The following is a 72,089-nucleotide window of genomic DNA, read 5'->3' on the forward strand; positions in this document are numbered from 1 at the left end:
TTGAAAAAAAAAGAAAAAATACTAAACGCATCGTAGATGTTAACTGTAAACATATAGGCGAATCAAATGACCTGTTAATTTTCTACTAGGGGCAAAGCCGTGCAAGTACTGCTAGTGTAGAAAAAAAAAACCTCTATTTGCACTTCCAAGAATTTCAGAATCTGTCTAATAGTCAAAAAATGTTTAGTAGTTCTTCCTCTACTTCTACTCAGGAGAGATATCAATGAAACAATTACATGAAGCGCTCAAAAGGCAATGACAAGGAAAGGTTAAGTTTGCACAGTGATACATTTTCATTATTGTACAGCTTGACTGACTAAATAATATTCTGAGGTAAAGGGTTCATACTCCATTAAGATAAAAAAATTCCATGACTTTTCCAAGACTTTTTCATGACCTCATTAAAATTTTCATGACCATGCTACAAGAAGAGAATAGCACTATTTAATTTCAAACTTGTCAATTTTTGGAAATGAGCATTAGCAAAACTTGTAAGTGAATGTCACTATCTCATCAAATGACTTACTTGTGATTGAAAAAATATCAGTGTGCACCTAAAAAAAACTAAATTATTTCTTTTTGTCTTAAAAATACAAATTTAAATAAAGTAAAAATACAGTGAATGGAATATAATGATGCTAAATACATAATAATTTTTTTTTTATAAACCGGCAGAATGATGACCAATGGGGAAAAGGTTGAATTAGTTATTACTCAGTTTCAATAAATTTGCTTCCAAGGTTTCCTTTTAGTGTCAACTGTACATTTAATCATCCACATAAATAGACAGTATTTTGGTACTTTAAAGTAAAGCCACATTCTTTCGTTAATTCATATTTCTAAACTAGATATTTATTTTAAAAATGCATTCAGTAGTGAATAAATCTTTGGATTCAAATGTACTTGTTTACTTATTTGCACATTTTCAAATGCTTAAGAGATTCAGAAATTCCAGAACAGTGTTTGATTCCTGACATTGAACGTTGCAGTGGGTCACATGGATTAGTTTTGCGGGCTGTATGTTGGGCACTACTGTTTTAGAGTACTAGAATTCCCCTATTTCTCTATTTTGATGCCTGACTAAAGATCTTTATTTTCTAAAACCTTTAACAAACTATGATAAACTCAAATAAATATAATAATAAAGTTTTACGAGTAATGAAAACGATCTTGGATGCAATTGTATTGCATTTTTTGAGTGGGTGTGGCAAAATTTAGAACATACAAGTTCGCTACTACAAAATATAAGAAGTGTTGAAAATAATAATAAATTCAAAGTGAGTGATGTCCAAGCAGTAAAATCACATTGCAGGAAAAGACCAGCGGCTGCTACCGAAGTGGATGCAATAAGATTTCAAAATTCAGATTTGTTTTTGGGATCATTCAAATTTCCAGTTTTAATGGCTTTGATATGCGTAATACTGTTATATCACTCTAGATTTCTAATGCCCTTTTAGCTACTGTTGCTTTCTTTTTGCACACGACATTTTTCCATGACTTTAAATAAATTTCCATGACTTAGAATGAAAATTTCAATTTTCCATTACTTTTCCAGGTCTGAAATTTGCTTATATTTTTTCCATGACTTTCCAGGACCTGTACGAACCCTGGAGGTAATAAAGGATTTACTCACTGCTTCATTTTTCTAGATCAGTTCCTTTTTGCATCTGAAAATGTTAACTATAATAAATATGTATTCTAATACATTGCTCCAGTTTGTTTTTAACACGCTTTTATTAGCTTCACCTATATGTATGTATCTTGTAACGGAATCTTGCAGCTCAAATTTCGCCCACTTCCTGCGATCGGATTCTTTTGAAATTTGGCACGTGACCTCAGACCCGAGGACAATGCAATATTTTATAATCAAATTAATTAATTAATGCTTTTAATTGTTAGTTTCCTCCATTTTTAATCAATATTTTGGCATAAATCCAACAATGTGAAAAAGGAAAAATTAAAAAAAAAAAACATTAAAAAATGCTTGCAAAAATTATTTAAAAATATCTACAAAAACCTTTAATTTTTCTGCATCAGACAAAATTTGTTCCAATGTTACAAGGTAATTAGACCATGAAATATAACTGTTTTAAACTAATTTCATGACAAAATTTAGGTGAGCCTTCAGTTGGAAATTCATTGCTGATCAGACCATTGTTGAACAAAACTTTTATGCAAATGCATCTCAAATTTTCAAAGTAATGCAGATATGATTTCTGCACACATACATCGATGACTGAAATGGATTAGCTGGATTAGACAATTACTCCACAGGCAATTTATCAGCGAAGTTGAATGCTTTTAGAGCTCGGCTATTACACTTTAAGGGGTACAGTTGCTCTTTTTGGAGTTTGAGAGACCACCTTTCGAATGCCACCCGAGACCTTTAGTCGCTTTTTTTGGGCAAATTTCATGAATATAAAAAATTTTGAACAATGTTGAAATGAATATTTTTCGTAAAACAAGTTAAACTAAAAAGAAAAGAAAATAATAGTTTAAAAATTAAAAAAAAACACGCTTTCATAGCAAAATGGACTAAAAAGTGAAAAATAATCTTTGGATACCAATCCAATGGTGGGGTGCTGTCTATTTACATTTTTGCATGGTCAACAAATGGAAGAAATTCAAGACAACTGATAAAAAGCCCCTTACGCTTTTTTGTATTACATTAAAATTAAGTGATTGGTCAACTACTATCATCCAAAGATTATTTTTCACTTTTTAGTTCATTTTGCTACGAAAGTGTGTTTTATTTTTGTTTTTTAAACTATTATTTTATTTGGTCTTAACCTCTTGTTTCAGAGTGATTCATGAAATCATAACGTAATATAGTGTCCATGGTGAATAAATGATAAAAATACAAAGGTTAATATTTTTAACAACATTTATGTGACCAGATAAAAATTCTATACAGCTTTGCATGGACATAAAGTAGTACATATTGATGAAACATTGATTTTTAAAATCTGTGTACAAATTGATCAAATTACTTCAAGTAAGCTTCAGATGAACAATCAACCCTAAAGGAAGAGAACCAGTTAGTACAAAAAAATTTCAAGTACATTAGAATGCTTTGAATGTATACATTATAATATTATTTAGTCAACTTGAGACATATTAAAATTAAAAGAATTTTTTCAATCAAGAAGCTACTTTTTTCAAATAAAAGGTTCAGTGGAAGAAAGAGTTATTTATTATTGAATTTCCAAAGAAATAAAATACCAAAAAGAGATAGATAAACATATATATATATATATATATATATATATATATATATATATATATATATATAATATTCTCAAACTAAAACAAGCAATTTTGCACCTCATAAAATTGCAACTGGACACATTTTCAACTTATTTAAAAGCATCAACAAAGTACAGTTTGACCTCAATTATTCGAAATTCTTTTAACCGGAGCATTGTTTAAGCAAGGTCAGCTTTCTTTAATTTTATTTGGTAACTATTTAGAACTCAGTCAATAATCCCTATTTTAAAACTGCCATTAACTTCAAAAGCAATCAAACCAAACAGTAATTTTCTTTTTTGAAACATATTTAGGTTTAAATTTAAAGAGTGAAACAAAGTAAACCAGAGTTTCCCAAACTGTTGTCCCTAGACCCTCAGGGGTCCGCGAGTTCATGAAAACCAGACAAGAGCTCCGAAAAATATACAGAACAATGAGTAAATAGGTACATTTAAAGGAAAAAAAGAGTAAAAATATATTAGAAAAAATAGATTTAACTGTGTCAAATAATTTTATTTTGTGCTCGCCGGAGGGAGGGGAGGGGGGAGGGCTCCCAAAGTTTATAATTTTTCCGGAGGGGTCCACAGAGGTCTGAAGTTTGGGAATCTCTGAAGTAAACTGCTTCATTAATATCACAATACATTTTGCAGAGTTAAATTTTCCATGGTTTTCTGACAGCCATTTTTAAGTGCCCTGTTTCATCCAGAATTTTCACTTCACTGATGGTGGTCTGGTCCTGATCACTCCAGCTAATTGAGATTCTATTGTATATAGAATTATATCTCCAACTACTAAAAGTGTAATTCATAGAAATATTCTAACTGTGAAATTTTCTAGCCGCCAGTAAATTAACACAAGAAATGTATGTTAAAAATTTCTTTTGATCAACAATAATTTAAAAATTAAGTTGTACTTAAAAAATGTAGATGGTTTAACCCCCCCCCCCCCCCCTAGAGATGCAAATCATACTCTGTTCGTATTGGGGAAACTGCATATTCGACAGACAAATGGAATAGTTGGTTCGGTCAAATGCTTTAATATTCAGCAATCAAATAGTAAACAAATCCGAATATTTGATAATTGGTAAACAAATATATTTTTTACACATTAAATGAAAGTTATAGTACAGTGCTATAGTAAAAAATTAATTCAAATTGTCACTAATTTTATCACATTTAAAGTTCAAAGTAATTGTAATGTAAGAGAAAACACTCAGATATGAAATTTTGCTGCTTTTTAGTTTTTCTTTAATGTCACGACACATAACATTCTTACAAACTCATTCAAATATACCACAGTAACCATTAAAAAAAAAATCATCGTAACATTAAGTAGTAAAACAAAAATTAAGTCAATTTAAAACTACTTAATATTAACTGCTGAATTTTTATACAAAATATGCACCTAAAAAGAAAAAAAAAAACACTTGGGTATTAATTTTAACAGTATTTTAATTTCTAATTTTTTACACCACATAAATATTAAATAGTTTTAAAACAACCCAATAAAAATCAAACGTAGTAATCAAAGTTTATTAATCCTTTTCCTTTAAATGTCAAAAAAAAAAAAAAAAAAAAAAAAAAAAAAAAAACTGGCAACATTTGAATTTCATTTCTCAATTTTAATTATGACAAAATTATTTAGTTAATGAAGAGACTAAAAGAGCAGAAAATCAATTGAATAAATTGTAAATTTATAGCGGTACTTGCTTTGTAGACAAAAGTGTTATCAGAGGCGTTTCAAAATAGAAAACGGTCTCTTTCTACACTTTAGATATTAGTATCAATGGCAATTAAGAAAAAAATACATACTATGTGCTGATGCAATGAACGTTTTGCAGCAATAACGGTGTTTTTTACTAGCATAATCACAGTCATAGGACCTACACCACCAGGCACGGGAGTAATATAGGAAGCAACATCTTTTACTTCATCATAATCAACATCACCAACAAGCCTAGAACCTGAAGCTTTAGTGCTATCTGTACAAGAAAGGAAAATTCTTTAATACAACACATTGTACACACCACATTACAAATCTTCTAAAATTTAACCATATTTTTAAACAGGGTTCATACTTGGTTTCAGAAATAAAATGAAGGAGTTTTGGAGGAGTACTAATGGGCTGTCTTTACATATATAATGTCGCAGTCTTTTCAACATACTTGACCCCCTTTTTCCTTTGTCATGAAGTGTCACACTTCACCTTGCGCCTCTTGTCACATGTCATATTTTTAATTAACATATTGATATAATAACTGCAATGTTACTTTTTGTTACCCTCTCTTCCTCATCACAATTTCATGAACACGTCTCTCCCTCAAGGGTCATCACTTGTGGATGACCCTTTTTTAAGCATTTTTATTATACCTAGCCTGATTGTCACTGAGAAATCTGAGGCCAGGTTTCGCTTATATCTCTGCAACTAGACCACTTAGAGACTTCGGGATTTCACTAAATGATTTGCTTATTCTTAAGGTACAACTTAGTGCTGAAAATTAAAATTCTAGAATAAAATTATTATTTCAGTTAGGGTGGAAAACAGCAAATTTCATGTAATTTCCCTATTAAATGTTTAAATATAAAACCCATTGTTATAAATTTTGTTGCCTTGCTACAGTAACGTTAAAAGCAATCATAATGAAAATTTTGAATCAAGGTTTCTCTGAAGCAGGCATGAAATTAACAAGCATAAATCCTAGAGAGGAACAAGGATTAAATTTTAGTGCCAATTGCTTAACGTTTTAGGCACATATATAGGTTTTTTCCCTTTTAGTACTGAGCATTTATATGAAACAATAAGAGGAAGTTTTGTGAGGGTAAAATTATTCCATTTCTGAAATACATTTACACTAAAAAAGATAAAATGAGATTTAAAAAAAAAAAAAAAAAAACTAAGCACTTTTCATAATGCACTCAAAAGGATAAAATAACTTTTCTGGGTCAGAAAGGACAATTTAAGAATTCCTGTAGTTTTCGAAAATTCCAAGAAAATGACACCACAAACAAAGAAAAGTGCAGTTTTAGTCATTTCAAACTAAACTTTCCCAATAAGAAAAATATGCATGTTTCAACACTCAAAGTTGTGATTGAAAGCTAGATAATGATGATAAATACTCTTCACGACTTGAGCCACACTTTTGTTTGTGGTGTCATTTTCTTGGAATTTTCGAAAACTACAGGAATTCTTAAATTGTCCTTTCTGACCCAAAAAAGTTATTTTGTCCTTTTGAGTGCATTATGAAAAGTGCTTAGTATTTTTTTTTTTTTAATTCTGTTATTACAATATCATAACTGCAGCTTATTAAACAATTGTATTTTAACACAATCACCTAATACAGTAAATCTACTTGTGTATTAATTAAACAAACGAGTGTGTGGTGGAGTGAAAAGCAATAATCATAAAACTTGAAAATACAGCCAAGCACTATTTAAGCATGTTTTACTTCACTTGTGAAACGTCTTAGTCATCTAATAATATTTTCTCCTTCAACATTAATCTTTTCTATGATTATTTTGTAACTCATATATTTATGAAAAAAATAAATCTACGAAATTACTACATTAAAATCGTCTTATGACGAAGTTAAGTTGTCGATCGAAGGATTTTAAGTTACATATAGGAAGATTATGTAGTCTTAACTAAAAAAGAAGGAGTTTTGAAGGAATTGGAACAAAAATGAAGGAGTTTGAAGGGCTCTTCAAAAAAATGTCCTAAATGAAGGAGTATTGGAGGAGTGTTGAAGGAGGGTACGAACCCTGTTAAAACTGCAGGAAACATATTTAATATGAGAGAAATAGTGGAATTTTCTTATACATATCACTTTTCTCACATTCTTAGAAAGCAGTATTGGCTTGTGGAGACTTTAAGACATTTTGAAATAAAATGTTTTAAAAAATTTTAATTATGAAAACTATAATAATGCAAGTTTAAATATGACAGCATTTCTAATGCTCAAATTAAGCAGTACTGCTTTGGGCAAACAGCCCTAGTAGTAATGCTCTTGCTGAAGTATGACTTTAACAGCATGGTGCATACACTATTTGCAGAGTAAAAATCAAGCACTTTCAAGGACTTTCTTGGACTCTACTCCGAAAATAGCATGGTCGTAAAATTAATGGAACCAAATTAAACACTAGTTACAATACAAGTCAGACAGGTGCATTTAAAAGAATTTAATTTACAGTATTGTAACTGCAATTAATTTTACCTCATATTCAATGCAGTAAAAAATCTTACATCACAAATTAATTAGATTTATGCTGTTAGACAAAACATTTTTTATAACAGTTTTTTTTTATAAATTAATATATTTTTCCTCAGTAAAAGATTCCTTTGAGGCAAAAAAAAAAAAATAAATAAATAAATAAAATGAATAAAATAAATAAATAATTAAATAAAAATAAAAAAATTAAAAAAAAAAATGATGACATTCACGGACCTTCATGGTTTTCCAGGTCACATACGAACTGTAAGTTATTGTTGCTAAAATTTATAAAATTAAGTTGTGATGCAAAATAAGAAATAATTTTTAACTACAATATTCAACTCAAAAAAAAAAAAAAAAACATTACTTTTTGTTCTAACAAACTAATATTATTAAAATAAGCCTTATTCACATGGACCTTTTCTACCCTGGAAAAACCTGCTTTAAACTGCATTAGAGTTATTTCCCGGGTAAATGTGGATCTTTCTTCCTCCTGCTTTCGACTGGAGTAAATGCAAAGGTTTTACCCAGAATGCACTAAGCAAAATGAGTTAGTTTACTCGCTGGGTATAGCCGCTAAGCTTCCTAAGTAAAACAACCCCTTTTTACATGTGAATAGTGAATTTTCCAACCAAATTTTTTTGGAGCTGGATCTGAAAATAGCGAGGTAAAATCTCATGTGAATGCATTGCAATATAGTATACTTGAACTAGAATGCACAGAATAAACACTACATCAGAAGAATAAAGGCTTGTTGGTTATTTCCTATTGTCTTGTGGCATTGAAATTCAACTTTTTTATTTCTGTAGTTTTTGAATCAAGATCTTTTAGCTTCTAACTGGTAAACATTTTCTTCCAATGTTTGGTTGCTTTTTCAGTATAAGAGATTTTACTCACAGGATCAAATGACAGACTATGCCATGGACAAAATTCAAAGCTTCAAGGATAAAAAGTTAATACATTTTGTTTTTGTTGTAGCTCCTTACATGTCTGAATAAAAAGAGCATCATGGAAATTTAATAATCATAATAGCAGAAAAGTGATTGAGTCCTTAACTATCAATGCATTTAACAGGAGAAACTTTTACAAGATTAATGTTTCACTCAAAATTTCTATTCACCTCTGTACTTAATGGTTTTAAATGTATTGTCTGAAAATTTTGGGAAGCCAGAAGGCTAATGACTAAGTTATCTGAGCTTAGCATTGTGATAAATAAGTAAATATTCACCTACCTGGAATACTGTTAATGCCACAATCTATTACAACAGCTCCTGGTTTTACCCAGTCCTTTTTAACCATTTTAGCTTGTCCTACAGCAGCAACAATTATATCAGCTTCCCGAACCTAAGCAATCAAAAAATAATAACTAAATCAAAAATGCAATAGAAATAGTACTATGTGAATAAAAAGGAAAAAGAAATCACATAAAAAAAATGTGCTCTTCATTTTTGGTAACATGATAGCATCTAAGATAAATAAATACCTTTGTGCAGAGCAGTAAAGTAAACATAAACAATGTCAAAAAAAGCACAAATTTTGTAGGATATCTTTTCATCCATAAGCTCTTTACTTTTTGCATTGAAAAAGGCATTCCCTGAAATGCCGAAACACGTGTATGCAGTAATCTACAAATTTGTGCTTTTTTGACGTTGTTTATGTTTACTTTAATGATAGGATCTGCTTTGTCAATTTGGATTTCAACAAACTCATCTTGATTCCATATTTAGTTTAAGTAATAAAATAATGACAAAACAAGAAAAAGATGAAATTAACTAGAAGTAAGCAATACTTTATAATCAGAATAGCAACATATAGTTTGACCAACAAAATACTTCCAGAGTTATGAATAGAGTAAATTCACGGAAAGCAATAGCAAAAAGAAAATTTGAGCCATTCCTCATTTTAATTTAAGACAATAATACCGGTTTTATTCCTTTTTTTTTTGGTCAGGCAAGATATTGAGAAAAAAGAAATTTAAATTTATGTTCAATAATACATTAGTTATAATCTTGTGAAAGCTGAAAGGATTCTCACTTTCATTTTTTAAACCTCTCAATATGGAAACTTTTCTTACAGGAAACTTTCAGATACCATTTTTTCAAAACAGACTGTGTAAGAAAAACTCGATTGTACATATATCTTTGTTGCACTCAGTTATCTTTGAAGGACTTACTGTCTGCCCACTGATGAGATGGAAGGGGAACATCCGGTTTAAGCAAAGATTTCTTTTTACCATTACAAATACATGCAAATGAACATAAAGAATTCAAAGCAGAATCACTTTGAAATAGATGAAATGTGAAGTGCTCATGACTGGTACATTAGGTGTCCCCCCCTACTCCCCCCCTTAAAAAGAAAACGAAAGTTGGTGTTTCAAGTCGCACACCCCTTATCTTTTTCCTTTTAGGTCAAAACAATTGCAAAATAAAGTTTCATATAATTTGAGCAACAGCAACCCGTACCCACTTGCTCCTGAAAGTGTTAAACAGCACTGTGTATTAGGCCAAACTAAAGAATTTTTTTTTTTGGAACTTTGAAATCTCAAGTTGATAAAACGTTGTCCCTGTAGCCCCACATGTACCACAAAAATTTATCAAAATTTAAAAAACAATAGGTATCCAGCAGGAGGCCTAAAATTTAAAATGCTTTTTTTGATTCATCTTTTAAAAATTCATGTATGCATTTGAATAAAATATCAAGCTTAAAAATTATTAACGAACACATTTGCAAATCTTTATTTGCAAAGGAATAATAAAAAAAAACCACCTAGTACACAGTGCTGTTGTTTCACACTTTCAGGCACAAGTTGGCACGGGTTGCTGTAGTTCAAATTATATGAAACTTTTTATACAATTGTTTTGACGTAAAAGGCAAAAGATAAGAGGGTGTGCCACTTGAAAAATTGACTTCTGCTTTTTTTTAGGACACCTAATATACAGTGGTTCCCAAAAGTGTTCGTACACTTTGAAATTTTTTACTAAAACCAAAATAACTCAAAACTGAATTCGAATATAAAGTCCAATATTTTTTCACATCATTCCTATGTCATTCTAAATACAACCCATTGGTTTTTTCAAAATATTAAGGGATCTTCTTTTTAAAATGGGTCAGAAAACGAAGAGACAGAGAAATAACACGCCACAAAAGTCATCGTACACTCAAATATTTTCGAATAAATTCATGATTAAAATTATCATATGCCATTTCATTAGTATTTTTGCATTGTGTTGACCCTTATAAGTCATTTGGCTTTAATTTTTTGTTTATTTATTCCATAATATATTGATTATTACTATAAAATGGCTGGTATTCGTAAAAAACCGCAAACGCCATTAAAATTTGAATTTTTTTTTCCCACAGCAGTGGTAAATTGGTTTGAAATGTCTCTAAATTAGTTAATTAATTTGTTTGTATAGTAAAGTGCTTGATAAAATGCTTTAAAGAAAGAAATCGGACCGAAAACAAGGTAAGAAAAGGTCAACCAGCAAAGTTGACAAAACGTGATTGTAGATTTAAAGTTAAAAAATTTATGAAAAATACACATTTCAGTACTGTAAAAGTTTCTGCAGGGTTAAATGAAACATTTTCCACTTAATTTTTACTTAAAATTTTTTGCGAAGTTCTTTGATTGGCTGGATTAAATAGGACCTCTTCCAGCAGAAATTTTCTTGGTCGTGCGAAAAACAGAAAGCTTACGCTTTTCGTCCCAAAATCAATGAAAAATAAGCTAAAAACAGTTAAGAATCATGTCTTACTTACAGATAAAAAGTAATTCAACATTTTTGGTTAAATTGTTGTATAACTGTAAGTAGAAGAAAAAATTAGGAACTTAATCTTAAAAACTTAGTTGGATCAGTTAATCAGGACGGTGAAGGTGTTTTAGTGTGAGGGTGTATATCAGCATCAGGACTTGGTAGTTTGTAATTTTTTGATGGAATAATGAATCATGCTGTTCCTTTAAATATTTTAAAAACCAATTTTGAACTCTTAGCCAAAAATTTGGTTATTGGAAACAACTTTGTTTTTATCAAGATAACGATAAGAAGCACACGGTTTTCAACGTTTGCGTCTAGTGCCTCAAAAATTGTCCTAAAGTTAAGAAAACACCACCTCAATCTCCAGATTGTAACTTAATGTAACGTATTTAGAGATATCTGGAGGCTAGATTACGAAAATAGGGCTTTAAAACGAAAATAGAGCTAGAAATAGTAATGCTCGAAGTGTGGTAGAACACTTACTTAGAAATTACGCTAAAAAAAGAAATGAAAAAGTATGAAATCTATTCCCAGACGTTTAAAAGGTGTTATGAATACTGTATGATATTCTACTAATTAATAACTTAATAAAAAGTTAGATTATTCAATAAGATATAAACATTTTATAAAGTGTATGAAGACTTTTGTAAGATGAAATTTCCGGCACTTTTTGGTTTTTGATTTTTAAAAAATTAAGTTTGAATATTTTTAAAAAAATTTTCATGTAGTTTTGTTAAAAATTGATCATAGATCTTATAATTAAATACCCATTCCGAAATATTAATTCTAACCAATGGATTGGAGCCTATTTCGTTGAAAGTCGTAGGTGTACGAAGACTTTTGGGAGCCACTGTACATGTATGTACAAATATTTCTCACTGCAAAAATAAATTACATTTTTTTACAACACAATTTTAGGCTTTTTCCTCTTACAACTCTGAATGAAATAAAATATTTTAACTTCTTTTGTTGTTTCCAAGAAACCTTTTTTGTTACCACTCATTTTAAAATGCAATAAACTAACATTGAATGCATCAAAATCTCATCACTTCTTTTTTTCTGTTCCCCATCTAACTCATTCAGATGGAATGGTCTTAACTTGGCAGCTAGCTAACTTCAAGCGATAAAGTGGCCAGACTAATCAAATTGATGCTTTCCTCTGTTTAAATGGTAACTTGTCACCCATTTCATCTTAGATCCAACAATTTGCATTCCTAATAGAATATATAATGTGAAACTTTTGCTTTGTTGGGTAAATTATTGCGTTAGAAAAATTTACTAATTTGACTGGTGAGCTCATTTGTAGATGATGGAAAAATAAATTATAATAAAATAGCAAATTAATACAGGGAGGGGGGGGGATGGTTTTCAAGATAAGAGAAAAAGTTTTACAATTTCAATATAATTAATGTTTGAATATGCTTTTAATACTTTTTTTCATAGCTATTTTAACACAAATTTCTATAATACTATTTTTATTTCACTCAACACAATCACTATCTCAACACAATTTATGGCTCATTCAAATTGTGGAGGTATTTGCAGTATTTATTAAAGCATGTCATGAGACCACAAATTGGTAACCTTCATTACAATCATGCGAAAATCAAAATCCGTATATTACATGGAAAAATAGCATAAGTTAGCAGCATTAGACATTCATATTCCATGACAGAATGAAATTAATGTCTCAAAAACTTACAAGGTATCAAATAAATACTTGCCACCGATTTCAAATCCTTAGTTCTAGAATGACATACAGTGACAGTAGCATGATGCCAAATTAGGAGCTGAGCCATTGGTGTACCCACAATTTTACTGCGACCAATAACCACAGCACGACTTCCTTTGATTTCTACACCTGTTAATATTACAAAGCTAAAATCAGAATAATAAAAAGCAAGAGAAATATTAAAACAATATAAATCATGTTAACTTGATTAAGATATGTCAACTTTATTATAAGAATGCATACAAAATATTTAAAAAAATTCCTTGAATACTGGGAAACATGTTTTTTTTTCAGTTAAGAGTTTCTTTAAAAATTTAATAAAATATTTCAAATAAATAGAATTTTATAAATTACAAAATATGCATAAATGCCTTTTTTTTTTGTTAAACATAGTAAAAATAACAATACATGTGATATTCAATAAAATGTTTCACAAGGAGACCAACCTGATTTTTTGATTAATTCAAGGCATCCCATTGGAGTACATGCAATGAAAAATCCTTCCAATAGACCATGGCAAAGTTTACCAGCATTTTCATCATGTATTCTAAATAAAAAAAGCTTTATAGTTACTCATGAATTAACGTATTACTACTTACGTCAGTAATTCTTTATTAAATACACTTATTAATGATAGATAGTTAGATAATACATATTTATTGACTAACTTCTGTAGTGAAATGAAATATCAAGTAATAAATTGCAAAGTATATCTCAAACAATATTACTACTACAGTCAAGCCTAATCATATTGAAGTCGAAGGGACCAAACAAAATTTCATCATAGAATATTTTGCTAGTTAAAATAACACAAAGAAAAATGTGAAGAGGAAATGAAGCTATTACACTATAGCCATAAATTTGTTATATATAGCTTCACTATAAATAGGTTTGACTTCATAAATATTGCAAAAAAGAAGAGAACATTTTTACACTGTCATTAAAGTATTGAAAAAAAAAACTAACTTTAAACAGACAAAATAAATTGAAAGGTTTAAGCAGGTAACTAAATGAGATCAAAAGTAAGCAAAAATATATTAATAAAGCTAAAGAAAGAAGATAAAGAGGTTAAGCAGCAAGTTACCGCTCTCAAGCCAAGGCCTAAGGTAGAACTACATGCAATAAACCGACAGCCCGGTTATGCCATCCAGAGACTGCAGTTTCATCTTAGTTATGGACTCATAAATCTGGAATAGACAATAACTCAGTTGGAGGCACATGTTATCTCATTGAAGCAGAGAGTGCCTACATACTGGTAGCTACAATAAATTTAGCACACCAGTGAGAGGTGTGGTTCAAGTCATCAAATGAAGGCAAAGCTTGGATATTAAGCAATAAGTTATTGCTTTTAAGCCAGGGCTAAGGCAGAAATACATTCAATACACTGACAGCCCGGTTATGCCACCCAGACACTGCAGTTTTGTCCCAAGTAATATAATATTGAAATATAAAAGTGTTAGTGAAAAAAGCAGTTTTGAGATAAACAGATTCAAGTGCTTTGAAAGAATAAACAACTTTACAATCGACAGCAAAAGATTTATGTTCAAATTATAATTACCACTGAACAAGACTCTCACTTAATATTATTTACAAAGGGGTATAAATGAATTCATCACCATGAGGGTTAGTGTTGAAAAACATTAAAGAAACAATTCATACCCATCAACATCTTTGGACGGAGACACTGCATTAGTAATTAAATTAGCATCAATTGGTGTGTCAGTATCTAGTGGTAGCTGAAATTTAAAGCATAAAATATAAGAATTAAAAGTGCAAAACATAACAAAACTAACTTTTTTTAAGCTACAAGTAAAACAGAAAAAATCATTTTCAAATAACGAAAGATCCAGAAATATATATTTAAGGTGCAGTAGTGAGAAAATTCAAAACAAGAGTTGCTGAAATTAAACCACTCCTTGATAAAATGTTATATGGTTTGGTAGAAAATGACAGAAGAACTTGTGTTGTAATTTTTAAGCCCCAATGGGGTTGTTTCCTTCAGTCAAAAGGCTTTTTTTAGTCACTGAAATACTGAAATTGATAAAATAAGCAAAAAAAAAAAAAAAAAATATGGAACGAGAAAAACAACGCTTAATTTTTAATTATTTTTTTTAAATGTCGGATTTTGAAAATAAGGCGTAGTCTTTTTGTTGTCACAAATGATGTACATTGCTGCATCTGTCTATCATGTTTCCATGTTATGATAATAAAGCAGTGAATTAAATATTGCGCTCTACGCTTGCTATCAACCCTATCATTGCCAGTACTCGTGAGTAAAGATGTGAATTAAATATTACACTCTGTGAATCGCATTTTATCATTTGATGTCATCGGCAAAAGCGTAAACAATGAAAGCGCACCATTTTTTTTTTTTTAAATATTAAATGTAATCAAATGATTTAAAAATTGATCAAACCCTATGTTTTTAAGCATGCTCTTTCAGAAAAAAAAAATACTTTTAAAATTTTGGAAATGACCCCATTATGGAATCATGGAATTTGCACGAGTAGAGCATGTTTGTCACTCGAACAGTGAGGGTGTAGTTTTGTGCATTAAACACTTGAATGGAACATAGAGTTTATGCGGTAAATTACTACCATTACATTATTTTTTTCTTTTGCTTGAATCACTGATGTTAAATAATATAAAATTTCATTTTGCTTTTTATCAGTGCATTTACCATCTTAATTTGAATTTATGAATTGAACCAACTTTTTTTCCCAACATCATGATAATTCACTTATGCGAATGTTCGAAGACAATTAATTTTTTAGTTTAAGAGAAGTCACGCAGAGTTTCAATACATCAAATGAAAAATGTTATTAACGTTTTCAAAATACATTTTTAAAACTTTTGACAGGTAACGTTCTTTTTCTTTTTCCTTCAAATGACAAATTTAAAAGTAAAACATATCTCCTCAGATCACAAGGCAGTTTGTGGGAAAAGTTGATAATTTTTTAATGTTATGCTAATAACAACACTTTATTAAGATCTCATTAAAATAAATAGATACATAAAAATAATGATGATGATTATTAGTAACTAGTACAGTCAGAGTTTGACTTTTGGGGAGGTTGGTCATGACTAGTGATGGCACAAAACGTAGTTCGGCAGAATCACAGTATACAGAGGCTACTGTACATATTGAGCTTTTTAGCATTAAACAAACAATAGATAAATACTACACTCTGCAATAGGAATGCACTGATCAATTAGCAATAATTTGTAATCAATCAGACCGGTTACTTTGTCAATTAATTGGTGGGGGGGGGGAATTTAAAAAATACATTTAAGAATTTTTTAATATGTAAGGTAGAATCCATCTCAAGTCAACTAGAGGCGTAACATGATGGTCTTCGATTTTTTTAAATTTAACCTATGTTAAAATTCAGAAAAAATTGAGAAATATGTTTCTTTTTTGTTTTGCCCAAAAAAATTCCTGGGCCCAGATATAGGCCGCCAAAGATGGAGGTCCTGTCACGTTTTCTAAAAATTTTTTAAGTACGTTATCTCAGGAATGGTAAAACATATTTCGTTGTGGTTTGTTTTATTAAGAAGGATATTTTTTCTTGTTTTAAAAAATATGCAACATTTTGAAATACGTGCTTTAGTTTTGTTTTTCTCCAGTTTTTGAAAAAAGAGTAAAATAATTTTCTTGATTTTTCTCAAAAATGCAAATTTCAAAATTTTTTATTTTTTTACAGTTTATTAATACCACTGATCACTAGTTTCCTGAAAAGGAGAGCTTTCACTTTTTCGTTTAAGAGATTGTAGAGGCTAGAGACGTACCGAGTAGCACTTTGGCCGAGTAGCCGAGTACCGAATACTCGGCCTTTCACTACTCGGCCGAGTACCGAGTTACCAAGTACTCGGCCTTTCACTACTCGGCCAAGTTACCAAGTACCAATTATGTTTTAAGAAGAACCACCGACACACATGTGATGAATTTTGAACTTATTGTAGTAGTAGTACTTCCTGTCCACATAATATTTTTTAAAACTTAATTCCTGCTGAAATTTAATTACGCATTATATAAACAATTTTGTGTCAAAAATTTTGCAAAAAAATTATTTTGTAAATTAAAAATAAATAAATAAAAGGTATGATTAATCAAGTTGGAATTGAAACAATATACCAATTACCTATAGTTCTAGTCCGCCAAACATAAATAATTTTTAAAAGCAGATAAAACAAATGTGCAGGAACACTGCAGACGTGTTTCTGCCCCCCCCCCCCCCCGTTACAAGGATCGTCTTTTTCAGTGCATAACATGTGAGCTAAAGAATGTAAAGACATTTGACAAAAAAATCCGACTTTTGTCAGGTGCCTTTAAATTCACGAGCTCCCATTTTGTGCATTGAAAAAAGAATTCCTTGTAATGCCAAAACACGTGTCTGCAGTGTTCCTGCACTGTGCTTTTAACGTTGTTTTATTTCCTTTAATTTTTTAAGCAAAGGTATTTTTATATTTTTTATAACTAATTTTTCTTTGTAGCAAAAATCCGTTTTTAATGTTAATATTTCATACTTTCTATACTTACCTTTTTTTGCATAATTTTTAAAAAATAAGTTTTATTAACTTTGGGGACATTAAAATAAAGATTTATTCCATTGAAGCATTACAAACTTCATTATTCTCAAAATTTAAATTTGACTTATAAATTTTAATTGTAAATGATTGCAGAATATAATGCTTTCTCTTTTTTTTTATGAATTTTAGTATCTGTCTTGGACAATATTCAAGTTTTTTGCAACTACTCGGTATTGGCTGAGTACCTGATCAGAATTTCGCCGAGTACCGAGTAGTTACCGAGTACTCGGTACGTCTCTAGTAGAGGCATTTGAAAAAATGAGTTTTTTTAACAAAGTCCTTACGTAATTGCAGACCTGAAAATTTAAAAAAGAAAAGAAAAGAAAAATCGCAACAAGTGGCCAGAAAACACTTTTGATTAAGTTACATAGCGAAAACTTTCATTTTGAGTCGCCATTTTATTCAGGATATTGAGTTTAGTGAAAACAAGATGGCATATTGCACTTAATGATTCTTTTGGCACTACGTTGAAAGGTTGTGTGGGGAAATGCAGCCAATTGGCTGGAGACAGCATTCTTGTTTTCATAAAAAATAAAACTCCTGGATAAAGTGGAGACTCAAAATAAAAATTTTGCTATATAACTTACTTAAAAGTGTTTTCTGGCCATTTGTTGCAAAAACTTTTTTTTGAATTTTCAGGTCTGCCATTACGTAAAGAACTCCTTAACAACCCCCATTTTTTCAAATGCCTCTAAAATCTCTTAAACAAAAAAGTGGAGGCTCTCCTTTTTAGGGGATGTAGTGGCTGGTTCACAGTGGTACTAATAAACTAAAAAAATGAAAATTTTAACAAATTCGCATTTTTGAGAAAAATCAAGAAAATTACTTTAAACTATTTTTTTCAAAAGACTGGAAAAAACTAAAAGCATGTATTTCAAAATGCTACATATTTTTTTCTTCTAAATAAAACAAACCGCAACAAAATATGTTCTACCGTTCCTGAGATAATGTACTTTAAAGATTTTGATGAAAATCCCAAGTGAGAAATCATGACAGGACCGCCATCTTTGGCAGCCTGTATCTCGGCCCAGGAATTTTTTTGGGCCAAGCAAAAAAAAAGTATGTCTTAATTTTTTATGAATTTTAACATGTGTTAAATTCAAAAAAATCAGAGACCATCATGTTACACCCCTTGTTGAATTGAGATGGATTCTATCGTAAGCATTCTTTGAACAAGAAATCAAGAGGAATAATTTTATTAACAATAAATGTAACGTCATCAAAGCAGCCAAAGATTTGTTTCATTTCTAATCATGACAATCCTTACATGTATACACCCCTGTGCAAATTAATTGAAACAAAATATTTCTTCAATTAATTTTATAATCATTCCAAGTACTCTTCACCAAGCAAACTCAAATTTGTAAAAATATTTATGGGATGAATAAATCCTTTACCTGACATCAATTTACACCAATTGGAAAGGTTTTGAGAGCGCATGAGCATCTGAAGATGAAAGCGGAAGCTATTATCATGTCGGTTGAGATTTCACTGTCATTAGCAGTGGATAAGACACCTCGAAAGCGTACAAAGATTGTTTCTATTTCTGTACGCCTATAGAGAGATTTCAAAGGTAGTTGGCATTAGTATTGCAACTGTAAGCCGTATTACAAAACAAAATAGAGAAACAGGATCCATATTTCCAAAGCAAAGAGAGAAATGTGGCTGAAAACCGAAATTATCACCAAGATATGACAATTTTCTACTTATGCAAAGGAAAAAAAACCCTCGGAAAAACAGCACAGCATTTAATAGAGATTCAAAAGAGAATGGAATAAATATTAGCTCATCTACTGTTTGGCGGCGCCAATATGAAGAAACAGCTTCTGACCAAGGGCGCCCATATGCAAAATTGTAAAGGGGGGGGGGAAGGCTCAGATATTTCCCCCATGGTTTAGCAGGATATTTTCCAGATGGAAACTGATTTCAGTGCACATTAAAGTTATTAAAATTTGACATTTTTAATAACTTATTTATTAACAGCTGGAGAAGAAATGTTTTTACATTTTTTCAAAGAAAAAAGTACTAAAAGCAAGGACCTTCTAATTTCTAGGGGGGGGGGGGGCTTGAGCCCTCACTTGCCCCCCCCCCCCATATGGGCGTCCTTGCTTCTGACCCAACGAGTGAAGAAAAAGCGCTACTTGTGGGAGTTAAAACATAAGAATTGGATTGTTGAATATTGGAGGAAAGTACTATTTTTTTAGCGATGAAAGTGATTTCACCGTCCTAGGTCAAAGAACTCAACACGTGCAGAGATCTCCAAGCGAAAGAACATGAACTAATTTGTAAAACACCCTCAAAAGAATATGTTTTAGCATTGTTTCGGTTACGATGGGGTTGGTTCTTTGCAACCTGTTTTAGGTATGATGTGTTCTGAGCAATATTACCATTCTGGCAAAAAAGGTTTTACCGGAGTAGAAAAAATGATACCCAGATGGAACTACGATTTTCCAGCAGGATTTAGACCGCTTCCATTCTTCCAAAATGGTCAAGAAATTCTTGTCTGAGAAGCAAATTGAGACATTAAAATGGCGAGGGAAATTTCCTAATATTAAGAGAATTGAAAATCTTCGGGACATATGCAAGAATAGTCGATTGCATTCAGACTGTTCAACTATGGAGAAGCTAATAACTGCTTCTCCCCCCTCTTGCTAATAACCCTTCTGAAACACAATTCATGTTTGGGACAAGCACTCAAATATTATAAATGATTGTAAAAAAACGGTGGCTTCTATGCCAAATTGTGCCCAATTGTTAAAAAAAGTCCTGGACATCATATTATGCACTAAGAAACTTTGATTTTATATACAATAAAATTCCAATTATACAACAAATTTTTTAAATAAAATTCCAGTGCTTCTTAGTTTTCTCAATTTTTTGAATTTGTTTCAATTAATTTGCACAAGGGTGTATAAACTACCATATCTGTACCTCAGAGCCAGAAAGAAGTAAGTCACATTATTATAATTTTACAGGAGAGAGGAAAAACTTATATCTGGCACATGCAAAGGATGGGACACACGCTTTTTTTAAATCTGGTAAAAAACTGAAAAGGATTTTTTAAAAAGAATTACGTCCACATAGGCTTCCACATCAAGCTATGCACTAGTTATTAGTGCACTTTACAATGCACTAAAAAACAGAAATCACAATTTTTGGCTTAAGTTCGTCTTTGGTACAAATATTAGGGTGGCAATATGTGCAGAAAAGCTGGGTAGATTTTACTCAGACCCCCCCCCCCCCCCAGAAATCTGATTAATCATTTTAATATAAAAATGAATGCTCTGAAGCGTATAATAAAGTTAAGTTAACCACATGCTATAAACTATAACAGGCATACATATGTAATAAAGATTGTAAGAGATTTTCAGTTTCAAACAGCACTTATTTTAAACTTAACTCAGTTTTAAAATGAAACACTGGTTAAAAAAATATTCAATTGTAAAATAGAAATGAATAAAAATGTAGAAATCAAATAATGAAAATATTTTCAAACCTGCACAAGTACTCCATGAATTAAAGGATCTTCATTTAATTTTTGGACTTCTTCCAATAACTAAAAAGCATCAAAAATACAGTTGAACTTAGTAATACAGACATCATCCTTCATTTATCCATTAAATAGCAATGAAAAATATCTACTATAACGTCACTTGACTATAGCGTCATAAATATTCTGGGTGCTTGAAAATTTTCAGAAGAAAGTTTCACTGTATATTCATTAGATTATTTTTGAAAAAATAAAAGTTCATTAACTTCAGCTTGCAAAAAAAAAAACTGATTAACTGGTCACGCAACAATTTTCCTATTTTAAATTTATAATTATGCTTTATCAACATAAAGATTTTTTTTAACTACCATATAATTATTTTTAATGCATAGCCCCTAGAACAGGGATTCTCAACCTGGGCAGTGTGGGGAATAAGTATTCCATTTTGAGGAGCAATACTGCTCCTCAAATTTTGATTTTGAGGAGTAGTTTTAAGACATTTGGTAAATACATTTTCAACAAGAAAACAAACAAGTTTTAAGAAATGTAACACATAATGGGTGCAGTTAAAAATTTTTGAGCAATGACTTTAGTTAAAAGTTTTATCCCTTATATTTTACAAATTAGAAGAATTGGTGCAAATGGGTCTACAAATACAGGAATATTTAGGGTATGAAAATTTCAATTAAATTTATACCATTAAAAAAATTAAAACCATTTGCGACCTGTTTATTGATAAAATGTCATTTAAAATCATTAAATACACTGTATCGACATCTAGTTTTGTCATTAACATTCCAAGGATAGTCAGTTATTACAATATTTCTTGCATCGCAAAATTTTTGATGCAAATTATGATATTGCACTGTTTTCCATATGTTTTGAATCGCTTATTTCCTAAGCTGTGACTCGGGCAGACCACCATCGGTCTATGGAAAACTTGACTAGTCCTTAGATTTTGTGTCCACATTAAAAAATGTTTCCTGATTAAACTAGCAGGCAGAACTTGTTTATAAGAATCTCTGAATAATCAGGATCAAATACGTAGGCCTGAAAAAAAATTTGCTACCACATAAAAAACAATTGAATCAATGAGTCCAGAAACCATTCATCTCCTGATAAGAGGCACCTGATTTTCGAACTCATCAGTTCAATTAAAAATGACAAAAACGTATATTTATGCCAAATGTTCACTTTTTATTTCTTTAAATTAAGAGCTCTTGTATAGATTTTACTGCAATAAATTACAATAATCTGACAAACTTCATACTCATAGTGTACTTGAAATGAAAGTGTTTGCATGACCCTGCTTTATTGGAATGCCACCAAGTTTGAAACAGAAAACCCAAAACAGTTGAATTAAATTTTTTAATGTCTAGTAAACAATTATGTAATATTGTTTTTAAGGATTTATTTTGATTATAAATCAAATTACTTGGATTATCCAGATTGCCTGTGGAGCAAGCAAGTATGGATTAAAGAGTGTTGGGAAAAAAAGATTAAAAGAATTTAATAAAATATCATCAGATATTTTATATGTGATGCCATAACTTTAAGACTTAGGAAATATAATTTTGTTGAAGGTTGGCAACATTAGAGTGTGCTCACATTGATCATGTCTCGGATTTTGTTTCTTATCCGGACTGGATTATATATTTTTTGTAAAAAATTTTTCCAAAAAAAGCTTGAGAAAGATTGACCTTAGAAGGAGTTATGGTATCTTATAAACCTTTGGCAAGTTGATTGCTGACAACAAAAAGCATTACTTATATACAACTGCTGTATGTTGCCAAGTATAGGCATTTTTAACCTTTAATCATAATATTAACATTTTGATGGCAAAGAAAGAGCTCCAGGGAGTAGGGTGTAAGACCTTTCCTGTCATAATTAAATTTTTAAATGGGTTTAATTTTACAAAATTACTATTGTATACAATTCAGTGTTTTCAAACCAAACTGTATCAAACCGGTTCAACAAACAGGAAGGTTGGAAGTGGACGATCAAATACTGGAGCAAGAAAGTGGCATCTTTTTTGCAGGTTTGGGGACAAGTCATAATGCTGTATTGGGGGCCCTCTGTCTATCACACAACTGTGTAAAACATTATTAACAATAAGCATTTTTGTATCCCCTTCAAGGTCCTTATTGTTTCGGAGGTTCCTTACAATTGCAACATGGGAAACTTGTCACTGGTAAGGAAATCGATGCACTGCATGTAGAAAAGTATTTAAGTGCTTAGTAAATGACATATGTTATATATATTTTAAAAAGCATTTTAAGGATGCAAAAGCATTCAATGCTAAGGATGGATCCAGCTTCTGGTTTGGAGGGAGTCATAAGTGTCATTTTTGGGCATAGATAAGGATCTGTGATTTTTTTCCAAACTATAAGTCCCCAAAATGCAGTTTTAAGCTATCTATTATCAGGGACGGATACGAGGGTGGGCAATTGGGGCGATTGCCCCTCCTTTGAGGGACTCCCCAGCAGTAATTTTTCGAAAATGAAGTTCAAAAACGCAAATTTAGACGAGTTTCATTGATGTTCAGAGAAGTAAGGTTTGGGTTTCGGACCCTATCTCGGAACTGGTTCGAAATTAAATTCCAAAACCTTTATGATTAAGCTTTTTAAAAACCAGTACACATAGTAAAAAGCAAGTAATAAAAATCAATCGCTCCTCCCTTGAAAAATTTCTGGGTCTGCCCTTGTCTATTATCAACCAGAGGAGGGTGCAGTCATGACCTCTCCCTGGATCCGTACTTGGTTAATGAAGCAGTATACAAGCAAAGATCTCAAATGTAGATTTTAATTACATTTTTTTTTTTGCGAGAGAGAGGGATTCAAAATCTAGTTCAGATAAAACAAGGATGATGATGACATTCGAGACTTAAGGGGGTCCGGGACACATTTTGAAAATTTTTTTATTATGTACTTTAGAGTTTTGAAATTTTTTGAACTGATTCATCATTTATTTAATAAGCAAAATCATAACATAAATACGAAAAAAAATTATTTTTTTATTTAAATTTAATTAGTTTTTTTCAAAAAAATGGGGTTGCTTTAAATTGCTATAACTCAAAATATTCTTGGTCAATTTTCAATTTTTTTTCAAAAAAGTATGCACAAATATCTAAGCTTTAATTTTTATTCGGCGATTTTAAAAATATTGATTCAATAAAAAATAAAAAATATTTGAAGAAAAATTTCGAAAAATTCGAAGATACTTTTTTTTTTAAAAATCATAATTTTTGTAATAAACGTTTTTTTCAAATTCGCCGAATAAAAATTAAAGTAAATTGCTTGAAAAAGATATGCTCCAAGTTTCATTACTTTATCTCTATCGGTTCCTGACTTATAGGAGTTTGAATGCAAGAAATCGGGAAAAATTGCATCATGGAGAAAAACGCGTTTAAAGTTTCAAAGTTATGTACACATTCGTTAGATGCATGCAACAAAAATAACTATAACTTTCGTTCTATTTAAGGTAGAAACAAGATTCAAACGTCCTCTTAAGCAGAAAAAAACGGAGCAATTTTTCAAATTATAAAAAAAAATTGCAAAATTTGAGGATTTTTGTGTCCCGGACCCCCTTAATAGGCACGTCTTCTAATGCCAAACGTCCAAATTAATTTGACATGTAATTTTACCCAGGTAAAACCTCCTATTGTCATGGAAAATAGTTAATAAACTTTTGTTGAACTCGTTTCACAATAGAAACTGCTGCGATTTGTAATTTGAAAACATTAGAACTTAAATACATCCTCTCACTAATATTTTGTTCTACCTAGTGAAAATATTAAGGAAAAGATGTTTCTTACTTACATTAATAGATAAAGAAATAACCAACAGCTCATGAAATATCCATTCAATTTTAAAAAATCATTTTGAGTAAAAAAGAAAATTATTTACATGCATCCACAAAAAATACTTAGAAAAATGAAATTTTAACTTTTTTCTAAACATACCAACTCCAGTTTTTAAGATAAACCAATTTTTTCTTAAAAACCAGGAGTTGGTATACTTTGGGTATTTTAATTCCAGAGATAATGCAACTCAGTTGAGCACATTCTTAGTCGAGTTTAGTAATAAATTTACCATGCATGGAAATAACATTTCTGTTGAAAAAAGCGATGGCAAAGGAAGTGTTAAAATTATTTAAAATAGCTTGAAAATACTTAATTTTGTTTACAAACATACAAATCAAGTCAAACTAAAGCAATAAATATGCCATAATACCACGGAAATATTAATCAACAACATTATGAGAAAGAAAAATACCTCTTTTTGGGTAATTGTTCGAGGGAATTGAACATGCTTTGTTGATACACCAACATCATTCGCAATCTTTTTCTTCATACGAATATACACATTAGAATCTTCTCTTGCCCCAACCTAAATAGAATGTTATAGAAGTAGAAATATCACATATTTGTTTAACGTTTCAAACACTTACTCTGTATAAAAAATGAATAAACCATAAAGGAGTTGTACACAAATGATGTTAAGCTTTGAGGGGGAAGGTGTGTGAAATTGTGACAAGGTTATGTTCACTATATCGCAGGTTCATTACAGCAGAGTTTGATTGAATATAAATAAATCACTTTTATACTGATTAAATCAAATTAAGTTTATTTTAATGTACAGAACACAACTATAGCCAAAAATATATTCAGATTATTTTCACATATGTGAATTTGGAATATAAAATTTAAAACAGAAATGAAGAATTTATCATTTTCATTCGATTTTAAACCAAAACAGGCCCATTCCTGGAACAAGACCCTAAATAACAGTGAGGTACATGGTGAAATTCTAAACAGTAAAAATTGAGAAACAGGTCTTATTCCATCTGATAAGATAAATGTCATGATAAATAAAGGAAAGACTACTTCAGTTTAAATGTAATAAAACTTAGTAACTTATGTTTGCTAAGACAATTGAGTTAGTTATGGGTAATGGGTATAGGAATAAGCGGAGAAATCTAAGTAACGAAATGTCATAACTACTTTAGAGTTTAGGAACCTTGAAAAAGTTTTGGAAACACATACTTCATACTGTAATCTACTTTGCTATTTGTGGCGTTCAACGTTGGTCTTATAATTTCTATGTAAAATTATATTACTCACTTTTGTAACCATCATTTTAAAGTTACAGGAAACATGCTATAATTGGTAAAATATTATTTTGTACTATTATTCATTATCATATTCTGAGATCAAAAGAGCATAAAAACATGAAATCTAATGAGAGTTTTCAAGTATCTGAATACATTTTAAAAAACCTGTCCACCAACATTACAACAAACACTGCAGCATTATGTAATTTTTTTTTTACAAAATCTTGATTCACACGACATTGCATATCTGGGTGAAGAAATTTAAACAGTAAAACTCTATGGGGGAGCATATTAAACCTTAACATAAAATTTTGATTAGTAGCATACCTGTACAATTGCTAAAACTGGATTGAAATTTGGAAACTCTTCTTTAATGGATTTAATCTCATCTTGGAGTTCTTTCTGAATGGTTCTGGAAAAAGATGTGCATTTTCCAATTAAAATTTCGGCCAAAAAGTATGAAATAACCAGATAGTTTTAAACTGTTAAAAAATGTTTATTCAGCATTTAAAAAAGTAATTTAGACTTTAATTAGTGATAAAAATGAATATTATATTTGTTACCTTACATCTCACTTTGAATTCAACAATTTAACCATTCTTTATTTTAGAATCAATTATATTAATTAAACGAGCAGTACCCGCATGCAAATCCCGAAATCCCGTACTAAGAATTTAAAAGATGTCCCTTGAATTAAAAAAATCCACGCCCCCCCCCCCCCTTCTAATGTGAAATTATCATTTTTCTTCAACTAAACTGCATTTAACGCATTTTCAAAAACCTATTAACGTCTCTTTGGAATTTAAAACTATTCACTAACCAAAACACATAAAAAGATTTGTGTTTTAGTTGGTGAATATTATATAAATATATTATATAAAAAGATATATAGATATATTATCTAAAAAGATATCGCCTGCGGCAACCAGCTGGTTCGCCTTTTATGCAAGCAGCCCCAAAGGAGGGGAAGAACTAGCTTAGAAAAAGTATACCATTAAAAATCTCTTTTCAAAATATTACATTAAAGGGTTGTTCTTCATCAAGAAAAAAAAAAAAAAAAAAAAACCTGCAGTAATAGCCCTGGATATATCCAAAACAATTTACTGTTTCATCACCCAATCATGAAAAGCTGCATTAAAATCCTAAAAAAATCACAGAAAGTATTAAAACCCAAACTATCTGAGATTCAACAAACATTTTGTGTAAATAGAACAACCTTATTAATCCAGATTCATAGGGGATTCAGGTAATCCAAATTAATGAAAGCAGAAATTAAACAAAATGACCTATAAATTGAGCCAAGGTTTGTAAACGGATCACTCTACATAGTACAATTTGCATTTTGAATTCAATAGAATGAAACATAGAACTGTATATGAGAAAATTACAAAAATACATTACTGCACAAACTCAAATTTTATTTATACAGTATGTACATGTAAATGGCTGTCTGGATTAAGCAAAGTCTGGTTGAATAGGGTACAGATTAATGAGAGTTTACTGTACTTTTTTAATCCATAAAAGGAACGAGAATGCAAAGTTTCATCCAAGTCATTGGGTAATTCCATATCAAATCAACCAATGGTCAAAACGTCATGTCTTTAGATTTTGCTCATTTTTTGTTCCAATGGAGTATTACCACAACAGAGAAAATATACAGAGTTTTGGATTTTTTCACTCATTTGTTTTCGAATTATAATATTTTAAAGTTTTGACGAAGTTGAAAATTTTTCCTGACGTGTTTTCTTTAAACGGCCGTAATTAAAAAACTATTTGACTCAAAGAGTTAAAACTGGTAGTGTTTTGTTCTGTATTTAATAAGGTTTCATAAAATATATGACATGACCTACTTCTACTTTTTTCTTTTTTTTAAACATTTTTTTGAAAAAAAAAATTTTTTAATTTAAAAAAACTCAAAATCGAAATTTTTAATTTTTTTGAAAAAAATTTATGTTATTAAGTCTTACTTTAGCAACATTTATGCAAAATTTCATGATGGCATTATTGTGGTAACATAAGAAAAAAAAAATTTCCTCTTTCAACATCTTTATTCAACAATTCATACTGCTTGATCAGCTGGATCATCCAAAGGGGGTGGAAGGTGGAAGGATGGCAAAGACTGTGCCATTAAGATTTTTAAGGGGATGTTTAAGGGGGATTTTTCTCTGTACAGAAGTTTCATCCCTGTGGGGGGGGGGGCTGTACAGTATTTGAGGAGGTGTTATTGGCACCCTTGGTTTGATTCCTTTATATATATATATAGATGTTTATTTATACAGAAACATATATATATATATATATATATATATATATATATATATATGCATATATGCAGGTTTTTTTAAATAGCCAAGTATTAAAATTTATTAACTGAAAATATATTAGTCGACTTATCAATGGCAAATGGTCCGTAATCGAAAGTGTTGAAATAATTCGGTAAAGCAAAGGTCTCCAATCAACATTTTTTCAATCTTATGTTCATGGGTTGATACAGTAGAAGGGCTTGACCATCATGAGTCATGCTTCAGCACTTACATCCCTGCTACCCATCCCTAAGTAGCCACTTCCACTCATTAGCTGCCTGCTGTAACGAATCCTTAGGCTTTCTCCTGGTGTAATATGAAACTTGTCTGCTTTCTCCCACTACAGAGGCATTGAAATCTTCAGTACTTTGTATGTTCTTGGACAGTGCACATTCTAAATTTTACTGCTTGCTTTCTTCGAGAATTTTTTTTCCAAGTTTTATTGTTATTTTAATGTTAAATTTATGCATATTTTTGTTGTTAAGAGCCAATTTTCAGTTGAAAATGGATAAACAATGGAGCATATTTTGCTGCAATCCATTTAAAAAGGAAGGACATTGGGTGAAAAAAGATCTAAGAACTGCAAGTTTGTGGATGACAACACTAACATATGGCATTGAAGAAGGAATGAAAATTTGTACTGCTTGTCGCATACAATTAAGTAAGCAAAAACATTCCTCAGTTCCTGAAACTGATGATGTTATGAATGAGTTCAGCAAAGATCCAAAACCAGGCTCTAGTACAGAGGATCCGAGTTCATGAGCCCTCATAATGGGGATGTACAGTTTGAAGAATTTGTGGGCTATATTGCTTGTGCCTGTGACAGCAAATGGTGGATAGGATATGTAATTTCAAAAGATCAGACAGAAGAAGAAATCTAGGTTTCTTTCCTTCATCCTAGCAAACCATCATCATCATTCATTTATCCAAGAAAAGCTGACATTTTGACCATTCCTAAAAATTTTGTTCTGTGCAAATTACATCCTGTCCCTGCTACAAGCAGGGCATACCAAGTCTCGAAAGAGGAGATGGCAAAAGCAATTGTAATCTTACATAAGAAGAATGTATATCTATACTAGGACTTACAAATCGAGTTCTATAGTAGCAAAGTGAGTTACACACATCTCAAACTGCTTCTTAATGGGTTTAAAAAAATATTAAATTTTATATTGTAGCAGTTATGTATAAATAAAACTTAAATTTGCTTTTAAAATATGGCTAAAAAAGCTTCAGTAACTTTTAAATTGAAGTTTTCAAATTTAAATAAAATTTAGATTTTTTATTCAATAATAAATATTTTTTCACTAAAAAAATTGTTTGAACTTGTTAATATGCTTGTAATACTGCCAAGTACTTGTTTTTCTATGCAATAGTCCGGGTTTAAACTTTAACTACTTTTCATTAGAACAAATGTTTTTTACAAATAAAATTAAAGCATCTGTTTGAAAGAGAAATTTTTTTTCTCCATGATACCACAAAAATGCCATCATGAAATTTTGAATTTATGTTGCTTAAAGAAGACTAAATATCCTGTTTTTTTTTTTTTTTTTCAAGAAAATTAAAAATTTTGATTTTTAATTTTTACAAAATAATTTTTTTTTTAAATAAATGATTTTTTTTTTTTTTTTTTTTTTTTTTTTTGTAGCTAGATTTTGTTATATATTTTTTTAAAACCTCCTAAAATACTGAAGAAAACAGCACAAGTTTTAACCTTTTCAGTCAATTAGTTCTTTGATAATAGCCTTTTAAAGATTACTAAACAATGTAAAATTTATGATGCTTCCAGAGTTAAAAAAATTTATAACTTTGGAAAGAATTGTTGAAATAATTTGAAACTTCAGATTTGTCATAGACAGATAAAAAAATCATTACATTCTAAAACATTGACCTTAAAAATTTATTTTTTATTGGTTGATTTGACATGGCATGACCCATTAAAGCACTGATGAAAGAGGAAATTTTTTTTTTCTGCATGATGCCAAAAGAATGCCATCTTGAAATCTATACATATAATAAAATAAGATGTTTGTGTGTGTGTGTGTGGCGCGCTTTCCGGGAAAACGGTAAGGCCTAGAAAGATGAAATTTGGTATACAGGTTCAGTTTCTGCCGAAAAAGTGCACCTCGGGCTTCGATTTTTGATATTTTAATTAGAAAAAAAGTTATTTAATGTTTTATGTGTTTTTTTGCACTTTTTAGTACTTTTTACCTCACAGATCCCGAACCAATCACACCACACAAATATTTTTGTACTATAGTGTTGGAAAATTATTTTTAAATATGATGAATGAAAAAATTTTGAAGATAAAGCAATTTTTGGATTTTTTATGTTTTTGAAAAAACCTTCAATTTGCATTTTTTCCTGGGTTTTACATTTTTCTAATATCATACTGCGAGAAGTATCAAATCCTCCTTTCTAAAATTTAAGTTGGTAATAGTAAAAACATTTCGCCCTCTTCAGAAGAAAAAAGTTCTTAAAAATACGCAATAGTTTTTTTTTTACAATTTTTTTAATGCTGAACACATCATATCTTTCTACGCATCGGTCGAAAAAAGCATTCTTCAATCTTCTATGCCTCTGACGTCACTACTTGGATTTCGATTCGATATTTACGACGGAATCTTAATCGCATACAATGTTAATCTTTTTTTTTTTTACTATATAGCTTACTTCTACATTTTATGACGTGATGACCACATGACCACGTGTTTTTCCCGGCAGCGCTTGCTTTGTTTTTTTTTGTTTGTTTAATTTAGGGAATGCATTTATTTCATTTTCCATCTCCCCCCCCCCCCAAGCTGGACGTCTTGATGTTTCGATATTACGTTACATTTCATAGTTGTGCGCATTAAAGTCACTAAAAACAGCGAGATTTTTTTTTCTTTGTCACTTACTTTACTTCGTTACCCTTGGCACACTACAGGGAATTTTGAAGATAACTTTTTTTCTTTTTTTGCTCTACTTAAATAAAAAAAAGGTGGTTTGTTTTGAGTGATCTTTGTTTTTATTTGGAAATGAGCTGGGAGGTTAAAATAAATAGAGATGGATAAGAAATTTTAGAGAAAGATTGTAAAGGTAGATAGCCGCCGAAGGCGTCAATCTTGGCGTAAAAATGTGAATGGCACAAAAAAAGATAGAGATGGATTAATTAATACTGCTGCCAAATTTATTTAAACAGCCGCCAAAGGCAGCAAACTTGAATTAAAATGGTAAATGACAAGTTAGCCAAACAGCCGCCGTAGGTGGCTGCTTGCATAGAAAGGTGAATGGCGTAAGAAGGCGAACCAGCTGGTCGCCGCAGGCGGCTAGTTTTGAATAAATGTTGCTAACAAAAGGCTAACTAACATAATTTTTTTCAAGAAAATTAAAAATTTCGATTTTGAATTTTTACAAATTAAAAAAAACTTTTTTAATAAAAAAATTAAAAAACATTTTTTTTAGCAACTGGGCTTTGTTATATATTTTTGAAAACCTCATAAAAGACTAAACAAAACAGCACCAATTGTAGACTTCTAAGTCAAATAGTACTCTAAAAATAGCCCTCTTAAGATTTTAATCAATGCAAAATTTCGGATTCTTCCAAAATTTAAAAATCGTATAACTTTGCAAAGAATTGTTGAAAAAATTTGAAACTTCAGTTTTTTCATCCTGGAGATAAGTATAATAAACAGACAAAAAATCATAACAATCCAAAACATTGACCATCGAAATTTATTTTTTATTGGTTGATTTGATATGGAATGACCCCAGAAGATCTGGAAACAAAATTTGAGATGCTCTGTAATAATTTTGGTGGGGGGGGGGGGATTCAGCAGATTAGCATTTTAAAAACTTCCATATTTTCAGGCGAACTATAAAAAAGAAAAGAAATAGGACAGAGTGGGAATAACTGACCAATTAGTAGAAATTAAAGTTTTATCCCAACAACATTATTTTTTCCTTATTAAAATCACTTTGTTAGCTGCGGTTTTTCCCTCCTTATGTAGCATATATTTTTGAAAACCATTCAACTAAGCATTCTGGCAGGAAGGGAGCACAAGGCAGTGCAACCAAAGGGGTGTCCTCTGAACAACCAGCCTCCTCTGGTTGCGCCACAGAACAGGAGGGTACTGATTATATTTCTAAATTAGGGTAATATTGCAGAAGATAATCCGCCTTAAAATTTGAATTTGAAACTTGCTGTTAAAACGAATACTTCTAACTTACAAAATCGTTAAAAAGGCATTAAGTTTAATATTTAACACAAACACATTGTTTAAAGCTTTCATTAATTTAATACACAAATAGTTAAAGAAAAAGGGGGTGGAGAATCTGAGTAATTCTGGTCAAATCGTTACTTTTGGAACTAAAAAGTTAATCTAAATTATTGTCTACAATATATGCATATTATGCACAACTAAATAATATGCAAATGTGCTTACCACATTTTTTAATGTATGATAACAAGATGCAGTAGAATTACCACAAACAAAAAAATCACAAAAAGACATATCGCACAAATTATAATATAACATATTCACCGCAAGAACCAAAATGGGGAATAGCAAATTTCTTGAACTGCTTCGTTGCTCAACCTTGTGAAATTATAGACATACCGTAATAACATTCATGGCTCTACATATGAAGAAAAATGCTAATGCATGCATTAATTAGCATCATGCATTTTCAGTGCAAGATTTCGCTTTTGAGTAGCATATTCGGACACAACAAGGCATTTCCTCCCCCTATATAGTCAGCAAGGGCATTGGCGTCCATATGCAAAATTGTAAGGGGGGGGGGGGCACAGAAATTTTAACCATGGTTTAGCAGGATATTTTCCCTATGGAGGCAGATTTCAGGACAGATTAGAGTCATTAGAATTTTACATTTTTAATTATGTTTTCATTAATGGCTGGAGAAGAAATATTTTTATATTTTTGCAAAGAAAAAAGTACTAAAAGCAAGGAAGTTCTAATTTCCAAGAGGGGGGGGGGGGCTCAAGCCCCCCTTGCCCCCTATATGGGCGCCCTTGAGCAAGGGGGATTGTTTTCATCAGCAGTATAATTTCACAGGTACTTTTATAGATATAATGAAAAATTCTTTTTTTTTTTTTGGTTGGAGATTTTTCCCCCCCATTTGGAGCATTTTTGATTGGTGGAGCTTGGCGCTTTTTTGACTCAGGTGCTGTCGTGCGTCGCACGATCTTGCACATAGGGACGGCGCGGCCCTGCCCGAATCAACCCCTGGACTGATGAAAAAGTTGATAAATTCTGGATAAATCAAATTCAAAAACTATAAAATAACAAAACAACCATTAGAATACAATGTACAAAATTTCTATACGTCAGTAATAGGGCAGGGGAAAATAGAGCTTTATCTGAATTCTGCTGGGCTACTTCTGGAAATAATACATTTTTTAGAAGTGAATTTTGTTTCAACGGGAGCAGAATTTAGAAGTATTTCCCCAAACACACATGGGGACCTTAAAATGAGATTGAGCTTCCCTGAATTTCAATTGGATCCGGATTCTACTGAATAGAATGTTTTGAAATGCATTTATAATCCTGATAATCGTTAAAAATCAGTGAATAATGATAAAATTATTCCAAAAATACATGAAGCATTTTTTTTCCATTTCCTTCTCTCAAGATACCATGGAAAAATACAAAAATCCTGAAAACAAATCGTATTATTCAGTTCAAGTCTTCTACATAACACAACTTACTTGGAAAGTTCTCTGCCAGATAAAATGTTACCAGTCGTTTTTTCACTCATTTTCAGAAATATTGTTCGATTGAAGCTAAGAAGAGGGAGCAACTTCTTGAGTGGTTTATGATAATGTGAAAGATTTGCTAAATTTCTGCAATCATACGAGAACACTCGTATCAATTTGCAGATAAGCATATCACGATAAATACGATGCCAAAGCTAAGATGTGAAGTTTTTCTTGATAACCCTAAAATTTGAAACGCCGCTTTTCTTTGTACCGTAACCGCTAGTTAACTGTCGTCTGCTATACTTTTAGTTTTATCACAACAATCACAATTAATATCTGTAATCTGCAGTAGAAGAAGTTTTTGTGAGTTTCAGAACAAACAAAGACAGCTTTTGCTGCAAGAAGGATAGAAATTGCATCATTGCACAAGCAATCAACATACGAAAATTTGAAACGTTAGGAGCCGTAAAATTCAATCTTTGGAGGACACTATATAATGGGTTTTTCCCTTCCTTTGCGACACTAACTTAAGCTTTGCATTTTTTTTTTCTGGCTATTTATGCTTTCGTATAATGTCCAGCAAAAATCAAAGTCATTTGGAATTTTAAAACCAGCCAAATCGTCCCAATATTTTGACTCAATATTGGTGAAAGGAGGGTGAGCAATTTCACACTATCTTGAGCAATATTGGAATAAAAGCACACTTTTCTCCCTTTAAAAATACGTGCATTTAATTAACTAAAAATATATGTTTCTCCTTTTTTATTACCCTCTTTTGTTTGTTGTTTGTTATTATTGCTCTTGGGATAGGGATGGGGCGGTTGGAACTATATGTTAGTTAACTCATACAATATATAGGTAAGGTTCGTATCGGAACCTAACGGTGAATTAGGCGGTTGACGTGTACTGTGGGCACTCATGGCACATCTCGTTGGAAAACAAAAGTTTCCTGGATTAGGATCATTGCATGGAGGGGAAGGGATATAGTGGACTGATGAGTTATCTTTGGCGAGCTGTAATGGAAATGCCTATGTTCGTTTTTCTTTTATATGACAAATAGCGTCTAGTCATCAACCGTTTTCTTTTCGAAAGAAATGTCTGAAAATTCTTCATCTTTTACTACCCCCCCCCCCTCCTTTGTGTCATCCCACAGTTTTCAGGCCGACAAAAGACTTTTAGCCAAAATTAGAAAAAAATTTTGGAAATCTACTCGGATTTTCTCTGAAAGAAGAGCAGATTTATTTTATATTCATTCTAGAACTTGAAAACCCTCTAACGTGTGAACTTGTTTATCCCCTACAGAAGTCTTTACTGTCTTTAGCGATCACCTTTGCAATCAGAGTCAAACACACATTATTTTTTGAGGGAAGCTTTTGCTTTTTAACATTTTTTCCCCTTTAGTTAAAAATTAATTTACAATAATCACTCGTGATAATATTGTACTGTTCGCTTTAAAAATTGCATTGAAGAATGAACTCCAATATTTAATTTACAAGGGTGTCCAGAAATCACTCTCCAAGTTTTCTCAGCTTGACAGCTTTATCAAAACTAATTTCAAATCAATATGAAGTTCAGTAAGATTTGTGTTCAGTTGGTTTTCCACCTCCAGCTCAGTTACTCCTATGCCGGGCTGATGAGTGCTAATAAGCACGAAACTGCAGTCCAAGGCTGGAATTGACTGAGCTGGCGGTGTATTTCAATATGAAGTTGTTTAAAAAAGTAATAAACTTCCATTCATAATATGTTTTTTAAATTAAAATATATATCTACTTAAGAATAAATAGTTCTTAGATACCCCTCTGCTTTACGATGTAATTGAAATCCTAAACTGAAACTAATTTCGGTTCTCATTACATTACCCTCATAAAATTTTCTTAAATTTTAAGTAAAAGAAATAATTCTTTGAAAGTTTCTCATGCGTGCTTATTTGACAGTTAATAACTTATGGTCAAATTTAGAACAACCCATTTTTTTTTAATTCAAAAAATTAAAAATATTTCAATTTTTAAAAACTCCAAGTTCTTTTTTAAACTTTGGTTTTATTTCTTTGTTTATTTAATTGGTTATTTATTTTTGTACGTATTACAAAACCGTCTTTTGCATATGTTTTTTATTTAATCGATAATTTTGGCCCCTTTTGACGTTTAGTGCATATATAAATGCATAAAAACGGAATTAAAAAAGGAAAACAAAAAGCACTTACTACTGTGTTTTTCATAAGATTTTTCTTTACTTCTATCTTTGCGTAAGTTCAAGAAAAAAAAAAAAAGAGCAAAGATTTTTTTCGTTTTTAGCGCATATTTTTTAGAGTTTAGTAAATATTTTAAGTATTTTTAGTGCATATATATGCATGGATTTTCTCATGATTTTTTAGTGCACATAATCCGGGCTCTAGTCATTTTCCTTGTCTTTTTTTCCTGTGAAACTTGGTGAGAGTTTTTTTTCATCACTATTTGCAATTTGTATTTTATTGCATGTAATTGACAGTTTTAGGAAATGTAAGACAATTTAATGAAAGAAAATTCGATTTCAGAAGGATCAATTCAACGAATATTTGTTTCTAAATATACTTAGTTTCAAATAATTTTATTACATGATATTCATTCTTCGTTTGCGCGTTTTATAAATTTAAGTTTCTTATATGCATTTGCAGTGTGACGGAGGACCGTCAATATGAAACTTGAAACTATTTTTCTCGCTTAGAGTGATTTTGTGTACATTTTAATGGCTAAGAAATGTTTTCCTTATTATTATTATTATTATTTTTTTTGTATTTTCCAATAAAATTTTCTGTTTTTCATAATGTTGCAGTACTATCAGAGTTTTGATCCAGTTACATTTTTATGGGGACGGTATAATCAACCAGGAGTACTTTTTGAAACTCATATTGTCCCGTCCATGGACGCATTCAGTTATTTATTATAGGAGGGGTGGACAAGCCAAACATGAAGGTAACTTTTACAAATTGATATTATAAATTTATTCAGAGTTGGTAATTTTAAATTTACTTCTTGGGGGGAGGGGGGTTGCGTGTCTCACTCCTTAAATACGCCCTTGAGCTCCTCTGAACTCTTAAAGTGCCCCACCCATTTAAATACGCACTAGCCCCCCCCCCAACTTCCAAAGCCCCCCCCCCCCCGGGAGCAAAAGGTCTGAAAGAAACGCTTGCCTATGTTAGAAAAATAGTAGCTTAAAACTGTATTTAGACATCTAAGCAACGTTAGTAAAATATCAACTACAGAAAAACTTCCGATTATCCGCGGAATTGGGTGGCACAAGTGCCGCGGATAATAAAAACCGCGGATAAACCGCAAAAAGGCTAAAATGAGGGAGAAATAGGGAAATAGGGTAAAACTTGTCCTTCCTCAAAATTTGGCTGTATTGATGCACAATACTTTTGGCAAACAGTAAAAATAGTACAGTAAAATTTTTTTTGTATTTTTGCACAACCGAACTTAACAGCAAAATAAGTGCATGAACGATACAGAAAGCACAATAAATAAATATATAAGCAAATAAATAAATAAAACAGAAACAACAGAGTTTAAGTTTACAATTTTTCGGGGGAAAAACCCAGTCATTGGTATTTGTTTTTTTGCTGGGAAAATGTATATTACTGATTGTTAATAGACTCGCGGATAATCCACCCCACGGATAATCCGATCGCGGATAATCGGGAGTTTACTGTACTGAACTTCATCTTTGGCTACGACCGTTACCGTCGAAACACATTTGCATTTCTACGTTAGACTCAATAGTCGTTCAATGGGGTTGTTTCCTTCAGTCAAAAGCAGTGGTTGGAAGTAGCTCGCTACAAGTAGCGACGCTACTGTAGTAGCTACATTTTTGAGTAGTTTGTAGTGTAGCGCACTAATTTTTTTTAAAAAAGTAGTTAACTACAAAAAAATAGTAGTTTGGAGCGATTTCTGGAAACTACTTTTAAATAAACTGAAAACAAAAAAAAAAAAAAGGTTCAAACGAATTTGATTGGCTCAAATTTTACACAAGTACATCAGCGGATGCAATGAGAAATAAGACTCATAAAAATACGAGCTGACCTCAGGCAATTCATTTTGACGCCATACGTTCTATCTGTTTGACGCCATTAGTTTTTTTGCCGTTGTAATTTTCATATTTCACCAATATTCATACTGTAAAAAACACTTATTTTCGCGAAAATAAAGATATCGGTGATTTCGCGAATTGAAAATTTGGTGAATTTTATATGAACTGACCGAAGATTAAAAAACAAAAATATTTTAGCGAGGCTTAAATTTTTGACAGTAATTACCAAATAAAAAGAAGCTACAGTCGAGTCCCGACTTACGTGAGGGGAGGGATGCGTTCCAAGACTCCTCGCGTAAGTTGAAATTTCGCGTTGTAGAGAAATGTTACGTCTACAAATTTTTTATAAACACAACAAATTCTTTTAGACACTGTGAAACACCCCCTTAAACTGCTTTAAAGTATTCCTCAACTATACATTAGTTTCTGACACAAAGAACTGAACTTTTACTGTTTTTAAAAAATAAAAAAATTCATTTTATTCAACATAAAATACTTAAAGTTGCACAAAATGAATACTCAATGAGAGGGAAAGACATAAAATAAAACAACACGGCACGCACAGTAAGTAGTAATAATAAAATGCTGCACTATAACACTGAACAATAGATACAGTAATAATATTCATGAGTTGAAAAATAAAGATAGTGATGATTTATGCTCCTTTCTTTTTCAATAAATTTTTAAATACTGTTGCTTCGCCTTGTCTTTTATAACGTTTCCATTTTATGAGAACAGCCTCTCTTCCTGAACTCTTTAATCCACAGTACAAGAGCAGCTTTCATTTTCATAAAACATATTTACTTCGCTTAGACACTACTCTGCAATTCAATACTGAAACTAAGTTTTGAAGTCTAAGTTCTAAGTTCTGATGTTTTGATTTTTAATTGTACTTATGAAAGATTCACTCATATTTATTTTCGTGCTACCGTCGACGTTTTGTATACTAGCTTGCAAGTTAACTTGTCAGTGACGTCATTACGCGCGGAGGAAAAACACTGAGTGAAAAGACCGCCTGTAGGTTTGTAAGGAGGATCTCCGATAAAACACCGCACTCGCAGTTGCCTGCTTGGCGAATTAATCTGCTTTGGCATACTTCAACGAGAGTGGAGCACTTGAGCAAAATCGCGCCAAACGCAGAATATCCGGAGATCGCCAACTGTTTGTGAGCTCTGATTGGCTGGTTCGTTCAGTTGCAAATGAATGTATGGATCCGCGCTGCACCGCTCTTAAAATTGAAAATATTTGACGATTCACAGAAATTATGACAAAAAAATGTCCCTTTTGCGTCGGTTTAACTAACTAATCCGATTTCTAAAGCAAAGTGCGTAATTTCCCCCCGATTATCTGGCAAAGCGCAAGGAACTATTTCCTTCACTTGGCCGCAGCTCATTTCTCCATAGCCAAGAAAACTTGCAATCGAGTATAGTTGTTCAAGCATATCGAGAATCTTAACCGGTTTTTTTTTGGCAGGAACTTTTTCTTCCTATCTTCAAACTTTGGTTGAAACAGCGCACGAAGGCGTCATTCTATTTCATCAACTTTAATAATTAGAATGAAAAAAAAAAAAAAAAAAGAAAAAAAAGAAAAAAAATGCTGAGTGGTTATTTGAGCACTAACAATGCGATACGTAGAGTAGTTTGGTGTGAGAACTTTCGCTGCCGTCAGTGATGCTAAAGGGATGTAATAACATTCGCGAAATCAATATTTAGTAGCCAATAACGAAGCCGATACCCGATACTTCCTTCCAAAAAAAAAATCGTGTTGTCGACGAGGAATTCGCGTTAGCTCTAAAATTCTTTACTCGTGAAAAACTCGCGTTATAGCCCTTCCGCGTAAGTCGGATCGCGCTGTAGAGGGAGTCGACTGTACTTAAAATGTTATAGAAAAGGATGAAATTGAACTGTTCTGGATGACTTACAATAAATACGAGCATTACAATGTGTGAGAGTATGATAACGGACATTTTTCTTAATGTCTTCTGATGAGCTAATTTATCAATCTTTTTTGTTCAATTCACTTACGGTGTGTGTGTGTGTGTGTGTGTGTGTGTGTGTGTGTGTGTGTGTGTGTGTGTGTGTGTGTATGTATCAGGATCCCCCCCCCCCAAAAAAAAAATCGAAAGTTGTTTTTTCAAGTCGCACACTCTCTTATATTTTATCCTTTTACATCCAAAAAAAAAAATCATATAATTTGAACTACGGCAGCAAGTGCCGATTATGTCTGAAAGTGTGAATCAGCATCTGTGTAATGCTAGGCCAAATTGAAATAAAATGTTTTTTTAGAAACTCAAAATTTCTGTTGATAAAACGTTCCTCCTATACCCACATATGCACCACAAAAACATTTATTCAAATTAAAAACCATTTAGATATCCCACACGTGCCTAACATTTATAATTTTCTTCAAAAAATTAAGTTTTTGATACATATTTTCAGAAATGTAAGATTTTACGAAATTATCAAGCTGAAAAATATAAACAGTAAAGTAGAAAAGTAGGTAATTAGCGTTAAATAGAAATGTTTGTTTTCCTGCAATTTTTAAGTCTCCCACATAGTACTCAAAGATCTGGTTTTTTTCCAGGTTGAGTTAAATTTTTCATTTAAAATATATTATTTTTTTTTATTCGTTTGTAATCGTTGATCTGTAAATGTGTTCGTTATTAATATTTGAACTTGATATTCTATTTAAATTTATATGTAATTTTTTAAAAGATAACTGAAAAAAAATCAATTTTTTAAATAAAATTATAAATTTTAGGTCAAGTGTGGCATATTTAAATGTTTTTTAATTTGAATAAATGTTCTTGTGGTACATGTGGGGTGTTGGGTACAGGGGCAACGTTTCCCAACAGAAATTTTGAGTTTCTAAAAAACTTTTTTTTTGCGATTTGGCCTAGCATACAAGTACTGTTTTACACTTTCAGGTGCAAGTCGGCACGGGTTGCCCTTGTGTAAATAGTATGAAACTTTTTTTCACGATTGTTTTGACGCAAGAGGAAAAATACAAGAGTGTATGAGACTTGAAAAATTGACTTTCATTTTTTGAGGGACAGCCTTTTGTGTATGCTTTTTATTTGCTTATTTTTTTGGAAAGTAGCGAAGTAGCGACTACATTTCAAAAGTAGTTTGTAGTTACTACATTTTGAAAAAAGTAGTTGTAGCTGTAGTTAACTACATTTGTAACAAAGTAGTTGTAGTTGTAGTTCGCTACAAAAGAAATGTAGTTTTTCCAACCACTGGTCAAAAGTAATACCTTTTGTCACTAAAATTGATAGAATAAGCAAAAAAAAAAAAACATGGACCTAGAAAATACTTTCATTTTCCCAACACTTAACTTTTAATTAAATTTTTAAAATGTCCGATTTTTCAAACAAGGCGTGATCTAGGTGATGTCACAAATGATGTTCTTTGGCGTATCTTTCTATCGCGTATCCAAGTTATGATAATCAAGAAGCGAATTAAAATTGCGCTCTACGCTTGCTATCAGTCATATAGTTGCCAATATACGTGAGTAAAGATGTGAAATTAAATATTTTGTTCTGTGATTGACAACACTGAATGGCTAGAGCCGCTATATAGATAGGCCGACGCATCAGCTTAAGTTTAGTCATTTTGGATCGGAGTTTTCATTGTTGCACTGCTAGGGTTACCACAGCAAAGTTTCGGATTGCCGAAAATAATATTTTATTTAAAAAAAAAAAAAAAAAAAAAAACAACGTGGTGCTAAGAATTGCTCGCAGTGAGAAATCACCAAACGCGACGACTTGCCAGAAAAGACAACCATTCAAACACGCGCTCCGATGCAAAATGGCTAATCTTAAGCTGATGCGTCGGCTCGTATATATAGGGGCCTTACTGAATGGCATTTCATCATTTGTAATGTCATTGGCAGAAGCATAAACATTGAAAGCGCACCGATTTTAGTATTTTTTTTTTATAAATATTAAACTGCACGATATTGGACTGATTTTCTGGCTGTGTTTTTTGATGAAGCTAATTTAGAAAAGTTTCGAAAAACGAAAAAGTATATATCAAGGAGAAAATGAAATACTAGTATCACTAATTGGAAAAATATCAATAATATTATCTTTTCTTCAATGTTTTCAAAATCTTTTTATAAATCTGTATGTTGGATCGACTTTGTTATCAGCAGAAAAAAATAAATAATTAAAATTCTGTAAGGAATATATGGAGGCTTCATTGACCAAACGAGAGAAAGCGCTATCTCTGACACCTGCTTGCGCGCAGTAAAAGAGGTTTTTCAGTTTGATTCCCATTCTGTACCTCGGTGGGCCAAATTTTGTTTGATTCTGCAAATTACTTCTTATAGCAGGCACGCATAACGGAAGAAACGTTTGATTGCTCTGAAACGTTTGATTGCTCTACCCCCCTTGGAGGAATATGTGCCCAAAATTAATGAGCAGCCGTTCACATGGGGCACATATGTGTACCAAATTTTGTTCGGTTTCATGCAGTAGGCACATAAGGGGAGGGTCCGCTCCCATCGCCCTTGAGTTTTTATGACTGATTATAATTCTTTGTATGTAGTGCATAAAATTATTCCAAGCAAAGGTAACAATAATTTTAAATTTAGTAAATATATTTTTCCTCAGTAAAACAGATTCTTGTGAGGCAAAAAAATTATGAAATTCACGGACTTTCACACGTTACATACGCACTCTGTAAGCTATTGTTGCTAAAATTTATAAAATAAAGTTGTGATGCAAAAAAAAAAGTCATTTTTCACTACAATATTCAATTCCCGTAAAAAAAAAAAAAAAAAAAAAAAAAAAAAAAAAAAAAAAAAAAAAAAAAAAAAAAAAAAACACACACACACACACACACACACCTATATTTTTTGTTTTAACTAACTGTATTATTCATATAAGCCCTATTGACTTGGATCTTTTCTACCCTGGAAAAACCTGCTTTAAACCGCATTAGAGTTATTTCCAAGGTAAAATATGGATTGACAATTGATTTTCTAGATTAGGTAATACAAGGCATATCCATTAAAAAAAGAAAAAAAAAAAAAGGTTATTCGACTGCAGTGATATTAGGTATAGTTACTACGGCCAATTTACACTCATACACTTATCATAAAGATTATCTTTGAAGCGCATACCGTTATGGTATTATTATTATATCGTATCAATCTTAAATGATGGGAATTATTAATCTGGAAAATCGGTATTTAGATGAATTTTTTCTATTTAAGTTCATTTATGTAGGTGTTTTTCCTAAAAAAAACCGTGATTTCATTCACAGAAAATCGTTTTTTTTTTAATGTAAATCTTCTTGAGCTAAGCCTTAAATTAACGCAAACGATTTGTAACCATGGCGACGAAAATAAGTTTCTACACACAAATGTTAAAAAACATTGAGTTAATCTTATTCATGGTAATCTGAAAAATCAAAGAAACATCAAAACGGACAAGTAAGGATAAATAGCAGTTAGTCATTGCTCAAAAAGAAAGAAAGAAAATGAAAAAACAGACAAGAAAAAAATGAGAAGCAAGGGAAAGAAAAAAGGAAGAAGACAACACAAAAACCAAAAAGACCGTTGACTAAGTTTTCGGGACCACCCCTATCTAAATTTCCATCGGGGCATTTGTCCCTTTTTAGTCACCTGTCTCTTGCTCAACGAAAAGGAATAACTGTAGCAAAATGGAAATATTTTTTGTTTCATTTTATTTAGAATCGTAATCATATATTTTAAAAGCTATTTTCGACGAAAAATAAAATAAATAAATAAATAAAAACAAGTTGCGTTAATTTCTGCATTGTGAAATTTTACTGGTGTCAAATCCCGTTATAACGAACTTTAGGGGCCGCAAATTTTGTTCGTTATAACTCAGATTTCGTGGTAATAGAACTCAAGCAATGCAATGGAAATTAAATCGGGACAGAATATTTATTTTACTGAAGTGGATATTTCGTTGCATTGGTGTTCGTTGTGACTGAATTTACTGTATTTAGAACCAAGATTTAGTTATTCGGAGTTTCCATTCGATAATTTTCATAATCCTCTTGTTTGCTGCTGAATATACACCCATTTACAATACTAAGCTAATTTCGTCATCAGCTAGTGTTGACGTCACAGAGATAAGTGCACATTTAACAACTGTTGATAAAATATTCTTTAAGCATATCTTATCTAAGTATTTTTTGAGCAATCTCCAGATTATTTTATTTTTCTAGATAAAGATCTGGAGATATATGTTTCAAGTCATTAGAAAAGTGGAATAGCGTAATACAATTCAAATTCTTAAAATCATAAAATTCAAAATATTCTGTTGTACCTATATTCCATCTATTCCTTATTTTTAAACTCCCGACATAAAAAAGGAAGGGGAGTCATTCCATGTCACGTGACCTAGGGGTCCCTACTCGACCACCTCCGATTTGAATGAAATTTTATAGAGGTGTAGAGATGCCTTTGAAACTAACCTATGCAAATTTTCAGCTTCCTAGATCCAAATCCTGAGGATCTAGGATCTCCAAAAAATGTGATCTAAAATGACGGATCATCCTTTTGGGTCAAATTGCCAAGTTGAGACTTGAGTTTATAAAAAATTTTATCACGCTGAAAGCCAGAAATTTTAGGCGCTTAAAGTAAGTTTAGCCGTTAATATATTCAAGTATTTTTGTGGATTTGAGCTGGTTAGATTTTGTGTGGCATAAACGTAAACTTGTGAAAAAGCGTGACATATATAATTTTTTCTGGATTTTAGTTGTCATAAAATCTGAACAAAAATGATTCAAAAGCTCGTGCTTCATGATTCCATTGTAAAAATATTTGTTTTTAATGGATTACAGTTGCAGAGCTTAAATATCTATTTTCTAAAAGATATTGACATACAAAGTGGCTATCAAATCCGTTCAGTTGAAAAAGAGCCTATTTTCAAAGCGCTATATCTCAAGTTTGTCACCTCGCATCTTCTTTTCGTTAAAACCATTAGAAAGAACAGATTTTTTTCCTATAAAAATACTTGTTCGTTCCGATGGCGTTCTTTCAAATAAGCGTAAAAAATGAGCTTGAAATACTGCTTGCCATTAGCGAGAAAATCTCATTCCACAATAAATAAAGAATCGTGAATGCCGCGAAAACCGACTAATACTGATTTTGCAACTGTTATATATCAGAAATTGTTTTTTACTTATCTTTTAAAAAGATACTTTGCAAATGAAAGATTATAGAAAAAGAAATTATCTTGTTCTATCTGATGAATCAGTCGGCTTTCAGAGCAGGGTGTTTTTCTGTTTCTATCATATTTAATTTCCAAAGAACTTTTAAAAAGAGGATTAAAATACTATTTCTGACTAATAACAGTTGCAAATTTCCACGACATTCACCATTATTTTTATTAGTCTATGCTTTAAAATTTGTATTTGTTGTCAGATATTTGCAATTGATTTTTAAGAATATAAGGCTTTTAAAGGGATTTTCAATTTTCCCTCTTGATTCTACATTTGAGACTCAGTTGGTTTCTTTTTTTTTTAATTTTTGATTTTAGTTATCTAAAGTGTATGTTATGATTGTTGTTTTAATTTTTAAAGTGCTGCTTTGAAAATTTCAAGTAAGTGATCAAATGAGCGAAATTCAAATTGTAGAAGGAAATAACACAAAGGAAAATTTGAAGGCTGTCGAGTATTTCACCAGTTTCTCCTTAATCGCACGCGTATGTGTATTGCCAAATGAGAACTGTCAATTTGAAAAATGCGTAATATGTAAGAATGGAACTTATATATAACTTAGAAGTATGCAATATACCGACAATCTGATTATGACATTCAGAGACTGCAGTTTCGGTGTGTACTCATCAGTATGGAATAGTCAACAACCGAGCTGAGACAGATGCCTTCTCATTGAAGCTGAGAGTGCCAACAAACTGGAAGCTAAAATAAATTTAGTGCACCAGCAGAGTCTGCCGCAATGGTGCGGTTCAATTCGACAATTGAAGGCAAAACTTGTGTATTTCCTTCATTTGACGAGTTGAACCGCACCATTGCTGCGAACTTCCGCTGACGTGCTAAATTGGCCGATCTGAGCGTCGAACTCCGGGTTCAATGCCTGCCGGTCGAAAGTCCTCCGTGTTCGTTAATGGCGACTGGGGCGGCTGGGACCCGTTAAGGCTACAATGGAGTATGAAGATCTTTTTTTTTAATTTTAAAGATATAGTTCTGATTTTTTTGAGTTATTGACCTTTATGAGGATAAGTAATACATAAAGTTTTGTTGAAAAAATCTGAATAGAGAGAGTTTTTAAAATAGAGAGGATATTGTATTTTTTAATAGTAAATATTTGAGATGCAAAAATCACTCCATAAGCACCAATTTTTTTTAAACTTTATTTTCTCTATTTTTCTTGATGCATATTTCATATTTAAAGAAAACTTGGGGAGCAAAATTTCATTTACCACAATTTTTTTTCTAAAAATTGTCAAAAACAGAGCTTTTGCTTAAATTTCGAATTTTTCTGAAAAAAGTCAATAAAATTAGGATTTAAACCTGATTTAAAAAAAAAATAATGGTATTAAAAATTTTCTCCCTATTTTTTAAAAATTTGTATTTTATTATCAATCTGAAAAAAAAAAAAAAAAAAACCGTCAATGTAATTAAACAAATCTTGATCTGCAGGGAACATTTGAAAGATACACATAAATTGAAATTTTACGATTATGAAATATTTGCATTTAAACGAAGCATTTGTTCACAAAATGAGAAATATCACACGGACAGAACAGCTTATAACTTCTGTAAAAATAGTCCGAGTTCATTATTTTTTTTTTGCTATGAATAACCCACAGTTAAGGGGGAAAGAAATGAAAAATCAAAATTCTGGTTGGTTTTTCACATTTTAAGACTCTATTGTAGCCTTAAATATGTCGTGGTCACAAAATCCTCCCAGCTCTCATTCGAAATAAATACCTCTTGGGTGCTGGGCCAGGGATCGCTCGGCTTCTGATCTGTATCAAAAAACAGAGCTGTCTTTAGGTCCCCATCGAACCGTTAAACCACAAATAGTGGTAGTGGGAACCCTGGGGTGTGATGTAATGTAATAAATTTGTTTTAGCTATCAGTTTATTGGCACTCTCAGCTTCAATGAGATGGCATCTGTCTCAGCTCTTTTATTGACGTCTCTGGATGTCATAGCCGGGATGTTGGTATATTGCATTTAGTTTTACCTCAGCACTGGCTTAAGGTTAGTTACTTACTGCTTCATAACACAGAAGTACTTTCAGAATTCATGCAAATTGAAGAAGAAAGATAATAAATTTAAAAAAAAAAGAAAGAAAGAAAGACAGATTTTCCCATCGTTGGAGATTATTACCCTGCATACTGTCTGACCACGAATTGAATGGAAAGACAAACATCTATTTTACAGTCAGAAATGGACGAATCTATTATTTTTTAGCGATGCCAGCTTTTGCAGAAGCAGAGTCTCATTCAAACGAGCGGAGTACCAGCATCAAATTTTTACTTTTCCCCTCATTCGGATAGATTCGTCTTATCTGTACGTTTGAAAATTCCATACAATCCGTGGTTGGACAGTAGGTAGGCTTTAAAAATGAATCATGTGAATGAAGACGGTTATATTGAACAGAGAACTGGTGCTTTTTGTTCGGTTTCTTTATTCGCTGTTTTTTTTTTCTCATAAATGCGGATGGATCCATAAATGTAGGATGGATCACAAATGGAATCACAAAATGGATCACAAATATGTCTTTATCTGCGTTTACCTGAAAAATGTAGCAAGCCTAATACTAGTAGCAGTGAAATTACGAGATCTAGTTCAGCCATGGAAAAAAAAAAAAGTGGAAAATCTTGGGTGATTTTTCAAATTTTAACGGCAACTCATATTATCACTGTTTTGAAATAAATTATTGCAAGACTAAATACTTTTTAAATGAATGCGCCGTAATAGTTGTTATGGCTAAATCAAGTAGCTCATTTGTAGTGCTTGGGGCTCAATGCGTTGGCAAAAGTGCTTTGATTTCTCGACTGGAGCGAGGGCTATTTTTGGAGAACTATTATCCAACGGTGGAAGACAATCATTGTATAGACATACTCATATCAGGTACTCCATACAAGTGTAATATCCTTGATACTGGAGGACTGGATGTATTTCTGAGTACTCGAAATGATTGGATCAAGTGTGGACAAGCTTTTGTTCTTGTTTATTCCATAACTTGTCGCAATTCCTTCAATGAACTCTTGTGCACATTGGAAAGTATTTTCGCTGGAAAAGAAGGAAACGTTCCAATGGTCATCATTGCCAATAAATGTGATTCAGAAGAACATCGAGCTGTTGACGAAGAAGAGGGCATAATATTAGCTAAATCGTTGGAAGATTGTACTTTCTTTGAGACATCAGCCAAAGAAAATAAAAATGTGTTTGATGCGTTCAAGTCTCTCTTAGAACGCGTAGGTAAAAGAGTGAAGAATGAGTGTAGTGACTATGTTCCAAAGAAAAAAATGTGTTTAATTAATTGAAAAAGATGTCATTGCTATTGAATAAAATTACTAAGTTTTTGAGGTATTTGAAGAAGTGCGTTTTGGATTTTATACTAACGATAGGGAAATGTTGAAATTAAAATTTTTTTTTTCCTTACTTCATTTAGAACGGCTTGGGAAGTTTTCGATAACTGGGAATCTGGCGATATTTCTTCATTAGCGTCAAGTTTTCTCCCCAGCGCCAGCGCGAGAGGTTTTTCTTTGCAGATCTAAACAAACAAACCAGAAACATCTATTCACATAGGGTGACTGTAAATTAGCAGGGTTACCAAAATAAAATTATTTACGCTAAAAATGAGACGATCGCGCCAGTTTCCCAATTACCGAACTATCCCCATGGCTTGGGTAAAGCTCAAGAGTGCAATAGGTGGCAAAAATACAAAAAAGAAAAAAGAATTCGAAAAAGAAAAGAAAAAAAAAGTACGAGAAAAAAAAAGAGGAGAAAATGGAGGTGGTGGAATGGATACGTACACGTTCCTTTTTTTTTTTTTTAAATTTTTCAAGAACATGGATCACAAGCTATTGTCCACGGCTTCTGTTGCGTTGATGTTGATTTTGTTAATCGATTCAGGTCAACACAGGCAGAGGTAAAAAAAAAAAAAATGAATTTGACAATTTGAATATTGAATTCAAATTCTGTTGAATGAAATAGAATAGAAATGGAGAAGAATATCACACCTGTCATGTTACGAGTGGTGATTTTCTAGAATAGCTAATACGAAACACATCCATAAAACAAAAATGAAGATTAGGATGCGATAACAATTTTATGTCCGATATCCACACTTACCATAAAGATTATTTACAACGTTATGTATTTATATTGAGAATTAGTAATATAGAAACTTTGTATTTAGATGAAGTTTTGCTAATTAAGTTATTTATATGGGTCATTCTTCAAAAAGTGTAACTTTTCTGTCACAACCCCTTTATAGTAAATGCGTTAAGGAACAATTTATTTAACAATGATTTTTAATTTCATCAAAAATATATCTATTTAAACCTGCCAACGATTTTTTAATAATAATTTTTATTTGAGTATATTTTTGGTTCACAACATGTGAATTCTCACCTCCGTGACTTGTCACACACCTTGTGTGACTGCTTATGTTGCTTAATAACTTGTTTAATTGAAAGTATCTACTTATTTATTTATTATTCCTTTCACAAGTATCTCAAATGCTAATTGTTTAAGTATATTTATTTTTTTAATATTGTGTTTTAGTACGACAAGATGTCATGTAACACAATAAATCCTCATCTCCGTTACATAAACACAAAATGCCATTCCTCATCAAGGGACCGTTCATTATTTACGTAAGAGTCCCAAGGAGGAGGGGGGTTGGAAAAATCTCTACATACCCTTACTTTAAATGTGTGTGTGTGTGGGGGGGGGGGCAAACCCATTCTTACGTAATATTTTCCAAGTCGATATTCTACATATTTGAAATCGCGCGGTCAAGTGGTTTCACAGGGATCATATTTTCATTTGCGTCTGTAAGGTAAAAAACGTATTAAGATGAGCTGTTTTTTATTTGATTTACAAGGAATGAATCGCATAAAATATAACAAAAGAATAGCACTATGTATGGCATGTTTAATTTTCAATTATTATCGCATTTTTCAAAAAAATGTCGAAAAAACATTCAGTCTAGATTCCAACTTTTTAGTAAATATTTCTTTAGACAAAAAAGTTCAATGTAATAACGATTCCAGTGATGTAAGGCCTATGGAGGGAGGGGCGGGGTCAAAAATTGCCAAAATCATCCTTACGTAATTAATGAATGGCAACTAACTCGTGACAGTAATGACGCCAAATTTCATTTTCCATGATACAAGGGATCTCCCTTGTTTATTTTCAGCCGTAGTTGAAGTTTTTTGAGATTTTTGTCGAAAAACAAGAAGATAGATTTTGCTTTAAAAAACTTAGTATGGTTATTCTGACTTCACACTTCCGTGAACTTGAATTTCAGGGATGTAAATTAATGTGAAAAATGAAGAGAACATGTTTTCATATGTTTAACATGTGCAAATTGTAGCAACGAAGAAAAAGAAAATTTTCCTTGAAAAATGTACCATTAGACCTATATTAATGGGAAATTCCTCACCTCCGTGAATCTCACCTCGGTGAGAGACCTTATCAATGTCATTATTTCTGAGGTGAAAATAAATGATGGAGGGTAAATACATCAACAATAGGCATTCTACCAAAATTATAAATTGTCAGTGTATCCTCAAATTTATTAAATACTTTTTTTAACATAGATTTGAAACTACTAATTAAGTCGTACTTTAATCAAGAGAGATTAATATTATATTCCCACTAATCATTAAAATAGCTGATTGTTTGCATATTTAACAAAGTTACTACTTTGATATTAAATTGTCCTCGATTTTTAAATATTAAAAGTTCTTTTTTTTTATTTCCGTGAACAAGGCATTTTTAAATTTTTTTATTTATGAGTAAAATAATTGGAACTTAGCTGTGGGCCATTGTTTATGGTTACTTTTAGTAGGTAAAACTTTCATGTAAGAATGAAAAAAAAAAAAAAAGGTTTCGAAATTCAAAAATATTTGCGTTCAAAAGTTACGTTTTCTGGAGAATGATCCATATGGGTGTTTTTTCCTGAGCAAAATGTGGTTTTACACACACTGACACAGACACAGACACACACACACACACACACACACACACACACACACACACACACACACACACACACACATACGCACACACACACAAAGTTTTTTAATGTAAAATCTGCTTGAGTTGAGCATTGGGAAAAAAGAATAAATTCGTGAAGCAGATGTTTCGTAACGAAGACAACGGAAATTACTCCCAAAATAAATATTAAAATAAACAAGCTAGATTTATTCTTGTCGTCATGGTTATCTGAAAAATTAAAAAATTAATTCATATCAAAAATTGTCAAATGAGTGTAATAAACAATTTCGAGATTGCTTAAAAAACCGTTTGGTGTAATCATTTAGATGCTCATTTCAAACTGATATCAGTGGCATACTTCGACTGCTTTAGATTTGGAACTGGCGTGTATGATCCAGTAGTTGGAAGCAGAGCTGTGGAGTCGGAAGAAAAATAAACGACTCCGACTCCTGGATTTTTAAACGTCCGACTCCTACTCCGGCTTTTTAATTAATTAATTTATTTATTTTTTCAAATCCCCCCTCATGGGAAGGGGGAAAACCCCGAAACAGAGATTGAAATATTAACTCATTTTTATGAAATTTTCATCAAATTATCCAATAGTTGCGATTTTTAAAGTGAGATTACTTAAAAATCCATTTTTGAAAAATTTTAAAGGGATTAATTTGCTCCCCTTTAATGATGTTGATGAAATCCAATGCTTTCAATTTTTGAAAGCTGTAACTTGAGAGGGGAAAAAAAAACTTTTTTTTTGCTAAGTCAAAAACATTTTCTTGAGAGGAGTGGTCCTCCCCCTCCCGGGTGACACCCATCTAGTGGGTGACTTCTCAACTTAATTTCAGAATTGATAAAAATTGAAATAGGTTAACATCCTCGTAATTGGCAGGTCACCAGTGTTTGGCACTTCCAACAAAAATGTTCTAAAATAAGATTTGTGCCCAATCTTTTAAAAGTAGAAGGCTGTACACCAACTGAATGTACATTTGCATTAAAGATTATAACTTCAATTCATGTTACTAAATGGTAGCAATGCATAGGAAAAAGAAACAAATGTGGCTCGCGTCAAATCAGCCATTTTTGCTGCAAAAGCTTCTTCTATGGCTTAAGGAAAGCATGCGCATCAACCCATTTAAATCTGACTTAAAACATATTTTAAATTTTGGTTGTTAAAATTTTTTTTGAGTTGAAAGGTGTTACTTTGAGTAGGTAGAAGTATATTTTTGTCCCATTTTGTATTTTTGAAGTAATGATGGATGCCATTGACTGGTGCTTCATTTTTGCTAACCTCCAGTAATTGGCACATGAGCCTATATTCGCTAATGTGTTGTGCAATATGTTACTAGTTTGATTTATGATACTTTTGCAGCAACAATATTATATAGGTTCTACTATTGATTTGAATCCTACAGAATATACTGCTAAATTTTTAAGAGAAACAATAAAAATAAAATAAATATTTTTGGCCGTCAGTAGGCTATTGCGACTGTAGAGAATCGTTTTATTTTTCATGGTACTTTAGAATCATCAGGTTATAGCTGTGGAAACAGCTGTAATTCGTAAAATCAAAACTGCATACCGACAAATGAAACAGCAATAATCTCGAGATTTTTTTCCATGTTTATTTTAACACGGATAACACTTTAAATTTACTTTTATTTCTCTAAAATACTTTTTCAGCATCAAGATGTGTGATTTAACATTGATTTATGTAAAATTACCTACTTTAAATTAACGTTAATTATGCTTCTTAAGATGATGAAATTTGTATGTAATCTAAAAGTTGAAAATAAAGTGATTTTCCAGTTCTATTAACATGTGCCAATCACTGGATCACAAGGTGTCATACACTAGGGTACTAGGTGCCAATTACTGGTGATTTTGGTACCTTTTTATAGATACATTTTTATAAAAATATCAATACAAATATTTTTGCTTTCAGTGAACTAAGTAGATGCACAGATGTACATTCTTTGATACAAAAAATTTTTCATGTGAATATTTTTTTCTAAGTAATGAAAACTGAGGTAAATTTAAGGACAAACTCTTAAAGTGCCAACTACTGGGGTTGTTACCCTACTTTAATTCTGAAAAAAAATCCCAATAATAAATCTTAAATTTCATCTTAAAAACTTCAACGAAAATATTGCACTATATATTACAGGAAGAAGTCGGGTACATGTACGTCTGGAACAAATTTTACACAAACTGCGGCGGTATACAGCTTTGTACGAATAGCTTTACTATACCTACATTTCTTGGCTCAATTTTTAATTTTAATTTTATTGGCAACTTTAGAATTAACTTTAATAAGAAAATTATAGGATTAACTACAATTATTGACTATTGTAACCAATGAATCATGCACTGATTTTATTTCGTACTTTTTAGTGATAACCAAGCTTTCTTAGCTAAAGTCTTTAGAAAAAAAAAACCACTTATATTTTATCGGATCATTAGGATTTGCGCTTTCGTGCCAACACTTATTTGAATTTAACAAGCACCCTCTGAAGTTTCCCGACTTGTTCAAGCGATACATACATTCCTTTTACTATTTTATAACTCAGATATAAAAAATATCATTATTTTTATTTAAAAGTGATTAATTAGAAAATGTTAGGCAACAAAACTGTGTGCTGACAGTTGTTATCAGTCAAATAAAGTTAAAAAATAAATTATTTTCAAATAAAAAAAAGAACCGACTTTGAAAAACAAAGGGGAACTAAAAAGTAAAAAATAATTGGTCATACTTACATAGGATTTCCTACGCAAACGTATAAATCATTTTTTTTTTGCCATTCCAAAAATCAACTAAACTAAACACCCAATTACAAAATAAACACTGATTTAATTACTATACGATGAATTATTTTAATACCTAACTAATTATATACGATCTCTTAATTTTTAATAACCATTTGAAGTCGGGACCTCCTGTAAACTACTACCTAACGTAACTGAGTAGGTTTAAGTTTTAAAGACTTGAGCGTTTTGTTAAATTAGTGTTTAACTCAGGATTTGGTGAGTTGTCAGTAACGACAATTTAGAGAATTAAAAATACTATTATGGTATTTCGATGTCAACAACTGTTCTCTTCTTTTTATCAACAAAATGAAGTCTTGGATATCATTAAAGAAATGTCTCAAATCATTAGCGCACAAGATAAATTTGATTTATCTATCTATCCTCAGACTTTTGCTTATCTGTCTTTATCGAAATTTATTGTTCTATCTGGAGACATTTGAATAATGTGGAAGAGCACGATCCCCAAATTGAAGCAAGCAAGCTAAATGGTAAAAGTTTATATGTAAATTGACTTACTTTGAGTAATTTAGCAGTTAACTAATTTAGTTTAAAAAATTGCGAAATTAAAGCGAGAGCAGTGAAAACGAAAACCTATATTGTTTTTCCTTCACTTCTAATTAACAAAACTGAAAATGCAAATGCTTTTTGGAAAATTTAACTTTCTCCTTTTTCGAGCTATTAACTAACCTGGAAGCTGAAAAACTTTTTCGGTTTTCATCACCGAACTTTTCTCTGCAACCTTAACGATTCACCCAGACAAAGGGAATCGTTATCGAATGGCTCGGCCCGTAATGAGGGCGGCGCTTGTTGGAGTTTCCTGACGTCGTAAAATGAATCCGGATTTCGCCATTTTTAGAATTAATTACTCCCAAATTAATGAAGGCTGTGTAAATAAAACGGGATCCCTCGGTGCTTTCAAAAGTTTTGAATGGCTTCGAGAAACTGCCATGGCGAGAGGCATCATAAATAGAAGAAAATTAGCGTTCACTATAGAAATGACTGCGTCTGAGTATGTGAGCAGTAATGGGGTTGCTCCGTCCACTTTAAAATAGTTTAGATGACTTCTGTCTCAATTACTGACCTCTGCAATTCAGTAGTTGACCAATGTAAGATAGATGTACCTAAGGCCCCTATAACTAGGGAGCCGACGCATCCGCCATTTTGGATCAAAGTGACCGTCTGTTTTTGAGCCATGGCCATGGTTATAGCCATAGCCATAGGGTGAATTATTAAAAGAGGCAAGAAAGAATGTTAAGATCATAAAAATAAGTGAATGTGCCACAGTGTACTGGTGCTAATAGCTCACAGAAAGGATTTTGTTTTTTTTTTTTTTTTAATTTTAAAATTAATAACCCAAGATAAAAAAAAATCAATTTTATTGATGATTTGCTGGAAATCCGAAGCTAAAACTCGGCAGTGCGAAAGCAGTAAACATTGCTATGTAAATTCTCTATACTACTACTTTTATTGCTATGGAGTAATTGAGAATGAAGAAATATGCTTTTTTTTATATATACAACTGTTACATTTTAAATCAGTTGATAAGTTAGTTGCTAAGATCCAAAAGCGCAATGCTGCCAAAGATAGGTCTAATTCACTTTATTGGAAATTCAATTATACTGTATCAGCACATAATGATAAATAGTTACACTAATACTACTAAGAGCATAAATAATGTAAAGTAATACTAGTTTCATAATTAATTAGCAAGTTAATTAAAAATACAAATAACCGAATAATAATAACATATGCAATATTTCACCAATTGAAATGTTTTCGATTCCTTGCTGTTTTGTCGGTTTGTTTATTTTTTCAAAATATGACATTCTGTAGTTCTAATAACAATTCGGGACCAAAACGAATGCATTACGCTAAAGTAAAATGAAGCTGAAAGGAAGCGAAAACACATCTAGTGTGGTAATATTTCTCCGACTTTTGATCCAAAATGGCGGACGTTCGGCGGTGTACCTAAGGTCCGTAAAAATCTACTGTCTCTGTTGATGCTAGCCAATACGGCTTAGGAGCAGTTTTACTACAAGGAGACCACCCAGTTTGCTATGCATCGTGTGCACTTAATGACTCTCAGCAAAGATACAGCCAAATAGAGAAAGAACTTTTAGCTGTTGTGAATGGTTATAAAAAATTTCACTACTTTATATATGGTACTGATACAGTTGTGGAGACAGATCACAAGCCTCTTCTTGGTTTGTTGAAAAAACCAATTGAAAATCTTTCGCCAAGATTGCAAAGAATGCTTTTTGAACTTTTAAAATACAGAATTAAACTTGTATATGTCCCAGGGAAGAAACTTTATGTAGCAGATGCTTTATCTCGAAGTCCTACTAAGGTCTATGCAGACACAAGTTTCTTGGAGGGAGGAGCTGCAACTGTACATACAATTCTATCAACAACAGATGAACGAACAGCTGAAATGCAAAATGCTGTAAAAGAGGATGAAGATCTATCCAGATTAAAGTTGTTAATACAAAATGGATGGCCAAAACAGTATAGTCAAGTTCCAGAAAAACTAAGACCTTATTGGAATTTTAAAGAAGAGTTACATGATAGTAATATGACTTGATTTTTCTTGGACATAGACTTGTTGTGCCAAAGACCATGCAATCCTACGTGTTATCTAAATTGCATTCTGCACACCAAGGTATCACTACATGTCAAAATAAAGCTAAAGTGTCTTTGTACTGGCCGAAAATGAATGAACATATTAAAGATTACGTGGAGAGATGCCAAGTCTGCCAAGAGCGCCAAACTGCAAATCAGAAAGAAACATTAATGCCTTATGATATTCCAAAACTGCCTTGGGAAGAAGTAGGCGTAGACTTTATGTATTTGGATGGAGATAACTTCTTGCAAGTAATAGATTACCATTCAAAATTTATAGAGTTGAGGAAGCTTAACGCGAAAACAGCTACAGCAGTGATCAGTGCACTTAAACAAATATTTCGTACACATGGAATTCCACAGAAAATACATTCAGACAATGGCCCACCTTTTGACAGCCGAGCATATTTATCATTTTTGAAATCTTATGATATTCAACCTATAACATCATCTCCTAGATATCCAAGATCTAATGGAATGATTGAAAGATCAATAGGGACAATGAAAAACATCCTTTTGAAAGTCAAAGCTTCTGGAAGCGATCCTAATTTAGCAATCTTGGAGTACAATAACACGCCAAAATTTAAATTGCCTTCTCCAGCAGAAATGTTGATGGGAAGACGCTTAAGGTCAGTGGTACCCCAGAAGACAATTTTACTAAAGCCTTTATTTTCCACTAGAAGCAGCATTCAGCAACTCAAGGAAAATCAAAACAAGCAAAAATATTATTATGATTTTTCAACAACGAAATTAAAATCTTTAAATGTAAAAGATCCAGTGTATCTACAGATTGATCATCGTAAATGGATACCAGGAACTATTATAAAGAAACACAGTCAAAGATCATATTTAGTACAGTCCGCAGAAGGAACTGTATATCGCCGTAATAGAATACACTTAAGACCAAAAAAGTTAAAAAGACGATTCCACCCCAGTGAAACAAGCTGTTCCAGTTACTCCTAAAATGGCGAGACCCAAAAGAGCTATTAGACCGCCAATTCGTTTTAAAGACTATGATTGACTTTTTATTTTGCTTTGAAACTTTAAGACAAATTTGAATTTTTAATTTTCCTTTTTTTCGTTTTATTTTATTGTTTCATTGAAAAGAAAGGGCGTGTAATATAGTTTAGCCTTGCATATTTAATTATTTCATCAAATGTTACTTTTAATATAATTGTAAGTGAACGTGACTTTAGATTTTTAAAAATATTGTCAGAACGACTTAAGATGATTTAAATGTTGTAACGTAAAACTGGTTCCCAAATTCATCTAAAATAAAATCCATATTAAACGTCAAGGAGTCTCAATACATTATATGACACGTAATATATCGCTCATTTGAATCAGTGAGAAGCAAAGGGACGTAAGTGGACAATTTCAAGTTTTGAGTAAAACGCGTTTAAAGTTGCGGTCCTAGGAACGCTTTCATTGATTTTTTTTTTCTAAATCATGCCTGTTCAGCAGCGCTTACCAGCGCTACTAGTATCATCTCTTGCCTCTAAACAGCGGAGAGGTTTACCTTCCATCTGTACTGGTTATCTTCAAATTTTTAATTTTGGCCCTTACATCCCTTTGCTTCTCACTGCCTCATTGATGATTCAATTGAGTCCAACTCTCGCACATTCATCAACAGACGGGTGATTCTCACCAAATAGGCCAAATTAATATCCCAAGCCTGTATTTCAATAGTTTATAATAATTTTAAAAATAAATTTAACAAACATTCAGAAAATGTTGTTTAAAAGTAATTTTGGTAGATTTTATAATTTAGATATTCATAAATTAATTAAGTCCGTCACTCAAACTAATCAATCGTCGCTCCCTCATACTGTCCCCACACAAGGTTTTAACTTTTAAAATTATTTTTTGCAATGCTGAAACATGAATGTATTATTCATTTTTTTAATAATTTGATTTTTATGTTCAAATTGGGACTATAATATGCCATTATTATAATTTATTATTAAAACTATTACTTTCAATATCACCGTTGAATGTTGTCCCCACCTTCTAGCGACACATCCTCACTAACTATCAAAGTTCCTGTAACTGCTACTAGAGGGCACATGAAGCTAGTTGATGGAATTAGAATGTTTTGGTAGCCATCACAGCACATTGCATTAAAAAAAAAAAATTTGAATTTTGACATCTTGAATTCAAATTATGTTTTTCGCAATCACGAGTGTGTGTGTGTGTGTGTGCATGTAGGCGTGTGTGCTTGTGTGTGACGGGTATGTGTGTTTGTGTGTAGGGGTACGAAACAGGGAACCCCGCTCTGCTATGCCATCTGTGGCTTCCAGAGAACTGACCTTTCGGCCGGGGCCCCCTTACCCGTAAGGGAACGAGATCTAAACCACTTACGACTCTAGACACCGTGGACCCAGGTACGGACCTGACTCCGGTGGTGCCCATTGCCTACTCACTGTCCCACTCGATAGCCGTTGGGCAGATACAAATCTGCTCACACGCAAGTAAAGAGTGGTCGTTTTACATACGTGGATGCTACACCATCGTAAAACCCTCCCCATTTACCCGGGCTTGGGACCGGCATAGGGACGGGCCTGGCCCCTAAAGACCAGACCCCACCTACGGCTGGGTTTGTGTGTAGGGGTATGTGTATGTGTGTGTAGGCATGTATGTTTGTGTCTGTGTGCAGGCATGAGTGTGTGAGTAGTTGTGTGTATGAGTGTTTGTGTGCGTGGGGGCGGGGTATGTGTATGTGTGTGTAGACATATGTGTTTGTGTCTTTGTGCAGTCATGAATGTGTGGGTAGTTGTGTGTATGTGTAGGTGTCTGTATGTATGCGTGTGTGTATGTGTATGTGTGTGTAGGTGCATGTGTGTAGGTGTATGTGTGTGTATATGTGTGTGTGTATGTGTACGTGTGTATAGTTTTGTATGTATGCGCGTGTGTATAGGACATGGATGCAACCTGGAGACGGCTTTCGTAAAAGGAGCAGCATCGTAAGGAGCCGGTCGACGGCGATGCTACAGAGGGTACTGGTGGAAAAATAAAATTATAGCACATCAAAACAGTCAAATGAAAGCAATAAGCAATCGTGATTGCTCAAATAATAATAATAATAATAATAATAATAATAATTTGAATTTTGACATTTTGTATTCAAATTATGTTTTTCGCAATCACGAGTGTGTGTGCGTGAGTGTGTGTGTGCGCGTGAGTGCGTGTGTGTGTGTGCGTGAGTGCGTGTGTGCGGACAGTGGAAAGCGAGGACCTCAACATGGTGGTGGTGTGTGTGTGTGTGTGTGTGTGCGTGAGTGCGTGTGTGTATGTGTGTGATTGCGCGTGTGTATGTGCGTGCGTGTGTTATATGTGTGTGTGCGCGCGTGTGCATGTGTGCGTGTGTGTAAGTGTGTATATGTATGCGTGTGTATGTAGGATATGGATCAACCTGGAGACGGTTTTCGCTAGGTGTGTAGGTGTGACGGTTTCCCTCGACGGTTTTTTTTTCGTGCTGCAGAGGGAGGCGGGGGGAAAAATAAAATCATAGGAATTCAAAACAGTCAAATGAGAACAATAAGCAATGTAATTGCTCAAAAGAAAAAAAAATCATTTTCTAATTGACTTCTGATTTAGTGACAAATGAGATAAATGTATCCTTGTGTCAGAAAACTTTCTGCCAATCTGTTTTTTTTTTTTTTTTTGAGCCTCTTTGTTCCACAAATACCCCATTTTCATATTTTTTCCATTGTTGATTGAAGCTTACTTAACACAGAATAAACACTGTTTATTTTTAGGTGGATTTGTTTTGCGTCCATTTTCTAACGATCATTCATTTCGTAGCAATATTTGTAATTTTATATTTTGCAATTTTGTTTTCGTTCTTGTTATCAACTACGCAGCAGCATCAATTAAAAAAAAAAATCTCACAAATTTTATCGTCTTTGTGTAGTTGCGTGCGAGCGCGTTTTTTTTTTTTATTTTTTAATTTTTTTTATTATTATTTTTTTTCTTAGCATGTTACGCATTACCTAGTATCCAAGGTGTTCGTCAACTTCTTTCGGAGTTTAGAAGGGGTTCGCAAGGGCAAAAGGTTGGGAACCGCTGACAAACACCAATGTCTTTTGATATGAAGAAAAGCTTCAATATTTTTTAGAAGCCAGGGATGAAAATGACGATGTTTTGGCCAATGAATATTCCTCGAAAGGCATCAATAATGAAAGAAAAAAACAATAAGACAAAGGAATTTACCAATTTTTTTCACACAGAAAAGAGAAATTTGAATTAAACAAAGATAATTCTAATGTTTTTTTTCTCACAAATCCGTTTTGTACGAGCACTCGGTTAAAACGAGCAAATTTCTCGGTCCCTTCGTGCTCGATATTAGCGAGTTCGACTGTACTGACACCATTTAACATAATAACTTATGTACTTTTCTGTCCTGAGAGTAATTTAACGTTCTTTAATAACCCTTGGTCGGAAGTCAAGAAAATAAATTTCACTGAATGCCTTAAAAATGTCCCCAAAATTCAAACGTTTAATTTCATAAGAGTACCTTGTAGGGGTTTCTGTTATTCCTTTTACTCGAATTTTCTTCCAGCGAAAATGAATACATGAGGGTTTGAGAGCTGTCACTTCTAGTGACATGATTTACGATGCTTTCCTTTTCTTTCTCCACCAAGGAAGAACATTTATAAGAAAACTGACAGACTTTTGCTTTCATCGCATCAGATTTTATTACTCTTCCAAAGTTGCAACTCTAAGAATTGGTCTCTATCGTGAATACTGGATATAGGCATTAACAAGTAGTTTGACGCCTGATTTTACGGACCATAGGCGGCTGGTGCACCAAAAAAGTGGGAGGTCAAAACCAAGCCATCTCGAATTTTTCCATCGGGTCAAAGTGTATAAAACTGATTCAACTTATGTCAAAAAATTGCAAAACCACTCCCATTTATTCATAATTTAATTGATTTCTAAAAGTAAGGGGGGGCCTTACCCCCTACTGACTCCTTTAAATTACGGGCTTGGTCAAAACAGATGCGGATAGGGGACGGGGGAGGCAGCGGTTGCGCCTGTTAAACTGATTGGTACCGCTTTTTTTTTTCGTTCTTTCTTTTCTTTCAAAAATGAAATGGGTCTATAATGTTAGATTTTAACATAACTCCTTAAATGACCTCTAAAAATCAAGGTCAGGGGCACTGTAAATTCCTGCTTCCAGTTCGAAATTCCATTCTTATGAAATAACATGGGAAAAGCCCATTTGTTTGGAATTTTTAGTTTTATTTTCGTGAAAGAAATCAATCCGCACTGTAAAAAAATCAGTTTTTCAATCAAATTTTTAGCTTTGAAAAGTGAGAGGGTAAGGACCATTTACTTTAAAGAGTGAGGAGGCAGTTGCCCCCTTCTACGAGTCGTCTATTGTAAGGATCTCTAATTTATGATCAGTCAAGAGTTTTCAAAATATACACTTGTCTAGAAAACCTTAAATTGAAATGTAGTTGAACTTTTCATCGTTTTTTACGACCTGGAAATCGAAAATCTCTTTTTCACGAAATGGACATAAGGTCAAACTAGTTCTTTCCTTACCAGGGAACCAAACGATAGTGTAATAAAGAGAAGAAATAAAAAGTAGCATTTAAAAGAGCATAGTAAAACATGTTCCTGGGAGCATGTTATTTGCCCTCGTGTCCCCGTTGTTGAAATATGAGGTTTTGAAATCGACAGAAGTTTTAAAAAAAGGTCGCTAAATTTAGAAAGTTTTGATGAGTTATGGAAGACAACTTTCACTTGCAGACAGTTAAATCTGGTTATCTTCAACTTATATTGCCAAGTCTTCAAATTAGGTGCTTTTCTTAAAACTTTGCGCAACTTCAAGACCTTATACCTCGATAAAGGGAGCACGAGGGCAAATAATTTTTCTTCAAAAAAAAAACCCCTCAATATGAGGCAGTGAGAAGCAAAGGGATGTAAGTGGCAAAATTAAAAATTTGGAGATAACCAGTACAAATGGAAGGTGAACGTCTCCTGTGTCTTGGCGGGGGGGGGGGGGAAGAGATGGCACTAGTAGCCCTGGTGGTTGCTGCAATACAGCATGATTTAGAAAAAAAAATGAATGAAAGCCTGCCTAGGATGTTATTTTTGAACGCGTTTTACTCAAAACTTGAAAATGTCCACTTACATACCTTTGCTTCTCACTGCCTCATTATGTTCTTTCGATCGCTACTTATTTCAACATTATTCGTTATTGCACTATTTGGTGTGGTTTCTTCGTTAGAATTCTCGCACTAGAGACAGGAAGTTTCAGGGAATAAAAAGATCTCTTTCCTTTAAAATTATAACTCCAGCAAACACATCATTGCGGAAAAGGGGCCAAGTGCAGTCGAAATGAGGTTTGGGGCAGTCTGTGCCAACGGCAAAATATTTCAGATCTAACGGGTACCGAGTTTCATAGTAGTTCCAAAGTTAGAAAACAATTTTTATTTTCTTTTCGTATTGGATTTTAAAACCCGGTTTTTTCTCGAAGTCCGAACTTGGCTGAGACGCTGCCATATGTTCAAATTTCATTTTTTTCCTTTTTTGTTTTTACTTCTAAAGGGTGTCCCAAAATTAACGCAAGATTTGAATTTGCCACCATTTTTTCCATAAATTGTTGGCAGCCATGAAAAAAGAACAATTTGACAGTTGAGAGTTTAGGGTTAGTAAAAATGGGGTGTAATTGTACCATACAGCTAGAGAGAGTGAAACATTTCAATTACTGCATAAGGCATTTCCTAGTCGCGTACTCTCTCATTTCGGTGATCAGAATTGGCACCCTAGATCGTGAGATTTAACATTATTAAATTTCTTCTTATGGGGTTATTTAAATTCAAAGGTCTATGTCAACAAGCCCACAACCACCCGTGCATTACCGTGTTGCGATACCGAGCGCCAATAACAGTAACTGCTTGACCAGCCTCAACTTTCATTATTTTTGAAACAATTGTTCAATAATGAAAGCGCGTTATTGTATCGTATAACGCTCCATTTTTGATTACCCTAAACTCTCAGCTGTCAAATTGTTCTTTTTTCAGGGTTGCCAACCATTTATTGCAAAAATGGCGGCAAATTCAAATCTTGCGTTAATTTTGGGACACCCTTTATAAATAAATAAATTATTTTGAAAATGATCTTCAAACCTTGATCTTATGACCCGAATTTCTGGATGTTTGTGTTTGAACGCTTTTTCTGCTTTTTTTTTTTAATAAAAAAATAAAATGTAGTATTAATAGAACTGGCCATGGGAATATGCGTACCTAAAGTAGAATAGTTTTCGATACGTTTCAATTTCACAAGCGCGAGATGATACGAACTTTTTCCGCAAGGTGTCCGTAAAGGGAATAGCAGAGCAGGAATTAACCTCATCTCAATGGTGATGCACTTTGGCGCGCTACTCCATTGGCACGCTGAATGTTTACGCATTATATAAAAAAAAAAAAATGTTTTCCAGTAAACAATAATATTGATAGTAATCATGATGAGAATTTTGAACGAAGGCTTTTCTGAAACAAACATGAAATTCATTAGTATTAATCTAATATATAAAAATCTTCTGTCACGGTGTTGGTGTTTGACTCCTCCGAAACGGTTTAACCGAATTTTATGAAATTTTTTACGTGTATTTGGTCGGTATGAGAATAGGTCGTAAAGTATATTTCATACCTCTAGGTAATCAGGGTGTCCGTATACCGAACTTTTTGAAAATCATTGTAAAAACTATTGTTGAAACTCATTGTAAAATCCATTGTTGAAAATCATTGTAAAAGCTATTGTTGGAATTCATTGCAAAAGAAAATATTTATACGGCAGAACAACGTTTGCTGGATCATCTAGTTGTGCTATAATATCTTTATCTAATGCCAAAATATTGCGCTTTGCATTGATGGCATCAGTGAACGGCAGTTCATCACTTGTGAAAGTCATGAGCACAGGCGTAAAAATTAAATTGAATCTGCACACCGACTAAAATATATATTTAAAAATACTAAGCTTTGTCAAATTATTTAAAACGAATGGTTAAAATCTATGTTTTTAAGCATGCTCTTTCAGGAAAAAAAAATGCTTTTAAAACTTCTTGAGCAATCCAATTATTATCCATTTTTGAGAAAAGTAATGATGAAGATGAATGGGAATAATGTATTTGATATTTAATTTATTCTGGAAAAGATTCCATCTGTGGGAAAAAGTAAATTTATCTAAACGCATTTTTCTGTGTATAATAATGCCTGTTTAATGCTTCGTGAAGGAGAAGCCGTATTTATTCTACTAATATAATAGCATGAAGTTTAGAAACATTCAGGAAGATAACGTCCTGGAGAGCTTATTTTTCCGCAGGAGCAATTAGGTGAATCAGAGAGACTCTGTCAGACATTAATTTTCATTAACTTTTACGTTGTAGAACGTGTCAGTTTGTATGCTTGGCTCGAAAGGAAAAAAAAATAAATAAAAAATAAACGACGCTACTTTATGCATACAAGGTACTTGGCACATTAAAAAAAAAAAAAAATGGCGATTTTAATTTATTTGCGAACTAAAAATTTCGTTGTTAGCGGCATTCAACAACTTCAAGTTCTAAATTATACTAGAAGATATCGCCAAATTCAGAAGGTATCAATCACCATATACTAGAAGATATCGCCATACACTATACACAATCTATAAACACTACTTTTTTGTGTTGGTGTTTGAAGTTTAATGAAACGTTAATATTCTTAATTTATTAATGACTAGTGGTACCCGCACGGCTTTGCCCGTGATAAAAAAATTAAAAAGTCTTTTGATTCGCTTGTATATTTACAAATGATGTATGGTGAATTTTCTCGCCAATTGGCTTGTACCCATGTTACGGTTCCACGTTATGATAATTTCGTATCTCGCCAATTGGCTTGTGCCCATGTTACGGTTCTACGTTATGATAATTTCGTAATTTACTCGTCCATCTTATGATAATTTTGTTCTTAAAATTGGAATAGAAAAAGAACCACATCAAATTTTCTAAAAATCGCTTCGAGGTGCACACCCCCATGCTACAAACTAACTTTGTGCTAAATTTCATGAAAATCGGCCGAACGGTCTAGACGCTATGCGCGTTACAGAGATCCAGACATCCAGACATCCCCCCGGACATCCAGACATCCTCCTGACATCCAGACATCCTCCTGACATCCAGACAAAGAGACTTTCAGCTTTATTATTAGTAAAGAAGATAAACACGGAATTATTACACATTCACAATTCTAGAGCTCGAATACGCTACCTTGTGGTGATTTAAGAAACTAAGGAAAGAGGTAAATCATTTCGTTCCACGATTTCTCATCTCTTTCTAGATAGTCCAGATTATCTATAAGACATAAAAAATTCATTTCAAACGAGTTAAAAAGAAAGAAAAACTCCAGCAAACATAAAGACAACTTACTGTCATTCACAATGCCTAAAAGCAGGTTATGCGTCACGGCACCTGGTTGTTTTACCTCTTTCAACCGCCATTGGCCAGACTGCAGCTCCCCCTGTTGTTGACTGCAGCTCCCCCTGGACATATTGTCATAACAATGGAGTGAATTGTTCCATAGTGTTAAAATATAACGAAAATGTTAATAAAATGAGATTAAATATATATATATATATATATATATATATATATATATATATATATATATATATATATATGTATATTAATTTGAATTTTTGGCATCTTGAATTCAAATTATGTTTTTCGCAATCACGAGCGTGTATGTGTATGAATGCGCGTATGTGTTTGTGTAGGCGCATGTGTGTGGGTGCGTGTGTTTGTGTGTATGTATGCATGTGTGTGCGTGTTGTGTACATGCAGTGCTGTGTGTGTACGCGCGCGTGTGTGTGTGTATTTAAGCATATGTGTTTGTGTCTGTGCAGGCATGAGTGTATGTATGTGTGTGTAGGACTGTGTGTTTGTGTCTGTGCGCAGGCATGAGTGTGTGTATGTGTATGTAGATGTGTGTGTGTGTGTGCGTGTGTGTAGGATATGGACGCAACCAGGAGACGGTTTTCGCAAGAGGAGCAGCATCGTGAGGCCGGTCGACGCGACGGTGGTGCTGGCAGAGGGTGCTGGCGGGAAAATAAAATGATAGGAATTCAAAACAGTCGAATGAGAACAGTAAGCAATCGTGATTGCTCAAAAAAATAAAATAAAATAAAATAAAATAAAATAAAGAATGATAATAACAGAGCAAATGGGAGTCATTCACGTTTCTGAGAGCATTAAGCGAAATTAAATCCAAGCAACCTTAATTTGACGTTATGTTAATAGAATACATTATTATGTTTTCCAACTCAGAAATTGTTTCTATAATTTATTCCATCATGCGCCCTGTGTAGTGGTCAGAGGAGTCTGACTGATAGGGAGGTCCCGGGTTTGAATCCCGGCTCGGGCATGAACGTACCTTCTCTCTTCTGTCCTTGTCCTTCCTTTGTGTGATTGTGTTGGTTTGCTGTGAATGGTTGCCGATCCTATAAACCGGTCCTTATGGCATGTGTGTACTGTGGAGAAGTCGGATTTCACACCAAATTACGGCACATTGTTGGAAAAGTGAAGCAGCGCACCCCAAATTGCTAGCCTAGCTGGCACACGACAGCAGCAACATTTCATTATGCAGTCGCTTCTTTTAATGGGGCCGTGGTAGCCCGATCGGTAGAGTGTCGGATTCGGGACCGGAGGGTCCTTAGTTCGAACCTCGATGGTCGAAGACCCACCGTCGTCATTAAAGGGGACTGGGCGACGTTAAATATGCTCGTGGTCTCAATGTCCTCCCCGTGAAACGACACCTCTGGGGGTGCTAGTACCAGGTAGCTATTAGCTCCTGGTCTAGTTCTAAATTCTCATTAACTGTTCGATCCGGTGATGGTGCTGCCATCTATCGGTATAAAAAATAATGGAAGCAAAGCACTTAGTATGCAGTCCTCGACATAAATACAGTTGTAGTCAGTTGTGACTCGGAATCGATTCTTCTAATGGCATTCAAATTTCCATTGTGAAGATTACAGGCAAGGGGTGGTACAAGGAGATCAGGTAGGGGTGCCCATTTCCACTTAATGCGACGGTGCACCCCCTCAAATCTGATGGATTACCCTCAGAGAACGATACACCACCCCCGAAAATGTAGTCAAAAATCCTCTAAAATGCCCTCTTCCCCGAAAAAATTCAATGGCATAGTCTACGCTATGCCCCCCCCCCCCACTTGTGGACACCTATGGATGCAGCCTGCGCAATCTTTCGTGATAAAGATTTTTTTTTTTTGTCAACTAAAATATAAAAAGAAAAATAGTTCAACAAAATAAATCCAACTGATATCTTTGCGAACTTGATCTTCTTGTCATCGCTGGTCGAAAATGGATAAATCCGCCTCCCATATGTTATCGTTCGACTTTTTCTATTTTTATTAGGAGCGAAATCCGACTCTCTCGCTTTTTAGTTTCCAAGGAATATTTGGCGAAATAATAGCGGCCTCCTGTTTACGATCGAGGTTTTTACAAAAGAAGTGAGGACCAGGAAAGGAGGCGCAGGGAAATGAAAACAAGAATGCTCCCCCATATCCGACGAAGGAGGGGACGGGTTGTCATGGCAACGCATCTGGGATTCGCCTCCCAGGGAGAGAGTCTCGAGGGCCAACATTGGCGATGGCACACTGAATTCGTATCAGTTTTCATGAGACGAAATTAAAAGGGGAAAAGCAGGGAAGCAGTGGAACATGGAATTAACGATATTGATTCTCTTGAGTTGGGAGAGGCTTTTCCTTGATGAATCTTTGATGGAAAAAGTTCTATTTATACACGTAGCAAATTTATTTTGAGTGTGATTAAAAAGAAAAAAAATCCTTAATAAAATTTTAGAAAGATAGGAAGAGGTAGAGGGACAGTTATCAATATTAGCGGTCGACACTCGTCACGTAGCGACTAAATTAAAAAAAGTGATGATTTAAAATATTAATCATTTGAGGCAGTGAGATGCAAAGGGATGTAAGTGGCAAATTTAAAATTTGGAGATAACTAGTATAAATGGTAGGTGATCCTCCCCTCTATCTTAGGGGCAAGAAATAGTACTAGTAGTCCTGGTAGTTACTGTTGTACAGCATGATTTAGAAACTTTTCAGTGAAAGTCTACCCAGCAGGTTACCTTTAAACGCGTTTTACTCAAAACTTGAAAAAATATCCACTTACATCCCTTTGCTTCTCACTGCCTCATTATTACGACCATTTGTCATTTTACTCAACACTACACGTGTTATTGCTTAACATTAATGTCATCAATTAGTTATATATAAAATTAACCTTTACTTAAAAGGATAATTTTTTATGTTTTAGTAGCGCTTTAAAGGCTACTTTGTTGTTTAGTTGCTTTTTTTGGATTACCAAATAGTGAAGACTGGAAAAAAGCAGTGTCGACTGTAAAATTTGATTTAACACGCCACTGGCGATCAGAAGCATTTCCCAATCTAGATCTTTAGAAATATACAAGATTTAGGAATGTTTTAGTGTACTTAGACTCCGCTCGTAAAAATTATTCTGCTTTAAAAAATCTAAGAATTGACAGAATATTTTGTAAATTCTCTTGCGTTATTTTATTTACATTAAACATAGCAGTTCACTTGAGGTTGATTGTAAATTTTTATGCAAAGCATCTGCATTCGCTTTTTGGCATGCTATCAATTTTGCTGAAATACTTTTGTATTAATAAAGTTTCATTTTTAACAAGATCAAAAATATTGCTGTTTTTAAAGCTTTGAATACAACTCAAAAACTGATAATGACTTTTATCTGGTGAAACAGGTTGAACACAAAGTATCCATAAGACTTACTGAGGAATCTATGGCTTAAAGTTGCCACCGAACCATGACAACATCGGAAGAAGCGGCATATCCATTAACAACATTCATTCCTTGATTTCTGAGCTTTAGGCTCCATCTTTTATGCGGCTGAGCGGCTTTGTTTCTTGCATGAAAGTTTATAATGCACGTATAAAAACAATTCAGAAACGCTCCTGGAAAATAATGGGCAGCTGATGTACCCAGTTTTCGCCAGTAACATATTTTGCAAAAGACAGGAACGTTTTCCGCTAAGAGTCAGTAATCATTCTGAAATTATCCTTGAAACTTTCTGAAGAATTTGAAAATCCCCCCGATTAAAGCCAGTCATGTCTCGGAAACCGTTAAGAAGGTAGGTTTAATGCAATTGATTATAACCTTTCTGATTTACAAAGAAAGTTCCAGAAGCAATAATGGCCAAAGCAACGACAGAAGTTCCAGTAAAAATCAGGCATCTTCCTTGCCTTCAATTCTTGCCTTGCAAAGCTGCAGCTATCCAGTCCTGAAGAATTTGGATATCTCCCCGATTAAAGCCAGTCATGTCTCGGGAACCTTTAAGAAAAATTAGGTAGGTTTAATGCAATTGATTACAACCTTTCTGATTTACAAAGAAAGTTCCAGAAGCAATAATGGCCAAAGCTACGACAGAAGTTCCAGTAAAAATCAGGCATCTTCCTTGCCTTCAATTCTTGCCTTGCAAAGCTGCAGCTATCCAGTCCTGAAGAATTTGGATATCTCCCCGATTAAAGCCAGTCATGTCTCGGGAACCTTTAAGAAAAATTAGGTAGGTTTAATGCAATTGATTATAACCTTTCTGATTTACAAAGAAAGTTCCAGAAGTAATAATGGCCAAAGCTACGACAGAAGTTCCAGTAAAAATCAGGCATCTTCCTTGCCTTCAATTCTTGTCTTGCAAAGCTGCAGCTATCCAGTCCTGAAGAATTTGGATATCTCCCCGATTAAAGCCAGTCATGTCTCGGGAACTTTTAAGAAAAATTAGGTAGGTTTAATGCAATTGATTATAACCTTTCTGATTTACAAAGAAAGTTCCAGAAGCAATAATGCAACCATGGCCAAAGCTAAGACAGAAGTGCCAGTAAAAATCAGGCATCTTCCTTGCCTTCAATTCTTGTCTTGCAAAGCTGCAGCTATCCAGTCCTGAAGAATTTGGATATCTCCCCGATTAAAGCCAGTCATGTCTCGGGAACTTTTAAGAAAAATTAGGTAGGTTTAATGCAATTGATTATAACCTTTCTGATTTACAAAGAAAGTTCCAGAAGCATTAATGCAACCATGGCCAAAGCTAAGACAGAAGTACCAGTAAAAACCAAGCATCTTCCTTGCCTGCAATTCTTGCCTTGCAAAGCTGCAGCTAACCTGTGACTTATTCGCTCTCATTGAGAGCTTAGCCAATCTGCACGGGCCGTAAGCGAATAAAAGCTGATACACTTAATAAACACGCACAGTCTATCTTTAAACTGGTCGCTAAAAATATTTATCACAACAGTGAAAAGTTTGAATTCGTGCAACTTTTACCAATTCAGGAAACTTTTGCGCAAAGATACTTAATTTTACGGGGGAAAAAGGCGAAAACCTGTGAAATACCGAAGCGTTATATGGAAATAATCAGTAACGTTTCAGATTTTTTTTTACAGAGTGAAATTAAATTTAAGGGGTGGAATAACTAACGCGTAACTGATATTTGAAGACGGACGAGTAAATTCTCGGCACATTCCTTCAGAATATTTTTGAGCCACGTCAACTAATTGCGTGCTACTTCAAATGTTTAAGTAAGGGAGACCTCAGTGTAAAAACGATTCAAAAACGTTCCTGGAAAATAATGGGCAGCTAGCTTATGTGCCCAATTTCTGCCAGTGACATATTGTGCAAAAAACAGGAATGTTTTCCGCTAAAAGTCAGTAACCTTCCTGAAATCATCCATAAATCTTTCTAAATAAAACAGAAATATCTCCGGTTAAAGTCAGCCAAGTTTCTGGAACCTTCAGAGGAAACAAGTAGGTTCAAAAAGGTAACTTGTCGCCTTCCTGATTTCCCAAGAAAGCTCCAAAAGCATTATTACAACTAGGGTTAACGCAAAGACAGAATTGCAAGTATCAAGCATGTCACTTGCTTGCAATTCTTTCGAAACTGCGGATCCCAGAGATTTATTCGCACTCATTGGGAGTTTAGTCAATTTGGATGGGCCGTAACCACTCACAAGCAGATACACTTAATAAATACGTTCAGTTAATCGTTAAACTGTTAGCTAAAAATATTTTTCCCAGCAGTAAGAAGTCTGCATTCGTGCAACTTGGAGTAATTCAGGAAACTTTTTGACTAAGCTACTTAACTTTCACAGGAAATTGATAAAAACCTCTGAAATCGCGAAACGTTCCATAGAAATTACCAGTAACGTTTCGGGGTTTTTTTTACACTACGGTTATAGTTGATA

The 72,089-nt window shown here is 32.8% G+C and overlaps 1 protein-coding gene across 1 annotated transcript; it reads right to left on the minus strand.

Moving 5' to 3' along the window:
• Positions 1-2,874: 2,874 nt before the first annotated feature.
• On the minus strand, positions 2,875-34,305 carry LOC129226084 (C-1-tetrahydrofolate synthase, cytoplasmic-like). The gene is made up of 10 exons (XM_054860675.1): positions 34,140-34,305; positions 26,460-26,544; positions 25,295-25,408; positions 21,027-21,086; positions 14,600-14,676; positions 13,387-13,487; positions 12,933-13,069; positions 8,686-8,797; positions 5,058-5,227; positions 2,875-3,020 (listed from the first exon to the last, which is right to left on the minus strand). The coding sequence occupies exons 1-10, from the start codon at positions 34,187-34,189 to the stop codon at positions 3,015-3,017; spliced, it is 912 nt and encodes a 303-aa protein (XP_054716650.1). The 5' UTR covers positions 34,190-34,305; the 3' UTR covers positions 2,875-3,014.
• Positions 34,306-72,089: the final 37,784 nt, after the last annotated feature.

Source organism: Uloborus diversus, chromosome 7 (assembly GCF_026930045.1).
Source record: "Uloborus diversus isolate 005 chromosome 7, Udiv.v.3.1, whole genome shotgun sequence".
Taxonomy (NCBI): domain Eukaryota; kingdom Metazoa; phylum Arthropoda; class Arachnida; order Araneae; family Uloboridae; genus Uloborus; species Uloborus diversus.

What these genes read in the sequence shown, in the direction of transcription:
- LOC129226084 (XM_054860675.1), bottom strand. Translation starts at nt 34,189, where the DNA reads ATGAGTGAAAAAACGACTGGTAACATTTTATCTGGCAGAGAACTTTCC. An exon ending in TCTGGCAGAGAACTTTCCAA is followed by an intron (nt 26,545 to 34,139) that starts GTAAGTTGTGTT and finishes ATCTTTTTCCAG; the next exon opens with AACCATTCAGAAAGAACTCC. An exon ending in TGGCATTAACAGTATTCCAG is followed by an intron (nt 5,228 to 8,685) that starts GTAGGTGAATAT and finishes TTTCTTGTACAG; the next exon opens with ATAGCACTAAAGCTTCAGGT.